Source organism: Schistocerca cancellata, chromosome 3, assembly GCF_023864275.1.
Source record: "Schistocerca cancellata isolate TAMUIC-IGC-003103 chromosome 3, iqSchCanc2.1, whole genome shotgun sequence".
NCBI lineage: Eukaryota > Metazoa > Arthropoda > Insecta > Orthoptera > Acrididae > Schistocerca > Schistocerca cancellata.
The window spans coordinates 160,674,946-160,747,034 of record NC_064628.1 but is presented as its reverse complement, the minus strand read 5'-3'; positions in this window follow the sequence as shown (position 1 = coordinate 160,747,034).

Genomic DNA, 72,089 nt, shown 5'->3' with positions numbered 1-72,089 from the left:
TTACTAAAATAGTTATGTTATCTGGATACGCTAAAATTCATTTTTATTGGTACAGTTCATACTAATTAGCGTTTCTTCTTTCACTTATACCTTATATTTACGTGTTGTGTTTAACACACTAATCGGCGTTAATATAGTGTTGCACATGATTGAAAGCAGTGTGACAAAGTTCGGATAGTTTTTTCAATTTCACACCTGCACATAGTATGTTGGTAGCTCTTTGTCGCCTTGCCTGTTATGCTGTGTAGCAGACTTTACAGCTGTGCGGATCAGCATAACAAAAAGGCGAGGGGTCTCGCTCGTTTTGTTCAAGACTGTACTTTATGTGGGTAACTGTGCCTCTCTCAAGACGCTTCATAGGGAGATATTATTATTAGAATTATTATTATTATTATACGAAACAATCCTAAAAGAAAATTTTACTAGATACAGAGATTTAGCTCGACGGTGTCCACTCCGCCTGAGATGCAAGGAAATACATTTTTTGTTAAAGGAATCTCTGTGTGCTTCGAAATATCACGAAATAAGACACTATTAGAACTGATGGGATTAATAAGTTCGCTTCAGTTGTGAGTGATATTTTATTAGCACGAATAAACGTGCTACACAAACCTTACGATGTCTCCGGAGCTAGTCACGCAAATAAAATATCATTTACAATTGACGCGGGTTTTTCAGCCTTATCAATACGATAAATGCTCAGTTGTGGTTGTATAGCAAAGCAGAATTTAAGTCACTATTAATTTCAGTCAACGTACGAAGACTGTTTCGAGAAACAAATGTGGAAACAACAATACGTATTTTGCACCTGTTTACTACTATAGAATGTTTAACTTTTATTGTTTTTAATATTCCCTCGTTCGTCATCAGTAATACCTTCTACACAGAGACAATTCAGTTTCGTGGTAAACATATAACTTTGCTATCGGCAAGCATTTCTGCAATATCAGTTTACTTCATATTTTGTAATTTTTTCTACTGTATAATATTTCTTTTCTTTGCATCTATCTTTTCTTGTGTCCTACTGGTACTGACGATGATACGGTTCCACCTTCAGCATTGACACCGTTTTTAAGCCGCTTAGTGACTACGCCCTTCTAAGTATTTGAAATGATGCGATATCACGGAATAAAGGTCACCGGATGTGCGATACCAACAGGCTGAATATATCTCGGCAGAAAAGAGGCCAATTACCGCCAAAGCCGATTTCCAGGGGAGACAGCGCCGCACAAGAGAGACGCAACTTGGGAACTACGGCAAGCTTTCTGATGAGGCAGCAAAGATTTGACTTTCAGGCTGAGCCCCTTGTCGCGAAAATACACTAGAAACTGATCTGCTAATTAGATGTCATCATTCCCTAAGAGAGGATTTAATGTTATACAAGAAAAGATCAAATATGAAAGGGAACCAAAACAAAAATAAACTCACCTGGTTTTTCTACAGAGTCTTCTGATTTCGCTACATATTTTTCCCATCGAACTGTCAACTTTTTGATGCCATCCTCGAAAAAGGCACTTGCGCACGAAATTCTCTGCTGCTGCGTTGTCGTCTGAAACCGGAGTCCTCAGTACTTCTTTCAGTGGTCCAAACATGTAGTTATCGCAGGACGATGACTCTAGTCTACATGTTGTTGTTGTGTTGCTGTTGTTGTTGTGGTCTTAAGTCCAGAGACTGGTTTGATGCAGCTCTTCATGCTACTCTACCCTGCGCAAGTTTCATCATCTCCGAGTAACTAATTCAACCTACATCCTTCTGAATCTGTTCAGTGTATTCATGCCTTAGTCTCACTCAACGATTTTTAACCTCCGCGCTCCCTCGAATTCTAAACTGATGATCCCTTGATGTCTCGGAAAGTATCTTACCAACCGATCCCTTCTTCTAGTCAAGTTGTGCCACAAATTTCTCTTCTCCCCAAATCTATTCAGTACTTCCTCATTAGTTACGTGAACTACTCATATAATCTTCAACATTCTTCTGTAGCACCACATTTCGAAAGCTTCTATTCTATTCTTGTCTAAACTATTTATCGTCCATGTTTCAGTTCCGTACATGGCTACACTCGATATAAATACTTCCGGCCGGCCAGAGTGGCCGAGCGGTTCTAGGGGCTTCAGTCTGGAACCACGCGGCCGCTACGGTCGCAGGTTCGAATCCTGCCTCGGGCATGGATGTGTGTGATGTCCTTAGGTTAGTTAGGTTTAAGTAGTTCTAAGTTCTAGGGGACTGATGACCTCAGCTGTTATGTCCCATATGCTCAGAGCCATTTGAACCAAATACTTCCAGGAAAAACTTCCTGACACTTAAATCTATACTTGATATTAGCTGATATCTCTCCTTCAGAAACGCTGTCCTTGTCATTACCAGTCTACGTTTTATATTCTCTCTACTTCGAACATCATCACTTACTTTTCTCCCCAAATATCAAAACTCATCTACTACTTTAAGTGTCTCATTTCCTAATCTAATTCCCTCAGCATCACTTGATCTAATTCGACTACGTTCCATTATCCCATTTGCTTTTGTTAATTTTCATCTTAAATCCACCTTTCAAGACACTGTCCATTTCGTTCAGTTGCTCTACCATGTCCTTTGCTGTATCTGACAGAATCACAATGGCATCGGCAAACCTGAAAGTTTCTATTTCTTCTCTATAGATTTTAATTCCTACTCCAAAATTTTCTTTTGTTTCCTTTACTGCTTGCTCAATATACAGATTGAATAACACTCCTTTCCCAACCACTGCTTCCCTTTTTTGCCTCTCGGCTCTTATATCTGCAATCTGGTTTCTGTACAAATTGCAGATAGTCTTTCACACCCTGTATTTAACCCCTGCCACCTTCAGTATTTGAAAGAGTGTTCCAGTCAACATTGTCAAAAAGGCTTTCTCTAAGTCTACAAATGCTGCAAACGTAGGTTTACCTTTCCTTAATCTATCTTCTAATATAAGTCTTAGGGTCAGTTTTCCTCAAGTGTCCCAACATTCCTACGGAATCCAAACTGATCTTCCCCGAGGTCGGCTTCTACCAGGTTTTCCATTCGTCTGTACAGAATTCTTGTCAGTATTTTGCAGCCGTGACTTACTAAATTGATAGTTCGGTCATTTTCACATCTGTCAACACCTGATTTCTTTAGGATTGGAATTAATATAGTCTTCTTGAAGTCTGAGGGTATTTCGCCTGTCTCGTACATCTTGTTCACCAGATGGTAGGATTTTGTCAGGGCTGTCTCCTCTTTTCCTACCAGTAATTCTAATGGAATGTTGTCTACTCCCGGGGCCTTGTTTCGACTCAGGTCTTTCAGTCCTCCGTCAAATTCTTCACTCAGTATGGTATCTCCCATGTCATCCTCATCTACGTCTTCTTCCATTTCAATAATATTCAAGTACATCGCCCTTGTATAGACGCTCTATATACTCCTTCCACCTTTCTGCCTTCCCTTCTTTGCTTAGAACTGATTTTCCATCCGAGTCAATGGTTCTCTTTTCTCCAAAGGTCTGTTTTGCATAATTCTCTATCGAATGCTCTGAGATGTTGCGTGATTTAGTAGCATTATAAAAAGGCTACAATTGCAAACATGATATGCACTTGCATCACATGATACTGAGATTGCTAAGATACTGTATAGCTATATTGGATTGACGCATTGTGCTGTTTTTTAATCATGAAACACAGTGTTATATTTTCGAATCCTTTGGAAATGGCGTAACGCCGGAAAGCGTAAGGTGAAATGAAGTCAATAAAATGCAGTGGCCAAGATAAATACATAGAGAAACTAGTGACTTGGACATTAGGATGAATCAAGGTAACCAAAATAGCTTCACTTTCATATACTTCGACTCTTATAGCTGCCGTCTGGATTACTCAGAAGTAGACTGGTTACTGATGGGTTATAACAACAAGAAAATATTACAGAGATGATTCGGAGACTCAGATGGGAATCGCTGGAGGGATGGTGACGATCTTTTTGAGGAACACTGTTGAGAAAATATAGAGATCGGGAATGTGAAGCTGACTGCAGGGTGATTCTACTGCCGCCAACGTACATTTCGCATAAAGACAACGAAGATAAGAGAACTTATTGCTCATGCGACGGCATATAAGAAATGTTTTCCCCTCGCTCAGTTTGCGAATCAAACAGGAAACGAATGACGGTAATGTCACAGGGTACCCTCCGTCATGCAGCGCACGGTGGCTTCCGGAGCGTGAATGTAGACGTAAAAGTTGTACATACCTTTCCTCTCTGTGAAATTTATCCCTGCTATCTTCAAATTTACAAAGAATATTTTCCAGTTGACATTACAAAAAAGTTTTCTCTAAGTCTACAAACGCCGTAAACGACAGTTGATCATTCTTCAACTTTTCTTCCAAGATAATTCTTAGTATCAATATTGTCTCGCGTGTGCCTACATTTCTGTGGAACGCAAATTGTACTCCCCAGAGGTCTCATCGACGTATTGCATTGAAACACGCCTTCGTCTGTCACAATCAGTCTCCGTACTACTGATATGTCTTTAGTACATGCATCTTGTTTTTCTTTGTAAGCCGGGAATGAGAGCTCATTTGTGTTGACGCTTTCGCCGGTTAAGCTTTAATGTAAACTGACACTCTTCTGGTAGACTCTGCGATGGAAGCAGCTGTCTCGAGCACGATGAATCGGTGGTGTTCATTACTGTAGAGTTGATAACGAAAACAATATTTACTCTTATACTTGTTGCGGAGTACGTTTAGTCTACTTTCATTTAATAGAAAGATGTATATGTTGCGTTATGAACTACACTGACGGGAAAAGATCGCAACACAAAAAGATAATATAGACTAATGAAATTCGGTTCAAAAAATGGTTCAAATGGCTCTAACCACTATGGGACTTAACAACTGAGGTCATCAGTCTCCTAGACTTAAAACTACTTAAACCTAACTAACCTAAGGACACTGTAGCAGCCGCGTAATTCCGGACTGAAGTGCCAAGAACCGCTCGGCCACAGCGGCCAGCAATGAAATTCGGGGAAGACATCTACCTAGGTAACATATACAAGTGATTAACATTGAAAGATCTCAGATTAATGTAAGCGCTAGATAAGCTATAGCAAATGTGAAATGCTAGAACATTAATTACCGGTGTAACCGCCAGAATATTGAATGCAACCATGCAGACATGCATATATTTTTTTACAGCTTCCGGATGTCACTTTGTGGGATTGAGTTTCAAACCTGATCCACTTGATCGGTCAACGCAGAGTTAATGCTGTTTGTGGATGACGCTGGAGTTGTCGTCTGGTTATGTCCCATACGTGCTCGATTGGAGACAGATCTGGTGATTTATCAGGCCAAGGCAACCAGTGACACTCTGTAGAGCATGTTGGGTTAAAACAGCGGTATGTAGGCGAGCTTTATCCTCTTGGAAAACGCCCCCTGGGAATCTATCCATGAATGGCAGCACTACCGACCGAATCACCAAACTGACATACAAATTGGCCGTCAGGGTGCATGAGATAACCACGAGAGTGCTCCTGCTGTCATACGAATTTGCACCCCAGACCATACCTCCAGTTGTAAGTCAAGTCTGTCTAGCACACAGACAGGTTGGTGGCAGGCCCTCGGCTGGTGTCCCCGTAACACACACAGCCATCATTGGAACCAAGGCAGAACTACACTCCTGGAAATGGAAAAAAGAACACATTGACACCGGTGTGTCAGACCCGCCATACTTGCTCCGGACACTGCGAGAGGGCTGCACAAGCAATGATCACACGCACGGCACAGCGGACACACCAGGAACCGCGGTGTTGGCCGTCGAATGGCGCTAGCTGCGCAGCATTTGTGCACCGCCGCCGTCAGTGTCAGCCAGTTTGCCGTGGCATATGGAGCTCCATCGCAGTCTTTAACACTGGTAGCATGCCGCGACAGCGTGGACGTGAACCGTATGTGCAGCTGACGGACTTTGAGCGAGGGCGTATAGTGGGCATGCGGGAGGCCGGGTGGACGTACCGCCGAATTGCTCAACACGTGGGGCGTGAGGTCTCCACAGTACATCAATGTTGTCGCCAGTGGTCGGCGGAAGGTGCACGTGCCCGTCGACCTGGGACCGGACCGCAGCGACGCACGGATGCACGCCAAGACCGTAGGATCCTACGCAGTGTCGTAGGGGACCGCACCGCCACTTCCCAGCAAATTAGGGACACTGTTGCTCCTGGGGTATCGGCGAGGACCATTCGCAACCGTCTCCATGAAGCTGGGCTACGGTCCCGCATACCGTTAGGCCGTCTTCCGCTCACGCCCCAACATCGTGCAGCCCGCCTCCAGTGGTGTCGCGACAGGCGTGAATGGAGGGACGAATGGAGACGTGTCGTCTTCAGCGATGAGAGTCGCTTCTGCCTTGGTGCCAATGATGGTCGTATGCGTGTTTGGCGCCGTGCAGGTGAGCGCCACAATCAGGACTGCATACGACCGAGGCACACAGGGCCAACACCCGGCATCATGGTGTGGGGAGCGATCTCCTACACTGGCCGTACACCACTGGTGATCGTCGAGGGGACACTGAATAGTGCACGGTACATCCAAACCGTCATCGAACCCATCGTTCTACCATTCCTAGACCGGCAAGGGAGCTTGCTGTTCCAACAGGACAATGCACGTCCGCATGTATCCCGTGCCACCCAACGTGCTCTAGAAGGTGTAAGTCAACTACCCTGGCCAGCAAGATCTCCGGATCTGTCCCCCATTGAGCATGTTTGGGACTGGATGAAGCGTCGTCTCACGCGGTCTGCACGTCCAGCACGAACGCTGGTCCAACTGAGGCGCCAGGTGGAAATGGCATGGCAAGCCGTTCCACAGGACTACATCCAGCATCTCTACGATCGTCTCCATGGGAGAATAGCAGCCTGCATTGCTGCGAAAGGTGAATATACACTGTACTAGTGCCGACATTGTGCATGCTCTGTTGCCTGTGTCTATGTGCCTGTGGTTCTGTCAGTGTGATCATGTGATGTATCTGACCCCAGGAATGTGTCAATAAAGTTTCCCCTTCCTGGGACAATGAATTCACGGTGTTCTTATTTCAATTTCCAGGAGTGTAGCTTTCATCAGAAAACACGACAGATCCTCATCCTGCCCTGAAATGAGCGTTCACTTGACACCAAATTGCGGTGGATTGGGGTTAGGGGAATGAATGCTTCGGGACGTATGGTTCGGAGCTGTCCTTCAAGTAACAGATTTTTAACAGTTCTTAGTGTCACTGTGATGCCAGCTGCTGCTCAAATTGCTGTTGCAGACCCAGCATGACGCGCAAGTTCCATATCCCGCACACGATGGTCTTCTCTCTTGGTAGAGCCACGTTGCCATCCGAAGTCCGGTATTCTTGTGACCGCACATTCCCGTGACTACCGGTTCCAGCAATCATGTGCAGTCGCTACATTCCTGCCGTGACGTCTCTGTCGTCTTAAAGGCATTCTTGACTAACACCAACTCACAACGTCCAATATAAACGGTAACTAATCCTCACGACAGTTACAGCGTGTATTTAAAGCAAATGTGATTTGCATCCTCGTAGTGTCGCTGTTAGCGACTGACGCGAAGTTTGAAAGAATTCATCTTTCAACAGTAGAAACACAACTAACAACTTTCGTTTATTTCGCACATCTCCTTCTTGGTGTCTTGACATTTGTCCTTCAGTGTATATCGCTGGGGCTATATTACGGAGCTGGTATATGTTTTAGGAATCCAGTATCTTCTGTAACTATTTCCATTCCTAGTGATAGCTACCGAGTGAAACTAAAGTAATAATTATGCCATGTTACGGTTGCGAGATTGCAGTTCGTTGGTTTTCGCGAATCCCGTTGTTGAATAGAAAATTGCATAACCACCAGCTAGTAAGCCATCACGAGTTTATGCCCAGGACGATACCGCAGTTTTGGTATTCTTTCTTTAGAATGCTTAATATGTGCTCCACAGGTTTCGGTCGGTATATTTGGTAACTACGATTAACGTATAATTTTGTGTTATGTGTGTCTCTGAAGCACGAGGTCACATACTGTGTGTCTTCAGCTATTTGCCACGTATATTCATATCGACGTACGTCACCGGAGCTAACAATATCGTTGAAGTTCTTTGACATTTTTGTACATATACGCATTTAAAATGCTAGGTAGTGGTTCTGCAAAATCTATGTATAATTACCTGTAACTCCCGTACTATCATCACCATGACTACAGTCACGTTTTCGTGTAATTGCCTAAGCCATGCACACTACATATAGTCGTAAGTAAATACATTTTCCTTCACTTCGTCGCAGTACGAGTCCTCGAGATGCAGTAGACATGCAGCACAGAATATCCGTTGCTCATAGTTTCTCGTCAAACCTGCACGTCATCTCAGCTTCAGGGTATAACTCACCGTTATTTAGATCATGTCAAAATTAAGTCTTTTGCTACCGATAAACACTTTAAGACAAACATTCTCAACTCAGATTAAGGTCTGACTTTGGTTGAAACTCACACTCACAGCTATGAAACAGTCTTCGCAAATTTAAGTTCCAACCATAAATAAATAACAGCATAAGCAAGAGAAACATCCATTTTAAAGAGGACATTGTCCTAGTGTTATATGTTTCATGTGGTCATGAGATTCACTGTTGAGCCAAATCACATGATTAACAGTGTATTGGTTCCTCACCGGAACGCCACACAGCCGCGATTCTGCGTGGCGTGGCTACCACAAACCCTACGATGTTTCCAGAGGTAAGTGGCACTATGGGTATACACACTGGTCACACAATTTCCGCAACTAATAGGCCGATGGCCTAGCTGTGGAACTGGCGCCTGATAGCGTTCCAGTTGTACCGGGTGATCAAAAAGTTAGTATAAATTTGAAAAATTAATAAACCACGGAATAATGTAGATAGAGAGGTAAAAATTGACACACATGCTTGGAATGACATGGGGTTTTATTAGAACAAAAAAAAAGCAAAGTTCACAAAATGTCCTACAGATGGCACTGGACAGCAAAACGTAACTGCTACCGTGACGAGAGAGAGGTACGCCGATATGTTACAGAATCGCATCATCCCCAGCTTGGGTGATAAACACCTGCTGGAACGTACGATGTTTATGCAGGATGGCTCTCCACCCCATATTGCTAGACGCGTGAAAGATCTCTTGCGCGCGTCGTATGGTGATGATCGTGTGCTCAGCCGTCACTTTCGTCATGCTTGGCCTCCCACGTCCCCAGACCACAGGCCGTGCGATTATTGGCTTTGGGGTTACCTGAAGTCGCAAGTGTATCGTGATCGACCGACACCTCTAGGGATGCTGAAAGACAACATCCTACGCCAATACCTCACCATAACTCCGGAAATGCTTTACAGTGCTGTTCACAACATTATTCCTCGATTACAGCTATTGTTGAAGAATGATGGTGGACATATTGAGCATTTCCTGTAAAGTACATCATCTTTACTTTGTCTTACTTTGTTATGCTAGTTATTGCTATTTTGATCAGATGAAGCGCCATCTGTCTGACATTTTTTGAACTTTTTTATTTTTTTGGTTCTAATAAAACCCCATGTCATTCCAAGCATGTGTGTCCATTTGTACATCTAAATCTATATTATTCCGTGATTTATTCAGTTTTCAAATTTATACTGACTTTTTGATCGCCCAGTACTCCACTGGATTCATATTAAGCAAATTTGGTGGCCAAGATATCAACATGAGAGCACTATCATGCTCCTCAAATCAGTTTAGCGCGTTTCTCGCTGGAAGATTTCATTGGGGTCGGAGGAGACAACAAACACAAAGCGGTGAAGGTGGTCCATAACACTGATCACGCATTCCACAGCTGTCATGACGCATTCGATTACGACCATTATGTGGACAGGTCAACGTGGGAACACATAGAGGTCATCTGCTGTGGGGCACAATGTTCAACAATGTGTTTTGAACGGTGTGCTTGCACCTGCGTTATACTTTGCCGTCATGTATGCCACATATCGTTACTAGTTTTGCTTTATGGAGTGTGCAAGACACTGACCTGTTCTGTGAAGGGATGTGGACGTCCAACGTCTTATCATCTAGTGGTGATTTTATAGTATAGCCTCCCCACAAAAATTGTTATTCACATTAACCTCCACACAAAATTCGTTCCCATATAACCTCCGGACTAAATTCATTCACATTTAGTGTAACCTCAGAACAAAATTTCTTTCCCATTTAACGTGCCCACAAAATTATTTTCTCATTTAATGTAAGCTCAAAACAGAAAAATTCCTAAACCTCTCAACAGTAAAAATTATAATTATGTCGTTCACATTCATGTGTAGCGTCCCAACAAAAAAAAAAATAAAAAAATAAATTCAGTAACCTGAGTGACGTGAGTGACATAAGACAAATTTAAAATATAAGAAACAGTGGCATTCATTGGCCAGTTACTAAACATATAGCAACTAATGAATATTACAAAACATTTTTCATCATTCAAGTGACATACGACATATTTAAAAATGTAGCACATTCGGGAGGACAACGGTTCAATCCCGCGTCCGGCCATCCTGATTTAGGTTTTCTGTGATTTCCCTAAATCACTCCAGGCAAATGCCGGGATGGTTCCTCTGAAAGGGCACGGCCGACTTCCTTTCCCATCCTTCCCTAATCCGATGAGACCGATGACCACGCTGTCTGGTCTCCTTCCCCAAACAACCAACCACTAACCACTGTAACTATTACTCAAAGTCTGTGGTTAGAAAACATCTGAGAAATTTGCATTCTATTTAGAACTAGAAATATCTCTTAAACTGGTAGCATTATTTGGTTGTATACTGGTAATAGCTGGGACTGGTAATTTTTTTTTTTTTTTTTAGTGGTAGCAATGCATTGCGTTGGGATCGTTAATCAATTGCTGAGGGATGAAAATATTTTCTTTTGACGTATTGCTGCAAATAAGGATTAGTAACGTCATTCGTCATGAGTCAGCTGTAGCAAGGTTATGAAACAAGTAGAGTATATGTGATCACATTCATGAATGACACACACAAATGGGTAAAAACAATGCAACTACTAGAACAGGTTTAATGACTAACTGCTTATAGCACATTAATTTCATGAATAGCTTCTCCTAGAAAAAATGCAAAATGGATTATTGAGCTGAAAGAAGAACCGCATATTATGCTGAAAAGTAGTGAACTTCGAATTAACAGGTAATGAAACGTGTACTCAATATGTTTGTACTCTAGCTGTCCTTTCCAAAACATTCAGTCATTATACCATGCGACATAAAACATACTGTCAAAACGAACTGCAACAAATACTTAAATAACTACATAGCACCTCTTAACTAACAGTAACTATATAAACTTCATCATTATTCTCATCTGCAAAGAAAAGCTTCATTATTCATATTACCATTTACTTCATTACTATCATCATCTGTAGAGAAAAACTTCATTATTCATATTACCATATTCTTCATCACTATTCATCATCATTCATTATCATCTGCAAAAAGACACTTAATTATTCATTATTCATATTACCATTTACTTCATACAACTATTCATAGTATAGAGTTTCTTATTTCTAGCATATTTCATCACTGAAACTAAGACGTGTAGTTCTGTCTGACAGCCTGCATCAATCGCCTCGTATTCTGAAAGAAACATAATTAGTTAAGACTGCTATCATACGATGTGTATAGTATATTCTTGTTAATGCTTGTTAATTCTGATCCATTTACTCTTCATGACATGGTATTGCATTTTCTTTCGTTCATTCCGAAGGTGAAATTCCCATTTCATAGTAATCCACTGTGGTTTGTTTAAGTTATTTCTTTTAAACGTTATTGCTTTCTGAAAATGATGAATAAGGATTAATATCTTGCATTTAAATCATATACTCATTAAATAAAAACGTGTTTCTAGTGACATAATAAAGCATACAGCATAGCATGACAGAAAACGTATTATGTCAAAAACATAGACAGTTTTCAAATGCAAAAAAAAAAAAAAATGTACACAGAGTATCATAATGTAGTAGCAAAAAAATGTAGAATAGTCAAGACTTGTCATATATCATAAGGAAAAATGTCAAAGTCAACTGGTGTTTGTTACATCTTAAACATTTCATAGTGCGTACAGGAAAACAATCACACATACACGAAAAATGGAAAATGTGCACGGTCTGATACATAACGACAAGAAAAGCGACCTGCTAACCTTACCTTGCCGGGCACTTACCAAGAAAAAATATGACAATCATCAGTAAGTAATCACAAAGATAGAATTGCATAATTGGCCATAAAATATGTAAGTTTATCTGGAAAAATGTGCACGGTCTGATGTGTAACGACAAGAAAAGCGACCTGCTAACCTTACCTTGCCGGGCACTTTCCAAGAAAAAAATACGATAATCATCAGTAAGTGTTCAAATAAATATAATTGCATAAGTGGTCATATAAAAATTACAGTGTGATAAATTATAAAGTATGTTCATTCAATAAATGGTTTAATATTGGAGACATGGTGATTGCCTTTGCTTTTTCTGGTTCTCAAAGTTTCGACGTGTACTACATTGGGGTGTGGAGTGCTGCGAATTCGATATGGACCTGCGTATAGAAGCTCAAATTTACTACATCTACTCTTTCCTGTGTTGGATAAATAATGTGTGCGTACTAATATCTTCTGTCCAATGTGAAAGTCACGGCGTGTACAAAGCTGTTTTTGTTGTCTTCTTCGGCGCTCTGCGGCACGTTTGATGTTGTTGAGTGCAATGTCAATTATTTCATGGTGTTGTAGTCGACGAGAGGTAGGAAAGGATACTAATTCTTTAATTTTGTTAGGTGGTTCAACTTTTTCAGTATAACAGTCGGATATAGCATAGTAGATTCATTTGGTATGGAGTTAATTACATCCTGGAATGAGAGTATGTGTGTGTCACAGTCAATATGTTTTTTATGGCAGTATATTCTACATAGTTTACCAATTTCTTTCATTAGTCGTTCACAAGGGTTCGAAGAAGCGTGGTACCTGGATATATAGATCGGAGAAATGTTTCTAGCTCGTAACATAAGTGTCCATATAGCAGGTCGAAACTGTGGTCCATTGTCGGAAATTACTTTCAATACATGTCCTACATGAGATAGAAAATATTTTGCAAATGCTTTCCAAACAGTTTTAGCAGTAGCTTTGCGTAACGGAGTGAAGGTTACAAATTTTGAAGTGAGTTCAACAGCGACAAAGATGTAGCAAAAACCTCTATTAGTTCTGGGAATCGGACCAAAAATGTCTACAGCGGCCATGTGTCTTAATTTAACAGGTACAATGGGATGTAACGGGGAAATATGTCAAATCGTGTCTGACTTAACTTTCTGGCATATTTTACATGACGCTAAAACTCGTCGTATACGTTTCTCCATGTTGGCAAAATAACAGTTCTGTCTCAGTATAAGAAAACATTTTCTGGCTCCATAATGTGCGTAACTTAAATGAGTATGCCAAATTAATTTGTTAACAACCTCGTCAGGAATACATAGTAACCACTTGTTCCTGTCAGGGTGAGAGCGGCGAAACAGAATCTTATTGCGTACAGTGTAATGGTTTCTGATGGTAACATTATTCCTATCTTGCCAAAGGTGTTTAATTTCTTTCCATACGTTGCCTTTACTCTGCTCTTGTGCTATATCTCGTAATGACGACGAAATGAAATTTTCAAATGCAACCTGTTGAATATACACTCCTGGAAATGGAAAAAATAACACATTGACACCGGTGTGTCAAACCCACCATACTTGCTCCGGACACTGCGAGAGGGCTGTACAAGCAATGATCACACGCACGGCACAGCGGACACACCAGGAACTGAGGTGTTGGCCGTCGAATGGCGCTAGCTGCTCAGCATTTGTGCACCGCCGCCGTCAGTGTCAGCCAGTTTGCCATGGCATACGGAGCTCCATCGCAGTCTTTAACACTGGTAGCATGCCGCGACAGCGTAGACGTGAACCGTATGTGCAGTTGACGGACTTTGAGCGAGGGCGTATAGTGGGCATGCGGGAGGCCGGGTGGACGTACCGCCGAATTGTTCAACACGTGGGGCGTGAGGTCTCCACAGTACATCGATGTTGTCGCCAGTGGTCGGCGGAAGGTGCACGTGTCCGTCGACCTGGGACCGGGCCGCAGCGACGCACGGATGCACGCCAAGACCGTAGGATCCTACGCAGTGCCGTAGGGGACCGCACCGCCACTTCCCAGCAAATTAGGGACACTGTTGCTCCTGGGGTATCGGCGAGGACCATTCGCAACCGTCTCCATGAAGCTGGGCTACGGTCCCGCACACCGTTAGGCCGTCTTCCGCTCACGCCCCAACATCGTGCAGCCCGCCTCCAGTGGTGTCGCGACAGGCATGAATGGAGGGACGAATGGAGACGTGTCGTCTTCAGCGATGAGAGTCGCTTCTGCCTTGGTGCCAATGATGGTCGTATGCGTGTTTGGCGCCGTGCAGGTGAGCGCCACAATCAGGACTGCATACGACCGAGGCACACAGGGCCAACACCCGGCATCATGGTGTGGGGAGCGATCTCCTACACTGGCCGTACACCACTGGTGATCGTCGAGGGGACACTGAATAGTGCACGGTACATCCAAACCGTCATCGAACCCATCGTTCTACCATTCCTAGACCGGCAAGGGAACTTGCTGTTCCAACAGGACAATGCACGTCCGCATGTATCCCGTGCCACCCAACTTGCTCTAGAAGGTGTAAGTCAACTACCCTGGCCAGCAAGATCTCCGGATCTGTCCCCCATTGAGCATGTTTGGGACTGGATGAAGCGTCGTCTCACGCGGTCTGCACGTCCAGCACGAACGCTGGTCCAACTGAGGCGCCAGGTGGAAATGGCATGGCAAGCCGTTCCACAGGACTACATCCAGCATCTCTACGATCGTCTCCATGGGAGAATAGCAGCCTGCATTGCTGCGAAAGGTGGATATACACTGTACTAGTGCCGACATTGTGCATGCTCTGTTGCCTGTGTCTATGTGCCTGTGGTTCTGTCAGTGTGATCATGTGATGTATCTGACCCCACTAATGTGTCAATAAAGTTTCCCCTTCCTGGGACAATGAATTCACGGTGTTCTTATTTCAATTTCCAGGAGTGTACATGACGCTGAAATTTGCTTGGCAGAAGTTGGTTGCGATGTCTTGCTGATTGTTGCTGAGAGAACGGGATAGTGCGTCTGCTACAATATTTTGTGTACCGGGAGTGTGAACAATTGTAAAATTAAATTCTTGTAAATAAAGTTTCCATCTACTTAATCTGTCGTGTGTAAATTTAGCGGAAAGTAAAAACTGTATCGCTCTATGGTCTGTGTAAACGGTCGTATGTCTTCCATAAAGGAAATGCCGAAATCTTCAATGACAGGGTGGGAAATGGTTTCTTGAATAACTGGTTTTTCCTGCAAAAGAGTGTCTCGGATGTCGTCAAAAGTAATAACATTTTCGTGAATACGTTTCTCTGTGTCAAAAGTATTGCTTGCGTTGCTGGAAGATGCAACCTGTACTGTATCTAGTCAAATTCGTTCTGACGTGCTATTATTTGCGGTAGGATGCTGTGGCATCTCGACTATTTGTACTGTTCTGTTATTTCGTCCTGACGTATTACGTTCGGGATGATGCCGACTGTCTGGTTCATTCATGATAATCTGTTGTTGCGGATGATTCTTTTGCTGGTAAGACCGACTGTTACGCTGAAAATTGTGCTCATTACTTTTACGTCTGTCATGATAGTCATTACTATACGACGCGTTGCGATAGGAGTTGAAATGATGTGTTTTCTGTACGTAGTGATTTCCTTGCTGCTGTGCGTTACTATTTGGTGGAGCCGACGCTATACGTGTAGGCGGCGAAACATTAAAGCTTGGTTGACCTTGCAGACTACATTGTTGGTTAGGTATGCTAACCAGCTGGTTTTGTTGCTGTTGTAAGAAAAGCCTCTATTGTTGCCAAAGTGTGTCTACGATTGCTGATAATTTTGTACATACTGGTGATTACACTTCTGTCTTTCATTAAAATTACGCTGATAGTTCTGGAGTATCTAATGAAAATTGTCACTTTCGATAAAGCTCGTCATATCAGATTTCTTTACTCATTCTTAATCCTAGATAAACCGATAGTGGAAGAGCTGTTTTGATATAAAGGATAGTAGAAGAGAAGGCAGCAGTGCAGAAAACTAAAGATGAAATAGCACTACTACGGCTCGGGGCCCTGTGCACGCTACAGCACATATTCATCGAAGTGTAATGAATCCCCTGAGGTCAATTACGCGCTACAAATAAATTTTAGTTTCTGCGTTACAGGCAATGCCGGAGAAAATTCAAAAGCAAGTTGTTGTATCCAATCCAATTCTAGTTTCTGCGTTACAGGCCAAGCTGATGAAAATACAAAAGCAAATTGTCGTATCCAGTCCAAAGCGTGAATCTGTGTTCTGTCATGATTAAATAACTTTAACTTTCTCACTGGTAGAAGTGTTTGTAATCAAAATTTTCGTCTCGGAATGTCTGAGCAGGTTCAGGATTGTATGAGAATCTATTTGTCTGTGACTGTTCGGAATCTAACTCACGTACTCTCTGTAAATTACTTAAATTATACTGGCTGTGTGAGTCTGACAAATGTTCGGAAAGTGGCGTATGCTGTGATGTGTTAAAGGCTGAAATATTTTTCATCTCCGTCACTTCTTGCTGTAAAGATGACAATTTTCTACGTAATGTATTATTAGACGAACCTATCCCACTGATCGTCTGCTGTAAATTTTGGAATTCGGGTGTTTGATTAAACGAAACTGGTGACGTATCGTCTGATTTGGTGTCATTATTACTTTCGATAACATCAATACGACTGGCCAATTCATCATATTTTTCAGTCAGTACTTTTACCTGATCATCGTTTTTAGTATCACAATCATTAATTTGTTTTTGTAATTTTCGTGTGGTTTTGTTCAATTTCTTAACGTCTGCTCTGATGGCATCGGGATCCTGTATTAATTCCAACTTTTCAAGTCTGTTGGTCATTGTCTGAAAGTCTAATGTATGTGTGTCTGTTTTTGTTTTAAGATCGGAGATTTCATCATGCAATTCGGTGTTCAACTGTTTGATTTCGTCTGATACTGTAGCAATATTGTTGTCTACGTATGTTTTTGCTTTCGTAAACAATTTACGCTTATCTTCCTGTCTCTGTGCAGTAATTGTTTCCATGACTTGTTGCTTTACTTTATTCTGTTCCTGTATAAATTTACTATAACACGTTTCACTGTTTTGTAGGTGGTGATTAAAACGTTCGTCAATTTGGCTGTTCTGTTGGTCAAATTTCGCGTCTACTTTTGCATCCAGTGTGCGTGAAAGTTCTGTTGACATTAATTTAAACTCGTCGCGTAACTGTGTTGCGTTTTTCAGAGCATTGTTTAGCGACTGCACTAATTTCATCTCTAAGTAATTTAGTTGTGGCTGCATGTGTATTATTTAATTCTTGAGCCACAGATCTAATTTCTTCACTACTGTTCCTAGCATAAGCTTTAATTTCCTCACGTAATTGTTCTTTAGTATCATGACGTTGCGCGGCAATGGCTGTAGTCTGTTCACTAAGTTGTTTGTTCTGTTCATTAAGTTGTTTGAAATTCTTATCTCGCTTATCATTCGACTGTTTGGAATTGTTGTGCAGTTTTTCATTAAGTTGTTGTTTGAGATTTTTATTATTTTCATTAAGTTGTTGTTTAAGAGTTTCATTATTTTCATTAAGTTGTTGTTTGAGACTTTCATTAAGTTGTTGTTTGAAATTTTCATTAAGTTGCAGCAATAACGCCATAACTTGATCCATGCCAATATTACCTACCCTATTCTCTGTGCTGTTTGTTGGCGTACCTGCAATTTTCACGTTTTGTGTAACCATTTGGTCATTCTGTGATTCTCGAAAAGGTTGGCCAATCGGGTGTGCACTGTGGGTCACTACCTCGGAATCAAATAAATCTGACGTATTTTGACTACATTGTTCATCTTTGTGAGAAAAATTTATGTGTTCACAATTCAAATTTTGCAAACTGGGTGTGTCAAACTGGGCAGCGTTCATTGTATCGGAACGTGCCGCGTCATCAATTGTTACATTTACTGTGGACATAATTGAATTTGTTTGTTCATCATTAGGATCAAAATAATTACTAGTGATCGGCACGCACTGATTATCTGTAATTATGGGATTATCACTATTACACTGAGTGTCGCTAGTATTAGCTGTCAAATTATTCGAGTCGGCTATTTCACTCATTGCACATCGCGATGTACTGTTAACAGTTTTTCGTGGCATTTTTCACAAATCAAAATTAAGCACAAAAATGAAACAAAGACGAAGCAAAAATGGAACAAACACAATTACAACAAAGAGCAATAAATTGCCGATGATCTGTGAAAGAAAGGGTAACAAATTAGTAATGCATTGCGCCAGATGCAAACTACATTTAAGTAAGTAAGAGCAGATATATGACTATTTCTCAGAAATTCACAAAGAAATACGATCCTGGCCGGTTGTCGCCAAGTGTAACCTCCCCACAAAAATTGTTATTCACATTTACATCCACACAAAATTCGTTCCAATTTAACCTCCGGACTAAATTCATTCACATTTATTGTAACCTCAGAACAAAATTTCTTTCCCATTTCACGTGCCCACAAAATTCTTTTCTCATTTAATGTAAGCTCAAAACAGAAAAATTCCTAAACCTTTCAACAGTAAAAATTATAATTATGTCGTTCACATTTATGTGTAACGTCCCAAAAAAAAATTCAGTAACCTGGTAATAATACAATGTAACTAGCCTCTCAATTAAATTGTCACTCACTTATGACTTTTCAATAATTGACTATGAATTTAACCTGGTAAATTTTGGACGTCAGCAGTGCTGCGTCATGGCCCTGAAAGATCATTCTGAATAAAAAAAAAAGAGAAAAATTGTTACCTCAATGAAGTCGCCGGATAACGCATATATATCCGCTCTTAAAATAATATTTCTGGCACAGCCGTGTGCAATGCTGGCCGATAGATTTGTCATTTATGAAAGGAAGCAACTGATTTTTCTTTTGCAACAATCGGGATGATCATGGATGGGAGAAATTAGTAAATTGTTTAAATTGAAATGAATGGTTGTTAAAAGTTACTTTTTATGAGAAAGATTATTATTACGAGATTTTTAAAAACATTTACATGGGACTTGAGATGACATTACTACATATGCGCGAGGCTGCTTTTTACCTTATACAATAATACTCAGGCTCCGGCATCGCTGCACCGCGACCGGCCACCCAGCACGAAACACCAGACCAGACCAGAGCAGACTGCAGACTGGCGCAGACTAGCAACAACTTACTGCTACAGCTACACAGTTCGTACTGCAGTCAACACTGCTCTCTGGTCAGAGATTCTCTTATACCTTGCATATCGCAGGCAGCGCATGAGCAATACATCGAAATTACATCTGCTCGGACCCCTTACATAAATTTACATCTGCTCGGACCTCTTACAATAGACCTTCATTTCCATAGATCCTGACGAAGGCAGCAGGCGAACAGCCGATCGGTTACGTAGTCTACAAAATGATCGTTGCCAGGGGCCCAGCCGGAACTATCTGCCCTTGCCACAGTCGCTTATGTCAGTAAATTTACCTATTTTCCGTTACACTAATTACCCATTCGTTTATGCTAGTTTTGTGTACTTTTTGTATCCTCAAGTGTCTTCAGCGCCATCAGACGGCATCCGATCCCGCGATGGGCAGTGGTAATAAGGTTTCAACTGATCAGGTACCTACAATATATCCGAGGTTCGTTCGATAAGTAATGCCCCACATTTTTATTTCTCAGAAGATGTTTATTGTTAAGAGTTAGAATTTGGTGACAATATACATCAACATGTCTTGTCCATGTCCTATTTTTCTACGTAGTCTCCATCACATTCTACGGCCGTAGACCAACGTTGTGGAAGAGCATGTATTCCCTGCTGGTAAAATCTCGTGAGCACCTCTTTGAATATCCAAGAATCTCGATCATTGCATGGACCTCTGTTTCTGCACATCCTGAGGCTGTAGCTTTCTTTACCCATCGCCCAACTGTACTCTAATCAACTGCAGCATCGCCATACACTACACATAAACGGTTACGGACGTTCACCACGATTTCTTTTTCTGAACACAAGAATTCAATAACAGCACGCCGCTTGTAACGTGAATCGTATGTAAACGCCATTTTGACATAGTACTACGGCTCTGCCATCTGTCAGAACGGTTCGAAATTTCAGCGGGGTACGGAATGAACATCAAATGTGAGGCTCCAGCAAGGACGTGTCTATGTGTGTTAATAGCTTTTTAATTATTGAACGACCCTCCTATAGGGCAAGATACAGCCTACAGAAAATTAAAGAGTCTTTTGGGGAAAAGAGCTCAGAGGTAACCACTCTTAAGCAACGAAGGGAAAGCTAAAAAGTGGAAAGAGTATATACAGTGTCTATACAAGGAAGTTGAAATTAAAAGCAATATTATAGAAAGGGAAGTGGACGTACATGAAGATGAGATGAGACATTTGATACTGCGGGAAGAATCTGACAAATGTCTGATAGATTTAAGTTGAAACAGGGCCCTGTGAGTAGACGATATTTCATCAGAACGATTGATACGCTTGGGAGAGGCAGCTACGACAAAGCTCTTCCATCTGGTGTGCAAGATGTATGAGACAGACGAAATACCCTCAGAATTCAAGAAGAATGCAGTAATTCCAATTCCAAAGAAAGCAGTTGCTAATAGGTGTCAAAATTACCGAACTATCAGTTTAATAAGTTATGGCTGGAAAATGCTAACATAAATTTTTTACAGAGGAATGGAAAAAACTGATAAAAGTCGACCTCGAAGAAGATCGGTATGGATTCCGGAGAAAAGTAAAAACACTGGAGGCAATACTGACCCAACGACTTATCTTCGAAGAATGGTTAAGGAAAGGCAGACATACATTTATAGTGTTTGTAGACAGTGTTGACTGGAACAATCTCTTTGAAATTGTGAATGTAGCAACGGTGAAATACAGGGAGCGAAAGGCTATTTACAGCTTGTACGGAAACGAGACGGCCGTTGTAAGGGTCGTGGGGCATGAATTGGAGGGGGTGGTTGAAAAGGGAGTGAGACAGGGTTGTAGCCTATACCCGGTGTTATTCAATCTATGTATTGAAAAAGCACTAAAGGAAACCAAAGAAAAGTTTGAAGTAGGAATTAAAGTTGAGGGAGAAGAACTAAAAGGTTCGAGACTTGCTGATGACATTGTAATTCTGTCAGACAGCAAAGGCTTTGGAGGAGCTGTTGAACGAAATGGACAGTGTCTTGAAAGGACGGTATAAGATGAACATCATCAAAAGCAAAACAAGAATAATGGAATGTAGTTGAATTAATTCAGGTGATGCCAAGGGAATCAGATTAGGAAACGAAACACGTAAAGTAGAAGATGAGTTTTGCTATTTGGGCAGCAAAGTAACTGATGATGACTGAAGTAGAGAGGATATAAAATGTAGACTGGTAATGGCAAGACAAGCATTCCTAAAGAAGAGAAATTTGTTAGCATAAGCTATAGATTTAAGTGTTAGGAAGTCTTTACTGAAGATGTTTGTCTGGAGTGTAGGCATGTAGGCATGTAGGCATGTGGAACACGGACGATAAACAATTTACATAAAAAAGAATAGAGGATTTCGAAATGTGGTGCTATAGGAAAATGCTGGAGATTAGATGGATCAATCACCTAACTTATAAAGCAGTGCTGAATAGAATAGGGGAGACAAGAAGTTTGTGGCACAACTTTAGAAAAAGAAGAAATAGATTGATGGGACACATTCTGAGACGCCAAAGGATCGTCAATTTAGTATTGGAGGGATGTGTGGGCGGTAAAAATCGTAGAGGGAGACCAAGAGGTGAATAGAGTAAGGAGATTCAGAAAGATGCAGGTTGTAGTAGTTATTCGGAGGCTCGCACAGGATAGAGTAGCACGGAGAGCTGCATCATATCAGTCTTCGGACTGGAGACCAGAACAACAACATACAGCGGGATTCAAAATTTCTATTACGGGCTTGTAATGGCTGTAGAGGGGACTTGATACTAATGTTTTGATAAGGAACCAATGTACGGAAATATATAATTTGGATATAAAATGTTTGTAGAATGGATCGCTTCCAAATCACCCACTTTGCGATATGCACAGAAGCTGAGACGAAGGCACCGCCGTCATTCCACACCGTCATAATGACATCGGTTAATACCTTCGTTGACTACGACGGCAGTGAGAAATTGGTACGTTCGAAACTAGGAGGGTTGGCTGTGGCGCTCCTCGGACCGGACGCTATGCACTCTCTTCTTTGCAGTGGACGCCCTTCGTCACGTAGAAGAGAACCCGAAGACGAGGACTCGAAACATTGCCCATGCCATGTGCTCCCACAGCACACAGTTCAGAGCTCACTGTCTCCGCTGTGTACGTCAGTGAAGCGGGGGATATAAAAGTGATCCGACCCTAAACTGATTTTACATCGAAGTCGTGTATTTCCGGACATAGGTTTCTTACCAGAACTGACCTACAAGGTCTACAGAAGCCTGTAATAGGAATTCCGTATCTCCGTGATGGTTGACTTGAGAACACTGTCACTCCACAGAAACGATTACTTTTAACGCGTATCATAGAGAGCTATCACATGAGAACGGCATAATATGCCGAAATCGTGATTGTGAATAATTACACATTCAGATCAAAAATATTCGGCCACCTGTCAATGGGCATTAATATGGGATGCGTCGAACAGTTTTCTTTATCCTTTCTTAAATTCTCGTGGGAACACTTCCAATGAGGTGTGTGAGTGTCTGCGGAGGAATTACCTCCAATTTTTTCCACACGAGCCGAAGTCACGGAAAGCAATGATGATGGACGCTCGGTTCTGAATCGAAGTCGAAAATCTCATCACAAAGGTGTTCCATTGGGTTCACATCGGGCTTCACAGATGTTGCTTTGTACAGGATGTATTATCACGCTGATGAAAACTACCATCGCCTCCGAACTATTCCTGCACTATTCACAATGCTATAAAATACGTTAATATCCTTTCGCTTTCAACCTTCTCTTCAGAGCTGTAAGGGATCACACAGTAACGATGAAAAACACCGACAAAATATTTACCACCTGCTTCGTACTTCACTGTTGGCGGTACACATGATGGCAGGTGGCGTTCTCCTGTCATTCGCCAAACCCAAACCCTTACATCGGACTGCCGTAAGGTTTAAGAAGATTTAGCACTCCAAATCACTCGTTTCCAGTAACCCACTGTTCAGTGCCGTCGCTCTGTATACCCTATCAAGTGTAGCAGTTACTACAGTAATGCCTGGCTTATACGACCGTTGTAAACCACTTCTTTTAACTCCCTACTCACAATCATTGTGCTAGCTGAATAACTGGTAGAACTTACGAATTCACGAGTGATTCAGTCTGCTGATTTCATGCGATTTTTTACGAACCAGTCAATGCTATGAATAAAATGTTCTCGGGTTTCCAACCGCGTCAATTGCTTAAATCTACACGAGCTTTCGGCCAAGCACTCCTTGGCCATTGTCAAGTGGTATGACTGCCATTGGGCTGTTGGTGTACCCTTATATACGCTAGCTGCCGACTGTGACGTCACTGGTGCCCGTGACATTGCCATATATGGGCATGTTTTGAGTCGGCGTTCGATGTGCCCTCTTCAACCGCGCGATCGCTGGATCCCACGCAGCGCTGAGCTGTAAGCCACCGTCTCTATACAGGGTGTTTTTGGTAATTTTTATTTCAATAGCTTCCTGTACTAAACTGTTACAGAAGCCGTTAGTGCGAGCCACGACAGAGGTATCGCCAAATTTTATGTGGTGACCGTTTTTTAACGCATGCTCAGCTAATGCAGATTTCTTTGGATAGCGTAGGCGATAATACCTCTCATGTTCTTTCCTGCGTTGTTCCACAGTGCGCACTGTTTGTCCGATGTACTTCTGGCCACACTCACAAGGTATTTCGTAAATTCCAGGTGTTCTGAGACCTACAACGTCTTTAACTGGTCTCAGTAATTGACGGATTTTCGTTGGAGGCCTGTTAGCGTATATAAGGGCGCGCCAACAGGCCACTGGCAGTCATAAGACTTGACAATGGCCAAGGAGTGCTTGGCCGAAAGCTCGTGTAGTTTTAACCAATTGATGCGGTTGGAAACCAGAGAACATTTTATTCAATGTTATCGCCGCGAGACTCTGCATTCATACAGTCAATGCTATGCTCGACAGTTTCTATACGTCACTGTATGAAGTCTGCCGGGTCTTGGTTTAGTTATCGCTGTTACTTGGCGTTTTCCTTGACAGCCACACGTCCAACGCTTTAGAGCGTGTAAATGTCACTGGTAAACTTGTTGCTCTGGTGACGTTCAATGAGTAGTAAAGGTTCGAAGTCGCTGAGCGCTCTTGAACGACCCATACCGCTTTTACTACTTCACTACTGACAGCATGACAATTCTGCCCCCCCTCCCCCCCCCCTCGCTCCCTCCCCAACGCCTCTTCCACACTAGCGGCTCGGGTCCACATATAGCCATTAATTCCGCAATGCAGAGGGGTTTCCGGATACTTTTAACCCTTTGTTGCCTGACGGTACTTAAAAGTACCAGTAAGTTTTGACTCTCATTATTTTCTCGTGGTGCAGTTTCGTGATCTGAGAGCCCGTCGGTACGTAACAGTAACTCTGCTCTACTGTTTCATAGATGTTATTGTGCAATACATAGACCTCTCTGGCGGTCAGAGCTTGAAATTGTTTTTTGCGCGCTGCTGGGAAAACAGAAGATTGTATGTGCTTGTTTCAATGGTGTTACCTGAGTTTGTGTGCAATTTATTGAAACTTCCGTTGAGTTTTCCATTGTACGTTCTTACCTTCTTTGTTTTTTTATAAAAGTTTGAAGCATTACGTTACAAGTGAATGAGATAAAGTGGAAAATATAAGGCGGACTTATTAGTACCGTCAGGTTGTGCGAACACTTTATTGTAGCAACAATGCATTACCTCTCACTAGTTGTTCTGTTCACTTTTTCTCACACAGAAACAATTAGAACAAACAGGAAAGGTTTTCCAGGGAATTTACCTAAAGAAAAATGTCTAAACCGCGGGGAATCAAATCACAGAGAGTCATCTTTAGACCTAACAGTATTTCAATGGAGGGAAAATAAAGGAGTGTATTTTGCGTCAAACTTCCATGGCACTCAACACAGCGTAGTGACAAGAAAACAGAAAGATGGAACTAGTATGACTATACCACGACCGGTTATTGTATGTGATTACAATAAACACATGGGTGGTGTGGATCATGCAGACAGATTACGTTCAACTTATGGTCTAGACAGGCGATCAAAGAAATGGTGGCACCGTCTCTTCTGGGGAGCAATAGAAATTGCTTTTGTCAATGCTTACGTCATTTTCAGTGATCTACATGGGGCACTGCCACTGCTGGAATTCAGGAGTGCTGTGGCACTAGGGCTAATGAATGAACAGCAAGTGCCAAATCTCAAAAAGAGAAACTCTGGTAAAGATGAAATAACTCCCCCAAAGAGAAGGAAGGATAACTTTTCTGTTCCGAAGAATGTACATCTTGGCAACCGAGAAAACCATTTTGCAGTGTTCAGTTGTAAAAGAGGACGATGCGAAATGTGTGCGAAAAATAAAATTCAGTCGAGACCACATTCACAATGTAGTACATGTAAAGTGTATTTGTGCTCCAATGAGAAAAAGAACTGTTTCCTACAATTTCATGAGGTATCACTAACACGAAATATGTGATATTTATAGCTAAGTTACTATGTATTGTGAAGTTGCTCTAGAATAAATTTATGCGAAATTTAAAAAAAAATTCAGAAATATCATATCATATTTCTGTTAATTAATTTTCTAATGTAAAAATATTTAATGTTTATGTGGAATAAAGTACTAGTTATAAAAATTGGATCATTTTTCTGCGCATATTGTGATTCGGAGTCTGACGGTACTTCTGAGTACCAGGAGAGAAAAAAGTTGTGAAAAATAAGATAAAATTTTACAAAAACTCCTACCGTCATTTGAGGCCACAATAGCATAAATTCTGCAAAGAAAATGTGAAAAAGTAAATTTTTTCTTATGTCAGGAAAGAAAGGGTTAACCAGATAGTGTACATTTAAGAACAGTCGATGTGAAAATGTCATGTCTGACATATCTATCATTTTAGTTGGATTAGTTTTGTCATGGCTGTCCCTTTCCAGAATACTAGTTATTCTTTAGTAAGGAAGCTGATAGAATGAATGTAGAGACTTTTACGAGAGAAAAATTACAAATAACTGGAGTGACAGTACAACTAACGTGGGTTACATTTGAATATTTATCTTTCAACCTACATGCTGCGTAGCAGTTCCACAGGAAGAGGACAAACTGCCCGACGGCTCGGCCGGTCTCGGGTAAATTAGAACCATCGCTAGAAAATAATAATGTTTAAGGACTTTTAGACTAGCGAACGAGATAATGCGGTACAGCATTGTGTTCAGCGGCTAACAAAAGAATTCACCCACGTGGCGTAGTACGGCAAGTTTACACTGAAACGCCAAGGAAACTGGTAAAGGACTGCGTATTCAAATACAGAGAGATGTAAACAGGCACAGGTTTCAGATCGGCTACTGCTGTTACAAAGGCAGGTTATCAAGATTTAAGTGAGTTTCAATGTGGTCTTTTAGTCGGCGCACGACCGATGGGGCACAGCAAAATGGTTCAAATGGCTCTGAGCACTATGGGACTTAACATCTAACGTCATCAGTCCCCTAGAGCTTAGAACTACTTAAACCTAACTAACCTAAGGACATCACACACATCCATGCCCGAGGCAGCATTCGAACCTGCGACCGTAGCGGTTGCGCGGTGCCAGACTGAAGCGCCACAGCTCGGCCACAGCGGCCAGCGGGGCGCAGCATCTCCGAGTTAGCTATGAAGTGGGGAATTTCCTGTACGACCATTTCACGAGTGTACCGTGAATATCAGGAATCCGGTAAAATATCAAATCTCCGACATCGCTGTGGCAGGAAAACGATACTGCAAGAGCGGGACCAACGACGACTGAAGAGAAACGTTCAACGTGACAGAAGCGCAACCTTTCCGCAAATTGCTGCAGATTTCAATGCTGGGCCATCAACAAGTGTCAGCATGCGAACCATTCAACGAAACATCAGCGATATGGGCTTTCGGGAGCCGAAGGCCCACTTGTGTACCCCTGATGGCTGCATGACACAAAGCTTTACGCCTCACCTGGACCCGTCAACAACGACATTGGTTGACACGGATTGTGCGATCCCTATGTGTTTTTCCAGCATAAGATAGTTTAATTTAGTTTAAGTAGTATGCAAGCCTAGGGACTGCTGACTTGGGCAGTTTGGTCCCTTAGGAATTCACACAGTCACACATACACACACCAACATTGGACTGTTGACTGGATGAATCACGTTTCAAATTGTATCGAGAGGATGGACGTGTACTGGTATGGAGACAGCCTCATGAATACGTGGAGCATTCTTTTCAGCAGGAGCTGGTGGAGGCTCTGTAGTGGTGTGGGGAGTGTGCAGTTGGACTGATATCGGGCCTCTGATACGTCTAGATACGATTATGACAGGTGACACGTATGTAAGCATCCTGTCCGATCACCTGAATCGATTCATGTCCGTAGTGCATCCTGACGGACTTGGGCAATTCCAGCAGCACAATGCCACACCCCACTCGTCCAGAATTGCTACATGGTGGCTCCAGGATCACTCTTCTGAGATTAAATACTTCCGCTCCCCACCAGACTCCCCAGACGTGAACATTATTGAGCATATCAGGGATGCCTTGCAACGTACTGTTCAGATGAGATCTCCACCCCTTAGTACTCTTACGGATTTATGGACAGCCTTGCAGGGTTCATGGTGTCAGTTCCCTCCAGCACTACTTCAGATATTAGTCGAGATCATGCACGTCGTGTTCCGGCACTTCTGCATGCCTGCAGGGGCCCTACACGATATTAGGCCGATGTACCAGTTTCATTGACTCTTCAGTGTATAATCTCTTTCATCCACGCTGTGGTACATGTTGTAACGGTTGTGTACGGCAGCCTAAATGAAGCGATATTGCGACCGGACGCCGGCTGTGGCGCTGGCTGCGTGCAAACAATGGGGAAAGTGGTGCGCGGCCTCGTGAGGAGCGCGGCTCGCGGAGCAGCTGGACCTGACCGGGGCCGGGAGGGGCGCCGCGCCGCGCCGCGCCGCGCCGCGCCGCGCTGCTCGGGAAAGCTCGCTCCGACACAGGCGTGCCTCGCCAGCCTCCCAGCGACGAGGGCGACAGGTGAAAGTAGCAGCGGCCGCGGCGGCGGCGGCGGCGCGCTAATTCCCGTGCGGGGGACGCTGCGCACCGCCGTACCGCAACAGCTGATCTACCTGCGCGTGCCATACACTCCCTTCTGGCAGTCGTTCAAACTGTCAGCGTTTAGGAGCGCTCAAAGCCAAGACCGCACCGAGACGGCTGCGGTGCTGGCACAGGCAGCGCATGGTTAACCTGCGTAACCACCACTACTCCACAAAGAGCAAAACCAAGTATACCCTTTTTTTACTTCATGGAGTAGCTCATGGCTAGTTCGAGAAATTTTTTTTCCACACAAGCGACATATTATTTGGCGCCCCCTGTTCCGCAACCGTTCTTTTTTTATTTTGTTCTAAATCACCTCGTAAGATAAGTAAATCATAATGGAAAGGCATCTAAATCTACATCTACATTTATACTCCATACTCCGCAAGACGTGCCACTATCATTACCTCCCTTCCTCTTCCAGTCTCGTGTCGCGTATGGTTCGAGGGAAGAACGACTGCCGGAAAACCTCCGTGCGCGCTCGAATCTCCCTAATTTTACATTCGTGATCTCCTCGGGAGGTATAAGTAGGGGGAAGCAACATATTCGATACCTCATCCAGAAACGCACCCTCTCGAAACCTGGACAAGAAGCTACACCGCGATGCAGAGCGCCTCTCTCGCAGTCTGCCACTTGAGTTTGCTAAACACCTCTGTAACGCTACCACGCTTACCAAATAACCCTGTGACGAAACGCGCCTCTCTTCTTTTGATGTTCTCTATCACCCCTGTCAACCCGATCTGGTGCGGATCCCACACTGATGAGCAATACTCAAGTATAGGTCGAACGAGTGTTTTGTAAGCCACCTCCTTTGTTGATGGATTACATTTTCTAAGGACTCTCCCAATGAATCTCAACCTGGCACCCGCCTTACCAACAATTAATTTTATATGATCATTCCACTTCAAATCGTTCCGTACGCATACTCCCAGATATTTTACAGAAGTAACTGCTACCAGTGTTTGTTCCGCTTTCATATAATCATACAATAAAGGATCCTTCTTTCTATGTATTCGCAATACATTACATTTGTCTTTGTTAATGGTCAGTTGCCACTCCCTGCACCAAGTGCCTATCCGCAGCAGATCACCCTGCATTTCGCTGCAATTGCAACTTCTCTGGGTACTACAGCATCATCCGCAAAAAGCCGCATGGAACTTTCGACACTATCTACTAGGTCATTTATATATATTGTGAAAATCATTGGTCTCATAACACTCCCCTGTGGCACGCCAGAGGTTAAAAATGGTTCAAATGGCTCTGAGCACTATGGGACTTAAGAGCTGAGGTCATGAGTCCCCTAGACTTAGAACTACTTAAACCTAACTAACCTAAGGACATCACACACATCCATGACCGAGGCAGGATTCGAATTGCGACCGTAGCGGTCGCGCGGTTCCAGACTGAGCCAGAGGTTACTTTAACGTCTGTAGGCGTCTCTCCATTGCAAACAACATGCTGTGTTCTGTTTGCAAAACACTCCTCAATCCAGCCACAGAGCTGGTCTGATATTGCGTAGGCTCTTACATTGTTTATCAGGCGACAGTGCGGAACTGTATCGAACGCCTTCTGGAAGTCAAGGAAAATGTCATCTACCTGGGAGCCTGTATCTAATATTTTGTGGGTATCGCGAACAAATAAAGTGAGTTGGGTCTCACACGATCGCTGTTTCCGGAATTCATGTTGATTCCTACAGAGTAGTTTCTGGGTTTCTAGAAATGACATGATACGCGAGCAAAAAACATGTTCTAAAATTCTACAACAGATCGATGTCAGAGATACAGGCCTATAGTTTTGTGCATCTGCTCGACGACCCTTCTTGAAAACTGGAACTCCCTGTGCTCTTTTCCAATTATTTGGAACCTTCCGTTCCTCTAGAGACTTGCGGTACACGGCTGTTAGAGACACCTTAGATCGGTATTAGAAATAGACACCGACAAATGTGGTACATAACAGTACTTGTGATTTTCGGTAGCTGACTAACGTAATTTAGTATTCCTTTTCCGTTCTATTTGAATTTGCATATCTCATATAAATGAGAGGACATTGACAAAAAGACTACGACGAGACGACAGCTCCGTGAAGTCACGTAGGCCACCACCCTGGGAGGAGTTCTCGGAAGGGAGTGGCGGGAGGAACACAGGTCAGTGTCTCGCAGGCTGCCGGTCAGTCTTCTGTATTGCCACCACTGTACGCCCAAAGCACCACAGGCAGAACACAGATAAGATCTCTCGTGGCGAAAGGGCCCTACTGCGACCACTCTTAGAATCCAGAAGTGGAATGAGAAGGTTAGCTGTTTTGTAGCGAAGTCGAAGGAGGCACTATTGTGCATCAACGTGGAAACCTGCATTTTCTCCATAAAGTGCCAGATAAGAGTCCGCGCAGAATACCTTGACCAGTAGATGCGCAGAAGGTAGGGGACGGGTGGGAGACTGGTGGTAGTGGGGCTGCGGCTAGGAGCTGTCGGGGAAGTGCCGAGTGCTGGAGGGGAAGTGACGTTCTAAACTGAAGCCCACATTCATATTTTTTATAAGTATGAAGCCGGGCGCCTCCACGCCCCTCTTGCATGGTGAACATTCAGAAATATGTCCCTTGTGCTTTGGTTAGTATTTATAAAGAATTCTGTCGAAAATACAGCGATATACACTACTGGCCATTAAAATTGCTACACGTAGAAGAAATGCAGATGATAAACAGGTATTCATTGGACAAATATAGTATACTATAACTGACATGTGATTACATTTTCACGCAATTTGGGTGCATAGATCCTGAGAAATCAGTACCTAGAACAACCACCTCTGGCCGTAATAACGGCCTTGATACGCCTGCGTATTGAGTCAAACAGAGCTTGGATGGCGTGTATAGGTACAGCTGCCCATGCAGCTTCGACACGATACCACAGTTCATCAAGTGTAGTGACTGGCGTATTGTGATGAGCCAGTTTCTCGGCCACCATCGACGAGACGTTTTCAATTGGTGAGAGATCTGGAGAATGTGCTGGCCAGGGCAGCAGTCGAACATTTTCTGCATCCAGAAAGGCCCCTACAGGACCTGCAACATGCGGTCGTGCATTATCCTGCTGAAATGTAGGGTTTCGCAGGTATCGAATGAAGGGTAGAGCCACGGGTCGTAACACATCTGAAATGTAACGTCCACTGTCCAAAGTGCCGTCAATGAGTACAAGAGGTGACCGAGACGTTTAACCAATGGCACCCCACACCATCACGCCGGGTGATACGCCAGTATGGCGATGACGAATACACGCTTTCAATGTACGTTCACCGCGATGTCGCCATACACGGATGCAACCATCATGATGCTGTAAACAGAACCTGGATTCACCCGAAAAAATGACGTTTTGCCATTCGTGTACCCAGGTTCGTCGTTGAGTACACCATCGCAGGCGCTCCTGCCTGTGATGCAGCGTCACGGGTAACCGCAGCCATGGTCTCTGAGCTGATAGTCCACGCTGCTGCAAACGTCGTCGAATTGTTCGTGCAGATGGTTGTTGTCATGCAAACGTCCCCATCTGTTGACTCAAGGATCGAGACGTGGCTGCACGATCCGTTACAGCCATGCGGATAAGATGCCTGTCATCTCGACTGCTCGTGATACGAGGCCGTTGGGATCCAGCACTGCGTTCTGTATTACCCTCGTGAACCCACCGATTCCATATTCTGCTAACAGTCATTGGATCTCGACCAACGCGGGCAGCAATGTCGCGATACGATAAACCGCAATCGCGATAGGCTATAATCCGACCTTTACCAAAGTCTGAAACGTGATGGTACACATTTCTCCTCCTTACACGAGGCATCACAACTACGTTTCGCCAGGCAACGCCGGTGAACTGCTGTTTGTGTATGAGAAATCGATTGGAAACTTTCCTCATTTCAGCACGTTGTAGGTGTCGCCACCGGCGCCAGCCTTGTGTGAATGATCTGAAAAGCTTATGATTTACATATCACAGCATCTTTTTCCTGTCGGTCAAATTTCGTGTACCAATTTTAATGGCCAGTAGTGTATTTTCGTCTCCCTTGTTAACAACTTGTGGCTTTCAGAAAAGCATCAGAAATGGCGAATTTTGAGTAACACTTACACATTTCTCTCCTTGCCACGTTGATATTTCCTTCTTTTGCCAAAACATAGCGTAGTTTACACAGTCTCATCTCACTAACATGTGGAGATGCAGTTGCGAGAGAATTCTGAAACGGTGATTTATTAAGTTTATTCAGTGGGGAACTGAGTAAAAGTAAGGACAGTAACTTACGAAAAAGAGTATCGTCGGTGCAAAACAAGGGTTTAATGTCTTCATTTATGTTGCTCCAATACCCATAGCATTTCTCGTTTCACAAGTTATCGATGGCCCTTAAAAATTACATTCTTTCATCGAAAAAGTCTGTAATTAGTGGAATAACACGGTAGATATTGAAATTTTCCATCTAATAACCATACCGAATAATACTCTCCTCTTTGCGTGCTATTTTTTCCAAAATTTCATTTCGATATCTGAAACCGTTTATGAAATATGAAGTACGTTGTGGCTTTATCGCTGGCCCGGCGCGATCGCAAATGAACCTGCTACTTCAGATCAATTTTCTCGAGTTTGGTGACAGAGGTAGATTCCCCCACCCAAGTATAAACAAAAATTCAGTATGTTAGCTAAATTTCACAAACAGTTACATATTATGCCCAAAACGCAAAATCATAGCAATTTCTCATTGCAAGCATTTTCGTATTTCGCAGTCTCTTACTTCCACGAGAGTATCACAATAATTATGACCATTAACGAAATGATGGGCACACCATCTTGAACCTGACATATAAAGCTACAAGTAATGCAAAAATTAATTTTTTAGCGAATAGCTTCTGTACAAGCCTTTGAGGAAGATTGTAGGGCGTGTGCCTCGACTCTGTCATCGTCGATCTACCGAAACGTGGCAGATAGTGCCGGCCTTCCCTTCCGAACAAACGAATGAACTGACCAGCGCCCTGGACGAAAATTGGTCACTGCGCATCGGCCACCGTGCCCAGTCTCTCCTAGAGTTGCTATCTCGAAAATGGAGTGGGAAACCTCAGTTTCGGGATGCTTTGAAGGTGTGAGATACTGCTGGACGTCGACTTCACAAAAACCAAATGTTTAAGCAGATTTTAAGAACTGTCAGGATTGGCTAATAAGGGTGGGCTCGATTAGAGGAATTCGAATATAATAATGAGGACTCACCTCAATGGCCACAGAGATGCGTTTTCATTGTTAAACGGCAGAACGCGCATTGCTTGTTAACCGCTTAAAACAGGGATTCCCAAATGGTGGGCTTGCTGTTGTGGCCGAGCGGTTCTAGGCGCTTCAGTCTGGAACCGCGCGACCGCTACGGTCGCAGGTTCGAATCCTGCCTCAGTAACGGATGTGTGTGATCTCCTTAGGTTAGTTAGGTTTAAGTAGTTCTAAAGTCTAAGGGACTGATGACCTCCGATGTTAAGTCCCATAGTACTCAGAGCCATTTGAACCATTTTTGAACCCAAATGGTGGTATGCGTGCCACTGTCAAAGAAAATCGATTTATTGCACAATGTTTGTTTCGTAATTTATGCAGGACATATAAGGTTGGACTGTAACCTCTCGACCGCTTCATTCATTAGTCATCACTGCCTTAGCTGGGAGCGATTTATCTCATTTTGATATTGGCGATATTTTGATTAAGCCTTGTCAGTGGTTATTCGAAAGTTTTCGTATCGCTTTGCAACTGCTCCCAACTTACGCAATGTACCAATGTGAAACGCACCCAGAAGGTAGGATAATGGGAAGGACTGGGTGCTACTTTGGAACTGAGTGGTCTCTTAGTGAAGGGCCACTAAGCTATTTTCAACATTTTTTTATCACCAAAGCAAACATAACATACATTCGTACCTGAGCAATACAGGAAAATACATTCACAATTAAAAACATTTCTCTCTAATAAAGCAAGAAATATACATTATTACTTCCAGAGAAGAGTACAATTAGAGTTCTTGCGTTAGAAAATAGGGTTTGAACTAAATTTGTACTTCTGTTAAATATCATCTCGAAAATTACTCTTTTCTCAAAATTATGTAAGTCCACTAATTCCAGAGAGCCATCTCAGTTCTGCATCCACGTAACCTTGCTAATTTTTTGTTTGTATTCTTTATCCCAAACAGCAGTCACTGACCAGTGAAACATTTAAACTAAAAATTAAAAGGAAAGACGACATAACCTTAAAAAATAACTGTTACTGGCCTATACTAAGAAGACTAAAAAAAATACAGAGCACAACTTACCGAGGGAACACCTGTTCCCAGCTAGCGGAATCAGTACATCACAGATTTCACTAAGCAAGAATTGCCGTAACTGGCCACAAAGGAAACCAGTAAGATTAAACACTGAGAAAAAACATCGCAGCATTAAGCAAACGGCCATGACTGACCAAGGAACAGTTAGGTAAAATATTGCAACAAATAACCCAGCATTAAACAAACGGCAGTAATTAACGAACGGCTAATCCACTTACACAATAGAGTGCGTAGTTTTACTGAGACAACGCCTATGAGCAATGGACAGTATGTGTACGAGTAAGTAAATATTCTTTAAGCAAGAAAGCCCGAAACTGACCAGTAAAACAAACAGTTACATTAAATATTTAATAGCAAAATCGCACAACATTAAAAAAGTGGCCATGATTTTCCTGCAGCTAAATTACTTACATAATACAAAGCGTGATTTTACTGCGAGATCGCGCAATAACAATTGGCACGGTGATTATATGAATAGGGAAATATTTATTAGGCAAGGGCGGCCGTAACTAACAGGTAAAAGAAAGCAGATTAAATATTAACAAGCAAAATAACACAGCATTAAACAAGCGGGCATTATTAACCAATATTTAAGCCTCTTATACAATACCAGGAATAATTTTATTGAGAAAACGCTCGTGACCAATTGGCGGTATGTATATGTCAATGAGCAAGTTTACATAAACAGGGACGGTCGTGCCTGACCAGTAAAAAACCGTTATATCCAATCCTTATAAGAAATGTAACTCATTATTGACCGAGCGGGCGTTTTTTAACCAACAGCTAAGCAGACTAACCTTACAAGGTGAAACGGCTCTGACTGGGCGATGGCAGACATCAGTCTATTAGTGGAACTCCGAATGGAGTATTCTTTAAGCTACAAGAACGGCCACCATAATTCATGGGACTCCAGAAACGTTTAAAAGGTCTCATTTGTTGAACAACAAGTCCGTGCATAATCAAGGGAAAACCATAAACACACAGTAGTGGCATTAAAGCCGCTTTGTAGAAAATCATATCTTCATTGCGTTGCATTGCATTCAGATTCAATGCACACCTTACTATCACCTCCGACCGCAGGTTCAACGCGTTTCCTTCTTTAGTGCAATCTGTCATCAAAACGATCGCGGTACAGCTTCGCGACTACAATTGTTTGATTTATGCGATTATTAGAATCTTACCCCAGATCCTTTTATCAGGTGTGCTAAGGTTGTAACAGAGGATTGTTGTAATTGCTTGGTAAGAGTTTTCTTTAATGGAACAAACGAAATTAATTGTTATTCTCGTTTGAGTTAGTAATCATTTAATTCCTAATTCATTATTTCGGGTGGTGATCAATTAACGTACGTCAGATACAGGTCCGAATTTCCACACCTCGAACTTTGAATCTTGCGACCATAAGCTGGCACCCGCTCTTCCGCTTTTCCTGCTCCCACTTTCACCTGTGTCAGTTTTCTCTACTAATTTTGATAAAAATCTTGCACTTGGGCGCCCCTGTCGCCCCTCTCTGCTTGGCACCCAAAGCGGCGGCTTATGTCGCTTAGGCCTTAAACCGTCCCTGTGTCTGCTATGGGTTTATAGTGATGAATTTTTATGGTTCCGTAAGTCGATCGGTAAAAACGGAACACTTATAACGTCACTTTGTTGTCTGTTTGTCTTTATTTCTTTCTCCCCAGCTGTTAAGACCCGTTGCATAGATATCTCTAAAACAGAAAGCAGTTGGAACTATTCACTAGTTTATCAGTGAGTTAAAATTGCTTCTAAACTTAAACAGAAACAGCAAAAGAAACTACATCAATAATGAGGAAAAAATACACTATGTGATCAAAATTATCCTGATGCCTGGCTGAAAATGACTTAAAAGTTCGTGGCGGCCTCCATCGGCAATGCTGGAATTCAGTACGCTGTTGATGACAGCTTCCACTCTCGCAGGCATATGTTCTATCAGTGCTGGAAGGTTTCTTGGGGAATGACAGCCCATTCTTCACGGAGTGCTGCATTGTGGAGACGTCAGGCCTGGCAAGAAGCTGGCGTTCAGAACATCCCAAAGGTGTTCTATAGGATTCAGGTCAGGACTCTGTGAAGGACAGTCCATTAGAGGGGTGTTATTGTCATCTAACACCTCCGCCACACGCCGTGCCTTATGAACATGTGATCGATCGTTTTGAAAGATGCAATCGTCATCCCCGAACTGCTCTTCAACAGTGGAAAGCAAGAAGGTGCTTAAACTGCTGTGATAATGCCATGCAAAGCAACAAGAGGTGCAAGCCCCCTCCATGAAAATCACGATCACACCATAACACCACCAGCTCCGAATTTCCCTGTTGGCACTACACATGCTGACAGATGACGTTCACCAGGCATTCGCCATATCCACACCCTGCCATCGGATCGCCACATTGTGTACCGTGATTCGCCTCTCCACACAACGATTTTCCACTGTTCAATCGTCCACTGTTTACGCTCCTTACACAAAGCGAGGCGTCGTCTGGCATTTACCGGCGTGATGTGTGGCTTATGAGCAGCCACTCAGTCATAAGATCCAAGCTTTCTCACCTCCCTCCTGATTGTCATAATACTTGCAGTGGATCCTGGTGCAGTTTGGAATTCCTGTGTGATGGTCTGGATAGGTGTCTGCCTATTACTCATTACGACCCTCTTCACCTGTCGGCGGTCTCTGTCAGTCAACAGACGAGGTCGGCCTGTACGTTTCTGTGCTGTACGTGTCCCTTCACGTTTCCACTTCACTATCATATCGGAAACAGTGGACCAAGAGATGTTTAGGAGTGTGGAAATCTCGCGTACAGACGTATGACACAAGTGACACCCAATCACCCAACCGCGTTCGAAGTCCGTGAGTTCCGCGGAGCGCCCCATTCTGCTCTCTCACAATGTCTAATGACTACTGAGGTCGCTGATATAGAATACCTGGCACCTAATATTAAAAACGTGTGTTTTTTGGGGTGTCCGGATTCTTTTGATCATATAGTCTATGTATATTTTTTCCTATAGTAGCAGGTTCCCCATTAAATATTTTAGAATAACCGTTTCTAACCTCCTAGGATCCTGATCTGATGTGTATTTCATGATGTATTTTCATGTATTAACAGTTTTAATCTATTTTGAGTCTTTTCTATTTCATAGTCACCTACGACGCAACGAAAAAAAGTTAAATACAGAAGTTCCGAATTTTTCCAGGAGAATCCAAATCCACCATAAAAATGTGGGTTCCTGTTTAATATTTCAAAGTTTCCTGCTGTAGTCCCTTGGGAGGTTCTACTTTGGTGTCATTGAATGTCCCACTTCGATACGAACAATTTCTATTAGAATCTTTCTTGAATACGATTTTGGCCATGCGGTTCTAGGCGCTCAGTCCGGAACCGCACGACTGCTACGGTCGCAGGTTCGAATCCTGCCTCGGGCAAGGATGTGTGTGATGTCCTTAGGTTAGTTAGGTTTAAGTAGTTCTAAGTTCTAGGGGACTGATGACCACAGATGTTAAGTCCCATAGTGCTCAGAGCCATTTGAACCATTTTTTTTAATACGATTTGTATTTTTCCAGACTTTTTTTTAAGTTTCAGATGACTCACTTTGTAAATGTCGGCCCTCGTGGTCGTTTTTTAATTAATGAAAAGAGAAAAATCTAGCGGCAAAGCACGCGTCTGCGTACAGACAGGTCGTTGGATCAAATCTCGGTCGGAGTAAGTAATTTCAGTCTTCGTTTTAACTTTATGTCCCGTTTTCCCGTTGTAAATAGGTTTGGTTAGAGAGATGCAAGTCGTCGAAGTGGTGTTCAGTTGAAAGAATTCCGCCAGACTTTTGAGCCCCAAAATTATTACGGAACCGTATTAGCAGTTGTACGTGTTTTTTTTTTAAGTAATGTCTCCTCCGAATTTTTATATGATCTCTGCATTTTTCTTTTGTACAGCATACATTGAATTCTTCTTCTTATAATATTTCACTCCAACACAAAAGAAAAAAACAAGTAAGACTCACTACGAAGGTTTCTCGGAATGGGACGAAAGTCGATAAATGTGATGTACATGTACATATGATTACAGTTTCAGAAAAATTGGTTGGTTTGTTCAAGAGAAAAATCTTCACAAACTGAGTAAGTTAATAATGTGTTGATCGAATTCTGACCCTTAAAAGCAATTATGCGACTTGGCATTGACTGACAGAGTTGCTGGATGTCATCCTGAGGGATGTCATGCCAAATGCTGTTCAATGGACGCGTCAGACCTTCAAAATTCCGAGCTGGTTGCAGGGCCCTGTCCTTAATGCTCCAAACATTCACACACAGGAGAGATCCGTCAACATTGCTGCCAAGACAAGCAGTACGAACTCTCGCCGTGCGCGGTCGGGTACTATCTTGCTGAAAGCGTGCTATGCTGCAAGGGTGCCGCTGATGACTAGCAAAAGGGTCCTGCTATGAAAGGAAATGGCGCCCCAGATCATTACTCCCGGTTGTTGGACCATATGGCGGGTGATAGTCACACTGGTATCCCACCGCTGTCCAGGGCGTCTCCAGAAACGTCTTCGGCCGGGAATCTCATTGACTGAAATAGAATTCAGTGATGAGTCCTGTTTCGAAGCAAGTCCTAAAAACGAGTGAAGAACAGTCTGAAGACGCCCCAGAAAGGATGGGATACCAACCTGACTTTTGCTGGTTTGGTGGTCTTTGGTGCCATATCGTTTCACAGCACACGTGATAGGTGAATTGGAGTGTCAATCATTAAAACAAAATCGTTTTTCGTTGCGACGGGATCTTCTCATGAAATTTCAATCACCAGTTTTCTCCTCCGATTGCGAAAACATTCTGTTGGCACCCGCCTACGTAGGGAGAAATGATCATCACGATAATATAATAGAAATCAGAGCTCGCATAGAAAAATTTAAGTGCTTGTTTTTCCCGCGTGCCGTTCGAGAGTGGAACGGTAGAGAGACAGCCTGAAGGTGGTTCTCTGAACCCTCTGCCACGCACTTTATTGTGAATAGCGGAGTAATCACGTAGATGCAGACTTCTTTGGTTGTCGACCGCGTCATCCTTACAGCACGGCGGTACGTAGACAATATTCTACTCCCTGTTCTGCTGCTCTTTTTGGCAAAGCAATCTTGGGCTTACATTTCAGCAAGATAATGCCTGCCTGCACATGGCTAGAGTTTCTACTGCTTGACTTCATGCGTGCCAAATCCTACCTTGGGCAGCAAAGTCGGCGGATCTCTCCTCAACTGAGAACGTTAGCAGTATTATGGGCAGGTCCCTCAAACTATTTCGTGATTTTGACGATCGAACTCGCCACTTGTAGAGAGTTTTGCACCATACTCCTAAGGGGGACATCCACCATTTCTGTCAATCAATGCCAAGCCGAACAACTGGTTGCATAAGGGCTGGAGGTGGACCAAAGCGTTATTGATTTGCTCAATTTGTGAAGCTCTTTCTCTTGATTAAATCATCCATCTACTGTATGTCGCTATACGTGCATTACATCTACCGATTATTCTCCCATTTGGATATTCCTTTGTGGTGCGTCGTTCTTTCTTGTCTTAGAGTGTATTCTTTCTTCTCTTGCCACCAGATGTTCTGTGAATTGATTCGTACCACACATCATTTGAAACTTGTTGTTGTTGTTGTTGTTGTCTTCAGTCCTGAGACTGGTTTGATGCAGCTCTCCATGCTACTCTATCCTGTGCAAGCTTCTTCATCTCCCAGTACCTACTGCAACCTACATCCTTCTGAATCTGCTTAGTGTAATCATCTCTTGGTCTCCCCCTGCGATTTTTACCCTCCACGCTGCCTTCCAATACTAAATTGGTGATCCCTTGATGCCTCAGAACATGTCCTACCAACCGATCCCTTCTTCTGGTCAAGTTGTGCCACAAACTTCTCTTCTCCCCAATCCTATTCAATACTTCCTCATTAGCTATGTGATCTACCCATCTAATCTTCAGCATTCTTCTGTAGCACCACATTTCGAAAGCTTCTATTCTCTTCTTGTCTAATCTATTTATCGTCCATTTTTCACTTCCATACATGGCTACACTCCATACAAATACTTTCAGAAACGACTTCCTGACACTTAAATCTATACTCGATGTTAACAAATTTCTCTTCTTCAGAAACGCTTTCCTTGCCATTGCCAGTCTACATTTTATGTCCTCTCTACTTCGACCATCATCCGTTATTTTGCTCCCCAAATAGCAAAACTCCTTTACTACTTTAAGTGTCTCATTTCCTAATCTAATACCCTCAACATCACCCGACTTAATTCGACTACATTCCATTATCCTCGTTTTGCTTTTATTGATGTTCATCTTATATCCTCCCTTCAAGACACCATCCATTCCGTTCAACTGCTCTTCCAAGTCCTTTGCTGTCTCTGACAGAATTACAATGTCATCGGCGAACCTCAAAGCTTTTTTTTCTTCTCCATGGATTTTAATACCTACTCTGAATTTTTCTTTTGTTTCCTTTACTGCTTGCTCAATATACAGATTGAATAACATTGGGGAGAGGCTACAACCCTGTCTCACTCCCTTCCCAACCGCTGCTTCCCTCTCATGCCCCTCGACTCTTATAACTGCCATCTGGTTTCGGTACAAATTGTAAATAGCCTTTCGCTCCCTGTATTTTACCCCTGCCACCTTTAGAATTTGAAAGAGAGTATTCCAGTCAACGTTGTCAAAAGCTTTCTCTAAGTCTACAAATGCTAGAAACGTAGATTTGCCTTTCCTTAATCTTTCTTCTAAGATAAGTCGTAAGGTCAGTATTGCCTCACGTGTTCCAGTATTTCTACGGAATCCAAACTGATCTTCCCCGAGGTCGGCTTCTACTAGTTTTTCCATTCGTCTGTAAAGAATTCGTGTTAGTATTTTGCAGCTATGGCTTATTAAACTGATTGTTCGGTAATTTCCACATCTGTCAACACCTGCTTTCGTTGGGATTGGAATTATTACATTCTTCTTGAAGTCTGAGGGTATTTCGCCTGTTTCATACATCTTGCTCACCAGATGGTAGAGTTTTGTCAGGACTGGCTCTCCCAAGGCCGTCAGTAGTTCTACTGGAATGTTGTCTACTCCGGGGGCCTTGTTTCGACTCAGGTCTTTCAGTGCTCTGTCAAACTCTTCACGCAGTATCGTATCTCCCATTTCATCTTCATCTACATCCTCTTCCATTTCCATAATATTGTCCTCAAGTACATCGCCCTTGTATAGACCTTCTATATACTCCTTCCACCTTTCTGCTTTCCCTTCTTTGCTTGGAACTGGGTTTCCATCTGAGCTCTTGATGTTCATACAAGTGGTTCTCTTATCTCCAAAGGTCTCTTTAATTTTCCTGTAGGCAGTATCTATCTTACCCCTAGTGAGATAAGCCTCTACATCCTTACATTTGTCCTCTAGCCATCCCTGCTTAGCCATTCTGCACTTCCTGTCGATCTCACTTTTGAGACGTTTGTATTCCTTTTTGCCTGCTTCATTTACTGCATTTTTATATTTTCTCCTTTCATCAATTAAATTCAATATTTCTTCTGTTACCCAAGGATTTCTACTAGCCCTCGTCTTTTTACCTACTTGATCCTCTGCTGCCTTCACTACTTCATCCCTCAAAGCTACCCATTCTTCTTCTACTGTATTTCTTTCCCCCATTCCTGTCAATTGTTCCCTTATGCTCTCCCTGAAACTCTGTACAACCTCTGGTTCTTTCAGTTTATCCAGGTCCCATCTCCTTAAATTCCCACTTTTTTGCAGTTTCTTCAGTTTTAATCTACAGGTCATAACCAATAGATTGTGGTCAGAGTTCACATCTGCCCTAGAAATGTCTTACAATTTAAAACCTGGTTCCTAAATCTCTGTCTTTTTATGAGTCTTTAGTGACGGTGTTTTTATACTCATAGCTAATCATTGTTAACTTGAATTTTCCAGTCCCAGGCTGGTTCTGTTTGGAACATAAGCTTGGCCATCTAATTCTCGTTTCCCATATCTTTCTGTGTTCACTCTGCTCCAGTCCTCGCCACTTCTTTCAGCACACTCCTCCACACCTTTCAATCATCTATTCTTGGTCTTCCTCTTAGTCGTTCCATTCCCACGTCCATTTCATGTACCTTACTGGGAATCCTCTCATTTTTCGTTCTCTTTAAGTGCCCACATTACCTTAGCCTTGATATTTCTATCCTGCTCTGCAAGGGTTATTCTTTCACTACTTTACTTGCGTTTTCATTCTAATATTGCGCTTGATAGCTGAAAATATGACACATAATCAAGTTATTATTCATATAGTACTATTTTGGAGCGTACTGAAAGGTTTCCTTTTGGGGTCACTGTTTTAAAATAATTTTTACAGAAATTTTTAGGTGATTGTCTTATGTATTTCATGTAGGCGATGCACTGGAAACTGGAAGTCATTTTCTGCCTTTTGAAAAATTATTCTCTACCTGAGTCAGTATAGGCGGAAAATTATTTGCCATTTGGGAACCAATGTTCGTCACATCGTGCTACCAGTATATGCCTTAGTATCATTACTTGCCATGACTGTTAAGGCGATGTAGGGTTCAAACACTTGCTCTGCATTGCAGTTCCAGACAGTCAAGGGACGAGATGAGTCAGGCTTTACGTATGCTGTTTTATCAAAACAACAGCTGCTGGTGCTCTTCTTTAGTATCGACGGACTAAACAAATACTGTGCGGTCCTCTTACCGCACCAAAGTTGAAGAACGTGATTCGGAAGTTAGCATTAACTGACGATTTGGGAATTGCTCCTGGGGAAGACGGTCAATAACGCCACAAACTGTTGAGGAAGTTACTGTTGCCATGGATGGGAGTGATGGATATTCAAGCAGTCCACGAGCTGTGTCACGACAGCTAAATATTCCATGGTAGACAGTTTTAAAAGTCCTGCGAAGAACTGTGAAATGGTGAAATGGTATCCAGACTGTCATCAATGCAGATGGTCGTCACGCTAAGCAACGTTCGTAACGTAGAGTGCAAGCATCGTATGCCATTATTAAGTGTTACCGTTCCATGTGGGAATTAAAAGTTTCTTCCAATGGTTTATTCGTTATTGTCTTCTACGTGTGCTCCGCAAGTTTCACTGTTCTACGGGCATTAGTTTCTCATAGCATGCCCTCTCAAGCGGCGAAAGTTTAATTATAACCACCATTTAGGTCTAAAACGTTTGACGACTTGTTTTGCACATTAAAATATATATTTGTTGTAATACTACAGAAATTGTATTTCTCTTCTCATTCAGAGGCTGATCGTGGGGAGAATGTGTGACGCCTTCGGAGACAGGTCGAGATGTCGATTAGCTGGCTACAAGCCGTAAAGCACCAAAGGTCATCGATCAGCCTTCTTTCCTAAGATTTTATCGTGATTTTTGTAACTGGAGGTTAATTGAAACTGGTGTTTTTTTCATATAGGCTTTCAACAACAATAAACATTTATTAAGCCGTTAATGCCAGTGGAAAAATTGTTCCGGATTTGCCCCTATTGAATCTTGCTGTATTGAAGTTTATCACAGTCGTCGTCTCAGGGGATACGTTTATGATGAGTTAGCCAGGAGTTATACTATGTCTTGATTGTCTCAGTGACATTCTGCATAATGCCCGAGCTTAGGTTTGCCAAGTGGCCGACTTTAGCCAGAATGTGCTCGGCTTTTTACGTTCGTGTGCAGCCAAATGTAAAAAGATCTCGCCTGTTCGTATGTTATTAGAACTTCTAACGATGAATTAGAGAGCACATAACTGAGGCCCGTTACAGCTGTTAATTTAGTGTTTATTGTGAGGTCATTTTAATGTGATGATAATATGGTGCGGCACTGTCCAGGAACTGTGAATGTATTATATGTTTAAAGTAAGGCAGAGATTGCGCAGAATGAGTGCACAGCACACGGACTGTCAAAATCAGCTGACTGCACAACAGCGGCCGGCCGGTGTGGCCGAGCGGTTCTAGGCGCTTCAGTCTGGAACCGCGTGACCGCAACGGTCGCAGGTTCTAATCCTGCCTCGGGCATGGATGTGTGTGATGTCCTCAGGTTAGTTAGGTTTAAGTAGTTCTAAGTTCTAGGGGACTTATGACCACAGATGTTAAGTCCCCTAGTGCTCAGACCCATTTGAACCATTTGCACAACAGCAATACTGGAGACGTAGCTAACAATGTGTGGGGCGACGAACAGCCAGTCACCGGCTGTTGCGGAAATGTCATTCCTGTGGCGCTAGACAGAACGGAATGCAGATGACGCTTTGCTATGTATCGTTTCTCGAATATTCAGAGGTCGTTTGTTTACAAACAAGGCATTTTATGGGCTGCAGAATCGATTATGTGAAAATTTTAACCGTTTATACAGGGTGGTCCATTGATAGTGACCGGATTATGAATCTCACGAAGCATCAAACGAAAAAACTACAAAGAACGAAACTCGTCTAGCTTGAAGGGGGAAACCAGATGGCGCTATGGTTGGCCCGCTAGATGGCGCTGCCATAGGTCAAACGGATATCAACTGCGTTCTTTAAAAAATAGGAACCCCTATTTTTATTTTATATTAGTGTAGTACTTTTTTCGCTTTGTGCTAGATGGCGCTGTAATAATCACAATGTACACTCCTGGAAATTGAAATAAGAACACCGTGAATTCATTGTCCCAGGAAGGGGAAACTTTATTGACACATTCCTGGGGTCAGATACATCACATGATCACACTGACAGAACCACAGGCACATAGACACAGGCAACAGAGCATGCACAATGTCGGCACTAGTACAGTGTATATCCACCTTTCGCAGCAATGCAGGCTGCTATTCTCCCATGGAGACGATCGTAGAGATGCTGGATGTAGTCCTGTGGAACGGCTTGCCATGCCATTTCCACCTGGCGCCTCAGTTGGACCAGCGTTCGTGCTGGACGTGCAGACCGCGTGAGACGACGCTTCATCCAGTCCCAAACATGCTCAATGGGGGACAGATCCGGAGATCTTGCTGGCCAGGGTAGTTGACTTACACCTTCTAGTGCACGTTGGGTGGCACGGGATACATGCGGACGTGCATTGTCCTGTTGGAACAGCAAGTTCCCTTGCCAGTCTAGGAATGGTAGAACGATGGGTTCGATGACGGTTTGGATGTACCGTGTACTATTCAGTGTCCCCTCGACGATCACCAGTGGTGTACGGCCAGTGTAGGAGATCGCTCCCCACACCATGATGCCGGGTGTTGGCCCTGTGTGCCTCGGTCGTATGCAGTCCTGTTTGTGGCGCTCACCTGCACGGCGCCAAACACGCATACGACCATCATTGGCACCAAGGCAGAAGCGACTCTCATCGCTGAAGACGACACGTCTCCATTCGTCCCTCCATTCACGCCTGTCGCGACACCACTGGAGGCGGGCTGCACGATGTTGGGGTGTGAGCGGAAGACGGCCTAACGGTGTGCGGGACCGTAGCCCAGCTTCATGGAGACGGTTGCGAATGGTCCTCGCCGATACCCCAGGAGCAACAGTGTCTCTAATTTGCTGGGAAGTGGCGGTGCGGTCCCCTACGGCACTGCGTAGGATCCTACGGTCTTGGCGTGCATCCGTGCGTCGCTGCGGTCCGGTCTCAGGTCGACGGGCACGTGCACCTTCCGCCGACCACTGGCGACAACATCGATGTACTGTGGAGACCTCACGCCCCACGTGTTGAGCAATTCGGCGGTATGTCTACCCGGCCTCCCGCGTGCCCACTATACGCCCTCGCTCAAAGTCCGTCAACTGCACATACGGTTCACGTCCACGCTGTCGCGGTATGCTACCAGTGTTAAAGACTGCGATGGAGCTCCGTATGCCACGGCAAACTGGCTGACACTGACGGCGGCGGTGCACAAATGCTGCGCAGCTAGCGCCATTCGACGGCCAACACCGCGGTTCCTGGTGTGTCCGCTGTGCCGTGTGTGTGATCATTGCTTGTACAGCCCTCTCGCAGTGTCCTGAGCAAGTATGGTGGGTCTGACACACCGGTGTCAATGTGTTCTTTTTTCCATTTCCAGGAGTGTATAAGTACGTGGTACCACGTAACGTATCACCAGTGCGGACGGTATTTGCTTCGTGATACATTACCCGTGTTAAAATGGACCGTTTAACAATTGCGGAAAGGTCGATATCGTGTTGATGTATGGCTATTGTGATCAAAATGCCCAACGGGCGTGTGCTATGTATGCTTCACAGTGCCCTGGACGACATCATCCAAGTGTCCGGACCGTTCGCCGGATAGTTATGTTATTTAAGGACACAGGTAGTGTTCAGCCACATATGAAACGTCAACCACGACCTGCAACAAATGATGATGCCCAATAGGTGTTTTAGCTGCTGTCGCGGCTAATCCGCACGTCAGTAGCAGACAAATAGCGCGAGAATCGGGAATCTCAAAAACTTCCATGTTGCGAATGCTACATTAACATCGATTGCATCCGAACCATATTTCTATGCACCAGGAATTTCATGGCAACGATTTGGAACGTCGCGTACAGTTCTGCCACTGGGCACAATAGAAATTACGGGACGATGACAGATTTTTTGCACTAATTCCATTTAGCGACGAAGCATCATTCACCAACAGCGGTAACGTAAACCGGCATAATATGCACTATTGGGCAACGGAAAATCCACAATGGCTGCGACAAGTGGAACATCAGCGACCTTTGCGGGTTAATGTATGGTGTGTCATTATGGGAGGTAGGATAATTGGCCCCCATTTCATCGATGGCAATCTAAATGGCACAATGTGTGCTGATTTCCTACGTAATGTTCTACCGATGTTACTACAAGAGGTTTCACTGCATGACAGAATGGCGATGTACGTCCAACATGATGGATGCCCGGCACTTATCTCGCGTGCGGTTGAAGCGGTATTGAATAGCATATTTCATATATTTCATGACAGGTGGATTAGTCGTCGAAGCACCATACCATGGCCCGCACGTTCACCGGATCTGATGTCCCCGAATTCATTTCTGTGGGGAAAGTTGAAGGATATTTGCTATCGTGATCCACCGACAACGCCTGACAACATGTGTCAGCGCATTGTCAATACATGTGCAAACATTACGGAAGTCGAACTACTCGCTGTTGAGAGGAATGTCGTTACACGTATTGCCAAATGCATTGAGGTTGACAGACACCATTTTTAGCATTTATTGCATTAATGTGGTATTTACAGGTAATCACGCTGTAACAGCATGCGTTCTCAGAAATGATAAGTTCACAAAGGTTCATGCATCATATTGGAACAACCGAAATAAAATGTTCAAACGTAACTACGTTCTGTATTTTAATTTAAAAAATCTACCTGTTACCAACTGTTCCTATAAAATTGTGAGCCATATGTTTGTGACTATTACACCGCCATGTATCACAAAGCGAAAAAAGTGGTCCAAGTAAAACATTCATATTTATTTATGTACAACACGAATATGTAATAAAAATGGGGGTTCCTATTTAAAGAAACGCAGTTGATAACCGTTTGACCTACAGCTCCGCCATCTAGCGGGCCAACCACAGCGCCATCTGGTTTACCCCTTCAAGCTAGACAAGTTTCGTTCTTTGTAGTTTTCTCTTTTGACGCTTATTTCCTCGAGTTATTTGGCCCAGTCACGATCAATGGACCACCCAGTGTAATTAATATTATTGTAATTTTGTCTTGCTTTCAAGAAGTTTATGATACTGTATATGTCTAATACACTCCTGGAAATGGAAAAAAGAACACATTGACACCGGTGTGTCAGACCCACCATACTTGCTCCGGACACTGCGAGAGGGCTGTACAAGCAATGATCACACGCACGGCACAGCGGACACACCAGGAACCGCGGTGTTGGCCGTCGAATGGCGCTAGCTGCGCAGCATTTGTGCACCGCCGCCGTCAGTGTCAGCCAGTTTGCCGTGGCATACGGAGCTCCATCGCAGTCTTTAACACTGGTAGCATGCCACGACAGCGTGGACATGAACCGTATGTGCAGTTGACGGACTTTGAGCGAGGGCGTATAGTGGGCATGCGGGAGGCCGGGTGGACGTACCGCCGAATTGCTCAACACGTGGGGCGTGAGGTCTCCACAGTACATCGATGTTGTCGCCAGTGGTCGGCGGAAGGTGCACGTGCCCGTCGACCTGGGACCGGACCGCAGCGACGCACGGATGCACGCCAAGACCGTAGGATCCTATGCAGTGCCGTAGGGGACCGCACCGCCACTTCCCAGCAAATTAGGGACACTGTTGCTCCTGGGGTATCGGCGAGGACCATTCGCAACCGTCTCCATGAAGCTGGGCTGCGGTCCCGCACACCGTTAGGCCGTCTTCCGCTCACGCCCCAACATCGTGCAGCCCGCCTCCAGTGGTGTCGCGACAGGCGTGAATGGAGGGACGAATGGAGACGTGTCGTCTTCAGCGATGAGAGTCGCTTCTGCCTTGGTGCCAATGATGGTCGTATGCGTGTTTGGCGCCGTGCAGGTGAGCGCCACAATCAGGACTGCATACGACCGAGGCACACAGGGCCAACACCCGGCATCATGGTGTGGGGAGCGATCTCCTACACTGGCCGTACACCACTGGTGATCGTCGAGGGGACACTGAATAGTGCACGGTACATCCAAACCGTCATCGAACCCATCGTTCTACCATTCCTAGACCGGCAAGGGAACTTGCTGTTCCAACGGGACAATGCACGTCCGCATGTATCCCGTGCCACCCAACGTGCTCTAGAAGGTGTAAGTCAACTACCCTGGCCAGCAAGATCTCCGGATCTGTCCCCCATTGAGCATGTTTGGGACTGGATGAAGCGTCGTCGCACGCGGTCTGCACGTCCAGCACGAACGCTGGTCCAACTGAGGCGCCAGGTGGAAATGGCATGGCAAGCCGTTCCACAGGACTACATCCAGCATCTCTACGATCGTCTCCATGGGAGAATAGCAGCCTGCATTGCTGCGAAAGGTGGATATACACTGTACTAGTGCCGACATTGTGCATGCTCTGTTGCCTGTGTCTATGTGCCTGTGGTTCTGTCAGTGTGATCATGTGATGTATCTGACCCCAGGAATGTGTCAATAAAGTTTCCCCTTCCTGGGACAATGAATTCATGGTGTTCTTATTTCAATTTCCAGGAGTGTATTTGTATTGCTTAATGTGTGTTTCGTGTATCAACATGTTAGAGAGCTGTGGAGAATGGATGCAACACCTAAACGACACGAGCAACCTGTGAATCGGCAGATGACTCCGCAATTTGGCATCCAAAATGAATAAATGCATGATGTGGAGGTATGGTGAGTATTGAATACGAAAATTATTATTTTGATGTATTCAAATGAAAATGAAGAACGAATATATTTCTTAATCAGTTGTAACATTATCTTATGAGAGCTAGATAATTCGTACACACTGATGGAAAAAAATCACAACACCACGAAAAAGCCGTGCGACATAAAAGAAACTTGGTATTCGTGTTTCCACGTCTGAAGGACGATGTGTATTTAAATTTCGCTCCAGCCGCATGAGACTGGCGCTGTTAGCGCCACTGTGAGAATGTAAATCAGATTTGCTTTCAATACATGCTATGACGGTCGTACGCGTTAGTTACCTTTGAGTCGCAGCATGGTTCGTTTATGTTTGACAAGAATTCTTTTAAGGCGGCATAGACGCCGTTAGCAACACCTTGCTGAGATTGAACGTAGTCGTTTAATAGGGTTACGAGGAGCTGGATGTTTCCTCTGCGATACTGCACGAAGACTAGGTAGGAATGTAGCCATTGTGCATGATTCCTGGCAGCGGTGATCTTGAGAATGTACTGTCGTAAGAAGACCATGCTCCGTCCACGTGGCACTGCCGAGTTGAGCGTATGGCTCTGGCGCAACGTATTGCACTTGCAAAAGAAATTTGAGCAGCAGTTGGCAGCACTGTGATACAACTGTCAACAATCGGTTACTCCAACGACAGCTCCGAGCCAGACGCACTGTAGCGTGCATTCCACTGACAGCAAACCATAGCCTTTCGTAAAATATCATTGTGTCAAGCGAGAGCTCATGGGAGGGTAGGGTGGAAATCGGTTGCGTTTTCTGATGCCAGCAAGGGCCGTGTGTTGGTGAGGAGGAGTCCAATTAAGGGTCCGCACCCAATCTGCCTGCCTACTAGACACGCGGGACCCCTCCTGGAGTTATGGTGGAGGTGTGATTTCTTACGGCAGCAGGAGCACTCTCGTGGTTACCTCACACATTCTGACTGCAAATCTGCACATCGGTCTGATGATTCTGCCTGTTGTGCTATCATTAATGGGCAGCATTCCAGGTGACATTTTCCAACAGGATGACGCTCGCCCATATACCGCTGTTGTAACCCAAGATGCTCTACAATGTGTCGACATGTTGTCTTAGCCTGCTCGATCACTAGATCTGTGACCATTAAAGCACATATGAGGCATCATCGGACAACATCTCAACCGACGAAGTGCAACATCCATGGAACTCCAGCCCACAAACTGACATTCCTCACCTGTACAACACAATGCATGTACGTTTGCATGATTGCATTCAACACTCTGGCGATTATACGATTATCAATCTACCAGCATTTCAGATTTGCAATAGCTTCCCTCGAGCATGCATGAGCCTGTGATCATGCAACGTCAGTCACTTACACATGTTACCTAGACAAATGTATTCACAAAATTAAAAAAACTACACATTAATTATTTTTTGGTGCTGCGAGTTTTTCCGCCGGTGTAATTAGTTATGTGTATTTGTTGTTGTATTTCGACAGAGACGACAATCGTAGGATTTAAGGTAATTTTAAAATAATCCAAAGTAATAGGAATATATCATGTGAAAGTGAAGCTAAGGCCTTAGCAAAATTGGAGCCTGTCTTATTTTTTATATTTTATAAATTTTAACACAGTCAGAAAATCTCCAAAGGCAATTTTGGAGGGGGGTGACTTTTATGCCACATCTCCACCTACATTTCATTACATTTTTATTCTTACGCTGTTATATTCAGTATAGAAAGATTCATGTCATTGTAAGGTAGCAATAAGCGTACTCGTTACATCACGTGAGAGATGGTCTCAGAGTATGAGACCGGCGGATTTGTAAGAGCTGTATCGTGCTGGAACCTGTATAGACAGCAGAGATTGGCCTGCGAGGCTCTGCGCGAGGGACCAGAATTTTCTTCATTTATATTTACTGTTTGAATTTTAATGTACATCCCCGACCATGTTTGTGACGTTACTTGCACTGACATCTTGTTAATAACAATTGTAATAATGTTCTATCCACATGTAAAAACTAAATAACTTCAGTTAAAGCTGACAGCCGTTACTGAGCTACAGATCAATCACAGGCTAGTCCTGAGTGAACAGGCGCTATAATGTTAAGATAGCTCACTAGGAGTTTGTGATCGTGTCCGGAGGAGACAGTATTTTAATCTGTGAATAAAATGTGATTTTCGCGTTAAGCTGGAATGGTATACTATAAGTGCCTCAGTTGACGTTCTTTTGTGAGTTCGCGTGTGAATTCTAAGATCGTGTGGAGCTTTTTATTGTGGCTTTCGCTCTGGAAATAATTAGGATCCAAAAACTTTGACATGAAGAATAATAGCAGGCTGGTTTTCAGAACCTTTTCCTTGATTTTTTGGTTCTATAAATAGAAACATAGATCCAGTGGCATCCGAATATCATACAATTTTAATATTTCCATGCCACTTAATTTCTTCCGATTTTCCACTTCGTGATGCACTGTTCACTGCATCGGGCCAATGGAGAAGCAACCAACATTACAAAGTCTGTAGCGAAACAGAGCACGATCGTTACGTGAAACGCGCCATGCGGAACTTCCCTACACCGCTACTAACATTACACAATTTGTTACATTGTGAAATAAACATGACAAAGAATCGTGTGATAGTAGTTTTATAAAATGTAATTCCTTCCAGTAACAACCGAAAAGCGCTATCGTCTGCACTGATAACGTGGCTTTTAACAGTTATGCGAGATGTAGTCAATAATTAATGCAACACTTTTTTTTTTCTCGGCCATTTTCGGTTAAATATGTGGAATTTGCTGTGGGACGTTGTGGAATGTTCGCGCTTCAGCCCATTAAGTTTCATGTAGTTCCGATAGACGGCAGTGCTATACGTAGCCCTCAAAATGACGTCTGTAATGTAGGTGCTTGCCAAGCAGAAAGCTGCCACTGAGTTTCTTTTGGCGTCGCAGATGTTCATAGGCGCCTGTATAATGTCCACGGAGACCTGCCAGTGTATAAAAGCACGGCGACTCGCTGGGCGAGGTGTCTGTTATCTTCGCAACAAGGTCACACAAACGTATCCGATCTCCCTCGTGCTGGCGGGCGCACACACCTGTGGCTCCTGCAATGTCGGAACGTGCGGACACTCTCATTCGATACGATATTGCAGTGCTTGTGTTATTCCAAATACGATGCAAAGTTCCTTTGCATATACATTCACGTCCAAAGGAACCGGCACTGCAAATGTTTTCGCAGTTTCGAATATGGACAACCATCAGCTGCAGAATAGAATGCGAACAATGAAAATTTACGCCTTATCCGCACTCGAACCCGGATTTCTCGCTCATCGCGAGCGGTAGCCTTTCCATTTGGCTAGCTATGCACGACTCACGGCCAGGCCCAATCTTCCATATGTCGTCAACCGTGAGTCGACAACCTGTGCTCGTAACTTCATTACGTATATCCGCGTACGAGTGAGACATCTTACTTGAAAACAGCTTGCCATGTCTCGTCGGATACATACGATATTGCAATGCCTGTGTTATTATGATTTACGATGAAAATTTCCTTTAGACATGCATGCATCCCAGTCCGGCACAGGTTTACACTGTCGTCATTCAATTTTACAGCTGACGGTTATTCATATTCGCAATTGCGAATACATTTACTGTAGTCTCCTTCGAGGTGATCGACGTATCGCAGTCAGATACCTCGCTGGTAAACTGGATTGTTGGTAGTGCTCACACACTCGTCCACCAATTGGAATACTCACAGGTGCGTGCTTGCTGAATTCCTTACCGCTTAACAGGAGACCATAAAGAGCAACAAAGGACCATCTGCGCGGAATTTGCATGCGCATTACGACTCTGATCTTGAGAATTTTTGTCGATCGTCATGAAACATGCTTTCGTCACTTGGAACCGGAATCAAAATGGCAATACGTGGACAGGCGCCACACAACCTCTCCTTCGACGAAAAAGTTCAAACCGCACCCTCAGTCGGCAAAGTCAGATTTTAAAGAGATCATTCTGTTTGATATCCTCCTTCACAGTCCAATGATCAACTCTGAAGTATATTGCGCTACCCTCAGGAAATTGACGAAACGCCTTCAACGCATTAGTGGCCACAAAAATCCAGTCAGGCCGCGTCCGCCTCCGCGCGGCTCCTCTCAACTTCTACGGTATGCTCTGATTTGTTTACATGGCCCTAATTCCGCTGTTTGTTCATGCTAATGTTGCGCTCTTCATCGTTCGTGTTTAGGTTAGTTTTATTAGCACCGAATTTTTTTTTTATTTTCTAGGATCAAGTGGGTAAAAAGACGAGGGCTAGTAGAAATCCTTGGGTAACGGAAGAAATATTGAGTTTAATTGATGAAAGGAGAAAATATTAAAATGCAGTAAATGAAGCAGGCAAAAAGGAATACAAACGTCTCAAAAATGAGATCAACAGGAAGTGCAAAATGGCTAAGCAGGGATTGCTAGAGGACAAATGTAAGGATGTAGAGGCTTATTTCACTAGGGGTAAGATAGATACTGCCTACAGCAAATTAAAGAGACCTTTGGAGAAAAGAGAAATACTTGTCTGAATATCAAGAGCTCAGATGGAAACCCAGTTCTAAGCAAAGAAGGGAAAGCATAAAGGTGGAAGCAGTATATAGAGGGTCTATACAAGGGCGATGTACTTGAGGACAATATTATGGAAATGGAAGAGGATGTAGATGAAGATGAAATGGGAGATACGATACTGCGTGAAGAGTTTGACAGAGCACTGAAAGACCTGAGTCGAAACAAGGCCCCCGGAGTAGAAAACATTCCATTAGAACTACTGAGAGCCTTGAGAGAGCCACTCCTGACAAAACTCTACCATCTGGAGAGTAAGATGTATGAGACAGGCGAAATTCCCTCAGACTTCAAGAAGAATATACTAATTCTAATCCCAAAGAAAGCAGGTGTTGACAGATGTGAAAATTACCGAACTATCAGTTTAATAAGTCACGGCTGCAAAATACTGACAAGAATTCTGTACAGACGAATGGAAAAACTGGTAGAAGCCGACCTCAGGGAAGATCAGTTTGGATTCCGTAGAAATATTGTAACACGTGAGGCAATACTGACCCTACGACTTATCTTAGAAAATAGATTAAGGATAGGCAAACCTACGTTTCTAGCCTTTGTAGACTTAGAGAAAGCTTTTGACAGTGTTGACTGGAATACTCTCTTTCAAATTCTGAACGTAGCTGGGGTAAAATACAGGGAGCGAAAGGCTATATACAGTTTGTACTGAAACCAAATGGCACTTATAAGAGTCGAGGGACATGAAAGGCACGCAGTGGTTGGCAAGGGAGTGAAACAGGGTTGTAGCCTCTCCCCGATCATATTCAATCTGTATAAAGAGCAAGCAGTAAAGGAAACAAAAGAAAAATTCGGAGTAGGTATTAAAATCCAAGGAGAAGAAATAAAAACTTTGAGGTTCGCCGATGACATTGTAATTCTGTCAGAGACCGCAAAGGACCTGGCAGAGCACCTGAACGGAATGGACAGTGTCTTGAAAGGAGGATATAAGATAAACATCAATAAAAGCAAAACGAGGATAATGGAATGTAGTCGAATTAAATCGGGTGATGCTGAGGGAATTATATTAGGAAATGAGACACTTAAAGTAGTAAAGGAGTTTTGCTATTTGGGGAGCAAAATAACTGATGATGGTCAAAGTAGAGAGGATATAAAACGTAGACTGGCAATGGCAAGGAAAGCGTTTCAGAAGAAGACAAACTTGTTAACATTGGGTATAGATTTAAGTGTCAGGAAGTCGTTCCTGAAAGTATTTGTATGGAGTGTAGCCATGTATGGAAGTGAAACATGGACGATAAATAGATTAGACAAGAAGAGAATAGAAGCTTTCGAAATGTGGTGCTACAGAAGAATGCTGAAGATTAGATGGGTAGATCATATAACTAATGAGGAGGTATTGAATAGAATTTGGGAGAAGAGGAGTTTGTGGCACAACTTGACTAGAAGAAGGGATCGGTTGGTAGGACATGTTCTGAGGCATCAATGGATCACCAATTAAGTATTGGAGGGCAGCGTGGGGTTTAAAAATCGTAGAGGGAGACCAAGAGATGAATACACTAAACAGATTCATCAGGATGTAGTTTGCAGTAGGTACTGGGAGATGAAGAAGCTTGCAGAGGGTGGAGTAGCATGGAGAGCTGCATGAAACCAGTCTCGGGCCTGAAAACCACAACAACAACAGGTCATTGTCGCTCCCATCATTTAAAAAAGGATTAAAAAGAAAGACTTTTAAATTTTTACTTCCGCTTTCATCAGATGACGGTATATTGGTGGGGAGTGGGTACAGAGCAGTGTTCAAAGTTACTGTGTTATAAATAGCGTATGTGAGTCCTTTCTCATTTCATTAAAAAAACTGGCTATTTAAAGGTTTAATTTACACCTCAGAATTGAGGGATCGAATAGTTTATATGAGCTCTTATTATATTATTTTTTTGTACAGATTGCCTGAAGATGCACCGATAAGTGGTGCGTAACCAGCCGCAGATTTAATAAAAATCATTCATACAGCCAGTGCGGAACTTTCTTTGAAAAAATGTCAAACCAACTTCTCCTTCTCCATGACGACGCAAGGTCTCGCACAAGTCTGCGCACCTGATACGAGATCACGAAACTGCATTGGTCCGTTGTTCCTTATCCACTCTCAGGCCCTCCCGGTAACATGGAGTATGGCCGTGGCATGGAAAGGAGGTTATGTTGAAAAGTAGGTTTCTGAAGCAAAAAATACAGTTCTGTATTGGAATCCTGAATAAAATCGGTGAGCCTAACATTCAAATATGTTTTAATGTTATGCTTCTTTTATGGCGACTGGGGCACTGTCATATCGCGTCAACAATTCTTGCAGTAGCGAGCAAATAGAGTGAGAAGTTAACATCTGTGGGTAAAAGAAATGAATACGTGCAGGTTAAGGTGGAAGGTATGTAAACAGTTATATCGGGATGTGTATTATTTGATTTATGAAGGTTAATAAAAAGATGTGAATAGGAGACACTATCGCGTTGCACAGAAATAAATTTACGGAACCAGATGTTAACTCATGGGAGTGTTGTGAATACTACTTGTTAATACTGACACCGGGACGCAGAATAATTTTGTAGGAGACCTAACTATTTTCATAATCAGATTCTTACTGAATCAACGTGTAGAAACTGTGGTTTCTGTGGAATAAAAGTATTTTGATTTGTGAATTATATTAGTGTGAAAGAGAGGAATACCGTCACGTGTATTCTGTCGTTTGAAAATTAATAAGCTAAGTCAGTGGACATTGTTTTTTCGTTCTAGAAGATCTTTACCTTCAATAGTTATTAATTTTGTGTGCCATTTAACTACAGGCACGTCTCGAGCAGTAGGCACAAGGTTCCATCATTTGCTCTCCATGTCTACTTGTTGAATTGTCTTCAAATGAAATGAACTGTAGTATTTAGAAACAGGAGTATATATATATATAGATATATATATATAGTAAGTTTTATAATGCTCTCTTCATAAATAGGAAGTTTATTGAATAAAACAATCCTGAGTAAAGACAGTGTATCAATAATACAGATAGTAATGTTTCCATCGGTATATAAATAAGTTCATTTTAATACCATTAATGGTGGCAGGTTATACAGTAATTATAGAAGCTAGTGTGTAAAGATAAGTTTCAAAACTTAAAATAAAATAAGATCAAATTCAATATGCTGAATACCATCATAAAACCTAACAATATAAATTATAGATATGAAAATTCTTTTGTTCCCAATACTGAAATTGGTTGCCATAAGACAGGAAGCGTACAGTTATACATAATGTGATGACAGATTCCCCTTGTAAACTTCTAAGAGAAGAAGCATATAACGTTTACATGAGAGAAAAGGTATATATTCATCAAGGAAAGAAAAGTTAAAAGATGAAGAGACTGGCAGAATAGCTGGAACTGCGGAATAAAGAAATGGAGAGTAATAAGAAAAGAAAAACTTCTTTCTTGAAACTCAATTTGCGAAGAATTAGATAAATTCTGTACAAATCAGAAAAAAAAATTATTTGAGGAAGTGATACAATTGTAACAAGTATGCAATGGAATACATGAGGGTAGGAAAATGCGCTGGATGAGGACATCAGGCGAAAGAGTAACCTATGTACCTTGGACAGAGTTTACAACTAACATATAAATACCTCAGAATACAAATAAATAAATAAATTAATTAATTAAATAAAAATCTGAAAGTTGTGAAGTAATTTATATTTCGATTGGTCGTCATTTAGTAGGATAACGCTGAACACAATGTTTTACGAAAATGAGTTTTAATGCAAATATTATTTATTTTGCTGCGTGGGATTGCTACATTTAATTACGAGTGAAGTATTACCTCAACTAGACTTTTACAATGCTTGCAGACTAACTTCAGTTCGTACTACAGTCTTTACTTGGAACAGATTTTTCTTCTGAAATGTTAGGAGAGTAAGAATTCCATTAACGAGTTGATGTTTCCCAACGGTGTGTTACATTCGTTAAACATGGTTTACATTAAAATCCCACGAAAAGCCTTTTCCGTGACAACAAAGGGAGGTAAAAGAATGACAGAAATTCATAAATTATTGTGCCTTCTTGCGTACGGTGTTTTAATCGTGTTCACTATAACCTGCACAGTAAGATGAGAAATGACTTTCAGATGTGACAACATTAAGATGTGCTGTCATCTCTGTCTCTTCTCGCTCAGTTTGCGTGTTTCCTCCTCCTCGTCTTCACCTCCATCTCACGTTGCTACTTTTCTGTCTCTTTTTCTCCCCACCTCTCTCTGTCTGTGTCTCTTCCTCTTCCCTGTCGCACCCGTTCCATTACCAGAGCCCTCAGGCTATGAAAAAAAAGTAGGCCAAAAAGAGTGAATGAAAACAAAGATAGCACAAAGCGGAGAGTAAGCACATTTCTGGTATAGCATTCATGAAGTCTCATAATTTATTAGCACGTTGCTCTTGTAACGATAAACCGATTGCGCCGCATTTGGTACACATTATGCAGTCTATTTGCATATCATGCGTTAATAATTGCGATTAGCCCATCCAGTAACACAGGTTTCGCCTTGATACCAGTTCGCTTTGATTCAGGTATCGATCCCTTTGCCCTGTGAACTGTTAGTAATTGAGTATGTTCCGAGCTACTAGGTGTGAAAAGAGCAGCCAAGCCAATCCGCAGCCGCTTGCTACTGCGCAAAAGCCACATAGCTGCGTCATTCCAGCGGCCCCTACACTTGCTTGCACCTCAGTGTATTTGTTTACTTCCGTTTTAATGGCAGTTCTTCTTACAATATCACCACACTTGTTGCTGTAACCAAAGGAAGCTACTGATCTTCGCTACCGATTACAGTACACTTTTGGAGCATAACTCTGTTTGAAGCACCATCACAGATCAGTTTCCTTTTATTTTACTTCACAACAATATCACTGTTGAATGCATTCAGCGCAGATGTTGAAAGACGAAACAGGTTCTAATGAAAGATAAATTCGTATGGTCAAAGGGGATAGGTAATTTCAAGATGACGTCTAGTGCTGTTCAGTTCAAAACAAGCATATATTTGGGATTTAATGAATTCTGCGATTGAACACCCATTTAACGATCATTCCCATATGACCTCGTAACAGAGTAAACTGGAGGGTCCGAAAATCGGTCATTCCCTTCTTCAGTGTCAAATTTACCGTAAAAAGTACATGAGAAGGGCCCACTTTGCGATTTACCGGTGAATAAACCAACATTAGCGAAAACCCATCGGCAAATTTTACTTTGAACACAGTAACAGCGTTCGACTTGGTACAAGGTTCTTTTCCCCTTACTTTGTTCTGTGTGGACAGCTAGTCTTCAATCACCCCGAGCATTTCTTTGGAGTTAGAGACAGTGAGAAAAAATTATTGGTGTCAGCAGGTGTGAGTTCAAACGTAAAGTGTGCTTTGGTGGCTGAAGTAAAGTACATGATAAACCGCCTCCAATAACAAACATTTAGGTTGGAAAATTGCAGCTTCGGATCCAGGAGACTTTTTCGAGTATATCAACGACAACGTTTTATCATTCATTAGAAAATACGTCATGCAAGAATCCCAAACAGGGCACTCTGCTGAAAGCCCATAAAAGACTTGTGACCGACAAAACTCCTATGAAGGATTCCCTTTGATGTAGTTTAAACCGCAGTTAGATGCTTCTCATCTAACTTATACTGTAAACTTCACATTAAAGACTAGTACATTGAATGGGTTGTCAGCTGTGCTCGATTTTCTCATTCTTATGACTGGATGGTTGGTTGAAGCTTAAGAGACCAAACAGCGAGGTCATCAGTCTCTCGGTCAAGACATAGTTCATCGGAAGTCACTGAAGTCTGCCAGAAATCTGAACCGATTTTGAAAGTATGTAGAAGTAGTAAAAACCGAGGCATTGAAAGCAAAAGTGATGCCAGATCTAAGAAATAAATTACGAAGAATGAAAAGTATGCAGCTCAGGCCGAAGCAGAGTTAGTGCCGCATTTGACCCCTCGCCAACCCGACTGAAGATGAAGAAAGTTGCGGGGTAAAGATTGCCTTCTAGCCCATAGTCTATTAATAGTAGAAGTGAGAATGCTAGAAAGGTAATGGACATCAGTTGGGCAGTCAACGGTATTAAACAAAGTGAGAGGAGTCAGTTCAGCTTGTGGGTGAAGCACGAGAGCACACGGGGTCTCTACATGTGACGGAAGGCGTTTCACACTCAATCCGTTACAGTCAGAGCGTTAAAGAGGGGAACGGAGCCCATTATTCATCGGAGTGCTATACTTCAAGTAGAAAAAAATAAGGTTGTGGCAGAAAAAGGGCCGATGGCATCTGGAAGCAATTGAAAGTGGGATGACTGAGGCATTTGGCAAAGTAGGATCGAGGGTATCTCAGACCCAACATGCTGCAGAAAGCGCCACAGCCCCTACCACCCTCAACCCCGCTCTCCAAAAGTAGTTTAAAATATTGCATCTGACAGTTAATACGATACGCCATTTGGACAGGAAATGGAGAATCAACTCAACTGTCACTGAGTCGACCACCAGTATTACGGGTAAATAATCTGGAAGACGATGTTTAGTCAGAGTCAGAGTTTAGTGGAGAGTCAGAGGGAAAGGGAATCCCTCCAGGATGTGGGCAACTGTTTATATGGCTCCACTACCACAATGTGGGGTAAGTCGTTGCATAAAATAAACTATGTATCATTATGGTATGGGAAATATGACGATGGAGGCCTTCTGTGAGGAACGGAAAGAATAGCGCCATGCAGCAGTAGTCTCCTAGATAGTGTGGAGTTCATTAGAGAGGGATGCAGCCCACCAGATTTTGCTCCATCTCTTAGTGAGGAGAGGCCTTATTTTCACCCGAAAATCAAAACCTGGGATCGTCGAAGCGAACTTTGCGTGAATATTCGCTCCTGCGGTCAAACGGTAGGCAAGTTCATTATTCACTTGAACTGTCACCTAGAGAAAAACAACTGAAAGGTCAGAAGTGACGTCATGAACACCAGATATCACAGGCTGACAAGAGTAACATCTATCATTGGGCTGGACACTGCTCATTAAGTCACTATAAATTAAAACGCGGTCGAGGAAGATACGTTTAACAAAATGTAGGAGTCGGTCAATGGCTATCGGCACCGCCGTGAAAACACTAAACGCTCCCTGCAACAAATGTTTCTGACGGACCGGCTGCGCGGGATAGCAACGCCCCCCCCCCCCCCTCCGTTCCCCCCGCCGGAGGTTCGAGTCCTCCCTCGGGCATGGGTCGTGTGTGTTGTCCTTAGCGTAAGTTAGTTTAAGTTAGATTAAGTAGTGTGTAAGCCTAGGGACCGGTGACCTCAGCAGTTTGGTCCCATAGGAATTTACCGCAAAAAATTTCTTAACGACGGGACAGGTAAAAACCTATATCGTCGTACCTGTGGTTTTAGAGCCGTCAGTGTAAATGACGAGTTCCCTGACACTCCTGAGGAACAGACGCCGAAAAGTCGTTGAAGCGATCCTAATTCGTGGTCCAAGGCGGGGTATGCAGGAAAACACGGGGAGCACATTCTAAGGACGTTAGTCGAGATCCAGGCAGAGGCCCTCGATTTGCATTTCAAGTGGAAATCCCACCCACAGGCGTATAGGATATTGTCAGATGGTGATTGTATAAGTGAGCAAGAGTTGGTACTATCGGAACTGAAGAGGGAAGATGGCTGCTGAAGTTAGGAGACTGCCTACGGTACTGGTCTGGAAGTTGTCAGTAGCCGTCTTACTTCGAATTTGGCGGTGTTTCAAGCTTCCATCTCCAGATAGTCTTTCGTTTGGACAGCCAAGTCAGTTTTTTTACCAAAAATCGCGAATGTGCAACAACGTCCAAGTGCTGGAACCCAAATAGAACTCTCGAGATACGACGACGGAAACACACGACTAGCGTTTTCGCAAACTAGCATTGGAAACAATGTAAAAAATTTTCGGAAAAAAGACGCTGTCTTGGTTTTACGGGAAACAATAATTTCATTGACACGTGTCGCACTTCTGGGGCATCAATAGAAAATTTTCATATACGAAAGTTTCAATGTACCGTAAAATTTGCATTCGTCACATATTTGAGAACCGTTGCGTGTACCTTAAACATACAACAGGATCGGTTGCAAAAGCGTGCTTTCATAGGACCATACTTGCAGATTTTGAAACCACGTAGCACAATGTGTAAACTAAGTAATGACCCGTTGTAATCCGACTTACAAGTACGCATGTAAAACACAAGGTTCCCACAACGTTCCCCACAGGTGTGACGAATGTAAATTTTTCAGTATGTTAATTTCTTATGACGATGCTCCAGAAGAGCGAAACAAGTTAATAAACGTATTGTTTCCCCTGCAGCCATGACTGTTTTTGGTTCGAAATACTACCCATATTACTGTACCGCATATACCGTGGAGTAGGAGGAAGTTACCAAGAAAATGGGTCTCAGCGGAGACGCTTAGAATGATGCCTTGAAGGTGGCGTTCAGAAAAGGCTACAGGCAGGGAGCTATACCAAATCCAAAACTCGTCAACGAGCACGAGAAGTGTAACACTCAGCGCAGAGCCCTGCGGGACGCCGTTCTCTTGAAACCGTGGAGGGCTGAGTGTTGTATCAATTGCAACCCGAAATAACCCATGGGATGAAGATTTACGAATGAAAATCAGCAGGGAGCCTCGAAAGCCCTAGTCACGCAGGGTAACACCTGATGGTTCCAAATGGTGTCGCATGAGTTACGCAGGTCAAAAAAGACTACAATGATGTGTTGGCGTTGAGCAAAAGTCTGTCTGATAGTTGATTGTGGATCTTCTCTCCCAGAAAAGACACTGATCGTGCGACAAAAGCCCTCGTGATTCGAGAACACAGCATAACCAGTGGGCTACAATCACTTCAAGCAGTTTTCCGATTACGTTGGTGGCGCTAATCGCTAGGTAGCTGTCGACGAAAGTTGGGATTTTGCGTGGTTTAAAGATTGGAACCATTACATACGGGGACAGATCACGTTCCACGGTCACGTCTTTCACAATTGGAGGTAGAACATCAGTTAAAATTGGTGCAGAATTCTTCAGCGCATGGAGATCTGCGGCCTATGGTGTCATTGTAGTAGCCTTCACCGATTCATCTTCTTCTCTTCTGTTTCACAACTTTGATACCTCTGACTAACATACAAATCTTAGATCATGTGATTATGAATAGCATCAGGACCTGGAGCTGTATTGTGCAACTAGTTAACAGCCTGAAGCAGCTCCCAGTCAGTGAACTGTTCATCATACGATTCGGCTTGGCAGAGAAGGGGGTGAACGATACGAAGTCTTCAGCTTTTCGTTTATGCCTTAAAATGCAGTTGGGTAAGAAAAAGGCGGCCGAAGGTTTTCGGCATAAGAAGTCACCCTCATTCTGACAACGGCCCTGTCAAAAGAGGGCGGAGTCCCAGGGCACTCTCTTATTTATGGTGTGGGTATCTGCCCCTCAAGGCGGAAGAATCAGCAATGCATGTGGATGCAGAAGGCATGGAAACCACCGCATTAAAGACAGATAATCTGTATCTACAGGACATATGGCCTGTAATTGAAAAAGTGTTATGATGATCCTTACATTGGCAAAAAGTTCCGGAATAGTCCCCCATTCGGAACTCCAGGAGGGGACTGCCAAGGGAAGGGGACCATGAGAAAAAGACTTAATAATCAATGAAAAGAAAACGTTGTACGTGTCGGGGCGTACAATGTGAGGAGCTTGAACATGGTACCGAAGGTAGAAAATCTGCAAAGGGAGATGCAAAGGCTCTAGATATAGTAGGAGACAGTGAAGTTAAACGGAAAGAAGGCAAGGATTTCTAGTTTTTGAATGTCCATCCTTTTTGGAGGAGGTACTTGTGACGACGGCCGTTAACCATTGTGAGAAAATAAAACGCCTACAGCCGTCCATATGATTTTATTTACTTTGTTGCAACCAGTTTCGGCACTTCAAAGCGCCATCTTCAGGCTGCAGTTAATGGTTAGTCTGCTGACACGCAAGTTTTCAGATTATCTGCGTATCCAGTTACACAGGCCACTGATGCGATATATGTAGCGAACGTATCAACGCGTTCCGCATAAACTACGGCCTAAAGATGGAGCATTGAAAAGCCGAAACTGGATCCATCAAAATAAATAAAATCATAAGGACGGCTTTAGGCGTCTTATTTTCTCGCAACAAGGATTTCTGGTCAGATGAGTATAGAGTAATATCAACAGCAGCAGAAAATGGTATAAAGAGAGCAGGATTCATTATGAATAAGAAGGTAGGACAGAGACTGTGTCACTGTTAACAGTTCAGTGATAGGGTTGTTCTTATCAGAATCGACAGCAAACCAACACCGACAGCGATAGTTCAAATATACATGTCGACGTCGCAAGCTGAAGATGAAGAGAAATAATATGAAGTTACTGAAAGGATAATACAGTATGTAAAGGGAGATGAAAATCTAATAGTGATGGGGGACTGGAAAGCAGTGTAATAATCACAAGAGGATGAGGTACACTTGGAAAAGGCCAGGTGATATGGGAAGACTTCAGTTACATTACATGATGGTCAGACATTCTGGATTGTGTTTCGTACCCAGGAGGAGATACAGACTCAGATCACAATATAGTTATATTGAAGAGTATGATGGATTAGTCAGGAAGAATCAACACGCAAAGAAGTGGGATACGGAGGTACTAAGGAATGGCGAGATACGCTCTAAGTACTCTAAGGCTATAGACATAGCAATAAGGAATAGCTCAGTAGACAGTACAGTTGAAGAGGAATGGGCATGTCTAATGCGGACAATCACAGAGGTTGGAAAGAAAACCGTAGTTACAAAAAAGGTAACTTCAAAGAAACCATGGGTAACTGAGGAGATACTTCATTTGATCGACTGAAATATCTCTTCTGTTACTTCGAGGAAAGTCAGGAATGTGGGAATAGAAGTCATTCAGGAACAAAATGCATGGGAAGTGCAAGGAAGCTAAGACGAAATGGCTGCATGAAAAACGTGAAGAATTCGAAAAAGAAATGATTATCGGAAATTGATTCAGCATATAGGAAAGTCAATACAACCTACAGTGAAATTATAAGCAAGGGTGGTAATAATAAGATTGCAACGAAGATCCCACTGCTCAACGGAAACGACAGAGCGGATAGGCGGAAATTTTTCACTGAAGGAATGTATTAACGGTGTCTAACGTGATAGAAGAAGAAACAGTCGATTTACAAGAGACAGGGGCTCCATTATTAATATGAAATAAGACAGAAGGGATAGGTAACATTCCATTAGAAAATCTAAAATCATTGGGGAAAGTGGCAACAAAATGAATTTTCAGTCTGGTGGATAGAATGGATGAGTCTGTCAATATACCATCTGACTTTCGAAAAATATCATCCACACAATTCCGAAGACTGCAAGAGCTGATAGGGTAAAAACCATCCCACAGTCGACTTAACAGCTCATATATCCAAGTAGCTGACGAGAATATATGCAGAAAATAAAAAATAAAATTGAATGACTATCAGTTTGGCATTAGGAAAGGCACCAGAGAGGCAACTCTGACCTTGCGGTTGATAAAGGAAGCAAGACTAAAGAAGAATCAAGACACGTTCATGGGATTTGTCAACCTTTAAAAACATTCCACATTGCAAAATGGTGGAATATGTTCGAAATTCTGAGAAAAATAGAAGTAAGCTCAAGGGAGAGGCGGATAATATACAATATACACATGAGCCAAGAGGGAATAATAAGAGTTGATGACCAAGAACGAAGTGCTTGGATCAAAAAGTGTGTAAGACGGAGTCTTCCATGCCTACTGTTCAGTCTGTACATCGAAGAAGCAATGATGGAAATAAAAGGAAGGTTCAGGAGTGGAATAAAAATTCAAGGTGAAAGGATAATAATATACAATTAGCTGTTGACACTGCTATCCTGAGTGAAAGTGAAGAATATTTACATGATCTGCTGAATGGAATGAACAGTCCAATGAGTACAAAATATGGATTGAGAGTAAAAGACGAAAGTAATGAGAAGTATCAGAAATCGGAACAGGGAGAGACTTAACATAGGGTTGATGGGCACGAAGTAGATAAAGCTAAGGAATTCTACTACCTAGGCAGCAAAATAACCAATAATGGACGGAGCAAGGTGGACACCAAAAGGACATTCCTGGCCAATAGAAGGCTACCAGTATCAGACATAGGATTTAATTTGAGGAACAAATTTCTGAAAATGCACGTTTTGAGCACAGCATTGTATGGTAGTTAAACGTGAACTATGGGAAAACCGGAACAGAAGACAATCGAAGCATTTGAGATATGGTGCTATAAACGAATGTTGAAAATTAGATGGACTGATAAGGTACGGAGTGAGGAGGCTATGTACAGAATTGAAAAGGAAAGGAATATGTGTTTCATGGTACTAGAGGGATCTGTAGAGGGCAAAAACTATAGAGGAAGACAGGGATTGGAATACATCCAGGAAATAATTGTGGTCGTTGCTTGCTACTCTGAGATGAAGAAATTGGCACAGGAGAGAAATTCGTGGCGGGCCGCATCAAACCAGTCAGAAGATTTGTAACACCGACAATGCTGATAAAATACCTTCTGCACCATTCAAAATTTCTTGGTGTTTAGTATCCGTTAATACCTTGTACTGTACTTCTGATTCTGAAAGCGTAAGCTTTATTGCAGAAACTATAGTTAATATGTAATGGATGTAATAGTGTATTAATTTCTGAATGTATATAATTGATTGTGATTATAATGTAAATATTGTAAATTGATGAGTGATGCAATAGGTGTACCGTTGTTTATCTTTGCGTATGGAGATTCTCTGTCGGGATGGGAGTATATAGGAAGCAGAGCAGCTTGTGATGAAACAGTGCGGAAATGTTCTTTAGAAGTTCCCGCAAACGTTGTGTGCAGCTATGATCGCGCCGGTGTAGGTGTACCTAATTCGTTACCCCGCGAGTATTGGGAACACGGTAGGAGTGGACAGGCACAGGAAACTGCAGTTATAACTATTGCACGTCCCTAAATTATCCGTGGCTCAGGAGACGACTCGGGGTTCTCAACCAAAGTAGCAGCTCTGCATTGTCGTCAGCTACAATCTTCGTCGTCCGCACAGCTTCAACATGTTTGGTGAAAAAATTATGACCTTGTAGAAGCATTACCCAGTGGAACCTCTGTCACAGAGTATGACTACCTTGAATAATAACCTGCAACAGTTAAAACTTGTAGGGCACCTGTGTTGCCATTATCCCAAGGCATTATTACCAAGAAGGGTCCCTTTCCTTTCACCGAGTGTCGTAAAAATTCGAAAATGGGTGAACTATTTACTGCCAGTTCTGTCTGTTTGCTGATTATCTGCTTCAGTTTAAATTTTATGCCTCATAAACTGTTCATTCTTGTATTGCATAACATACTTAACTAATTTGCAATTTTGAGTATTAACTTCATTCTGAGAAAGTAACGTAAAGTTTCGCTGGCACAAGTGATAACTAAAGGTATAGCACAAATTAAGAGTGCACAATTTCATTTATTCTGTATTTAGCATTGGCGAATAATTTCTGCTGACTTGATATGTATTTGGTTATTCTTAGATTAAAAGTAAAATCAATTGTTCATTTGCTTAAAGTAAATTCAAATCGATCTTTCAATAGTCAAGAATAAATTACTTGCCTTTTTCTAAATTTTTGCCTTACGTTACACTAAGTTTATCAAAAGTCGTGTTTTTACATAACCAAGTTTTAGTTAACATCAGTCATTTATTCAATCAGTAACTTCATCTAACTTTACTTTCAAAATTTATTATTTCAGTATAAGTAACTGCAAACCCAGTGCTTTCTGATTCATTTATTTTCTCGTGAACTGTAGTGCCGTGGAAACGCGTGACTACCTTCTGCTGCCACGCCAGTTATTTGCTTAAATTTCCTTGCCTTTACCTTTCTTAAGATTCTGGATATTCGTTGCTCTAGGGGACTGGCGATCGTTGAATTATCATCCTTTTACCTGTTGAGTATTATTTTTGTATTATCAGTATTTTTCATATTAAATATACGTGGTACCCTTTCCTCTCAATGTGTGGTTCGTGGGGCGATTGCTATATATTCCACCCATTTTAAAATTATCATCAGTACTTAGATTAGGTTTAGAATAGATTCTTCCTTCACAAGGGTCTGTTGCAAACTTTTCTCCTACCAACTGGTATTATTTTCCTTCGGTAATGAGAGGCTGACTCACTGGAAAATTTTATTAGGCATACGCGATCACGGTCAATTATATCGCAATCAAATAGGCCGATTAGGAAGGGTGAGGTTGAAACGTCACCTTAGAAAAATTATACAAGACCGTGCTTAAACTGACACCCAATATTTTTAGCGCAACGCAATCTGACTTTCAAAAATCCCTACAAAAGAATGGCCCTGGCTAACATTGACCTATACGTTTCACAAATCACTTACCTCACAAACATCTTCGTTACTCAAGCTACTGCAATACAGCGAGTGCCACTACTGCCAGCTAAATAAAAGATTCAAACTACGGAAGGCACTAACTACTGATAGGCATAGTTAGCAAATGAAAGATTTTAATAGAGAACAAACAATGTATTTACCTTAATAATCATAATATATATAGCAGTTCATGCCATCCAGTATTACAAATTTCAGAACTCCGCCATCTCTCTCCCCACATCCACCACTGCTGGCGGCTCACCTAAAACTGCACAACGCTACGCGCTGTTAACATCCAGCTGCCCAACAGTACAATAGCCAACAACAATGCAAACCAGCCACAGACTGCACACAGCACAGCCAGTGATTTTCATACAGAGCGCTATGTGGCGTTACCAATAAAAAAAACCTAAACAGCCTACTTACATAGCCCCCATGCTCTCCACAAAAAATTTTACAAATTGTTTTGGGCAGTGGCCAATACAGATTTGAAAAAATTTTTCATAATTACAATAACAAAGAGATCAAATGCACACACTTATTAATACAATGTTGGTCAAAAGCTAAAATTTTCTCACAGTCCATAAAGACAGTCCTGATCATTCATCACAGTAAAACTGCCGTTTCTCTTCTCAAAGTCTGAGCAGTAAAAGACAATGCACACAGAAGTAGTGGATTTCCATGCAGTCTTGAAGAAGTAGTGTTGTCCTTCTAACGGGAAGACAATGCTGACTCTTGACATGCAGACAGGTAATGGGTCACAACAGAGCAAACCCACAGCAGAGTCATTCGAAGTTTTGAAGAATATTGGTAGGTAGGTCACCACAGATTAGACCCACTGTAGTCCCGGTAGAGATTACGGTATTTGTGGGCCACCAGAGGTGCAGACCCACTGCAGTCCTTGTAGAAATAATGGTACTGGTGAGTCAGCAAAATTGTAGACCCACTGTAGTCCTTGTAGAAATAATGGTATTGGTGCGTCATCAAAGATGCAGACCCACTGTAGTCCTTGTGGAGACAGCTAGCAACCACCTACCGTGACTGTGCAGGTGCTTCAATCACCATCTAAGAGTCTTGTGGACAATACAGCTAGTCCATGAACCACCACTTGTGCACTCACAAAATTTTTTTGAATTGTCCTTCGAACCAGCAATGCTGTTATCCAGTCCCTTGCTGAATTATTAACACACGTGCAAACACTATCAGTCCCTACTTCTCACATATTGTCCATATACTATGACCAACAGAAACGTTTGCAGTGAAATGAATGCCTACAAGTTAATTTGATGAACTGGTGTCAATTACATTTGAAATTTATGACATGAGAATACAATTACAAAGGTACAAAATACATTATTAAAGAACATAACAATACATATAACATTTGTAGTACAGGCTTTACAAGAGAATAGAAATAAACGAATAAATCAATGGTACAGGAATTATGACATAAGTAAATACATAAAAGATCAGAATAACTTTTGAAACATCAACTTTACGCATGAGCATTAAAACAAAACAGAATAAATAAAGTCTTAACATCTTTACAAAGTAAATAACGTATTATTAATCCAAATTATATTTGAGGATAACAATATTCCACATCATAGTGAATGTAGCTTAGTATTAGAAGAGAAAAAAAATTCTATGAAACAGTACACAGAGACAGGAAGAATACAAATACACAAGGGTACACAAACACATAGCGGAATAATACAAGGAAAGGACAGGGTTTGTTTTACTGCAGTATTTTGCAAACAAAACTTTCTTTACTTCTCAGAGATCTCCCTTCGTTCTTCATTATTTCCAAAAGTCCTATCTATACCTCCTTTCGGTATTCTATTCATATTTCTTTCAAAATAATTATTTCTCATTGTACAATACTCATTTTGGGGGGACTGATGACCTTCGCTGTTTAGTCCCCCTTAAACATCCCAACAACCACCACCACCACTCATTTTGGCCCAAATCATTTCATATAACTTTGCAATGCATTCTTTACCTATTCTCCATAGTCAGTTTCTTATTTAGTCTACCCCTCTTAAGCTAACTTAAATCTACTGAGCTCAGATGCTAAACTAAGGGACGAGGCAATGCAGCAGCACAAAACAATTAACGCAAACAGCAATGAAAAAATGCAGATTTGCGAAGCAAGCAGCATTATAGAAATTAGCAAAGCAATTGCAATATTACAACTAATATAAGGCAATGTGCAGCAAACAAGAAAAATAAATCAGTAGTAAACTGACTTAGAAGAGTAACACAAAGTCAAATTCAGTAACACTATGCCTGGCAACAGCAGCAACAAATGAAATAACTTACATCTAAACATGACATAGCTCAAGCAGAAAAAAACATACTAAAGACAATAATGCAGACAAGGGAAATGTATATTCACATCTTAATGTCTATGTAAATTAAGTGGTGCACCACAAATTATTCTACAAAAGAAATTACCAAGTACTTGAAAAGAAAATTCTGTACGCAATTCCTGTGAAATGTTTTTGTGCTCCTTCGTTTTTTTTAAGTACATCATACAGTTATTTTTTTACTGGATCTGTAGGCATAAAATATTTATATTAGTACAGCTAGGAACTAGATATTAAAGAAAATGAGCAAATATGTACAAAGGAAGGCATGAAACATCATTCATTAGCCATATGGCATTTCATAAGGTAGTAAAAAAATCTCTCAACTCTTGTAGAAAGATACTTGTCATAATCAGGTGTGCAGATGTAAGAATGTTTCCAAGTAATGAGCGTGTCTTATTTGCGGTGCTTTCTATAAAGGAATGTCAATAGCGAGGTTAATGGCCTCCCTTTTTTTTTCTACCTGTGCCTCTGAAAGGTACACACTAATGGCTTTTTTCCAGGCGTCTGTCGCGCAGCTGGGTGCCCATGACGCATTACATGAAGGTGGTCACTTAACTTTCTTACCGAAATATTTACGACAGCAGTTTTCACTACAGTGACAGTCTCATATAGAAATATTTCACAGGTCAAGAATTAGCGTTACAAATCTGTA